Here is a 71,820-nt window from a genome sequence, read left to right as displayed (position 1 = left end):
CTTTCAGTGACTCTTCTTCTACTTCCTCTTGCTCATATCAGTTACTTTCACCCTGAAAATCAATCTACATCTCACCTATAGCCTGCTGCCTTCTTCCAGGAACTCCTGCCCCTATATGAACTACCTCTTTGTAACGCTGATCCCTGAGTTCCCATAGTTCTACGGGAGGAGACAGTGGCTTAGTCATCTGCCAGCTGCCCCATTGATTACTCTTGGAAGCAGATGATGCTTGGTATTAGAGTGATCATACCACCTTGTATCTGATGGGAAAGGAAATATTTTGATCAAAACTCATCCTAGGTTTCCAAAATAATTCATAAATATGCAGATTCAAATTTCAGTTTAGTGTGGGATTCATAAGGAAAATTTTGCATAACTCTGCTCTTCATTCACTTCATGAACAAATTACTTGAATTGATCAGAGATGTTTCCTTTGGATAAGACTCTTAAACCTCAGCTTCAAAATTCCATAACAATTTGAAGAGCTTCAGCAATTGTGGTTCCTTGAACACCTGACATAAAAATATATCTATATAACCAGAACACATTTCTACTTTATGTCCTTTCTAGTCTTCTCCCATCTATTTTGATCTGGGGTAGTTATCAGGTCTTGCTGTAAATGCTGACTAACAGGTGAAGAAAACAAAAACAAAACAAACAAACAAAAACAACAAGCTGAAAACTGAAATACGTATTTGAAAACTGAAGGAGCCAAATATTTTGTGTTGAATCCCAAAGAGGTAGAAATAATACAATCTATTGTCTCTTTATGTGATTTGTGTTTGCAGTTATGACCTGATACTAAAAGTTATTTCCAAAAACAAACAGCTGTCACACAAACATTAGGTGCTTTCAGTCCAAAACTGAAACTAAAAAATATGCTAGTTCAAAGACCACCTAACAGTACAAATACCTCAATCTCACTCTCCTGTTTCAACTGCATGATTGTAGAAACAAGAACATACAATTCAAGGAGAAGAGACAATGAAAGTAAATATAAGATATATAGAGCAACTCTGGTACCCAGACTCTTTTCATACACTATTTTTGTTTTATTTAATCTTAGTAGCTGTTGGAGAAGATGTAGTTCAAGCAGGAACAAGTATCAGAAGAAAACAATGCCTGTTTTTTTCCTTGTTTTTCTGAAGATTCTCAGCCTCTGAATGCATATCCATACTTCCTCCTGTTTTCTCTGCTGAAGAGCATCCCCCTTTTTAACATACCTTAATAATTTAAATCTGTATATCATCATTATTCAATGGTATTTAACAAAACAAAACAAATGAAAAAAAAAAAAACAAAAATGGATAAAGGCCTAGATAGGTTTTGCACAAAGAATTTTTCATAATTTTATGTACAAAACTTTTCCAGAAAAGGTGAGGTAAAATAATAAAATAAAAATAATATATATATATAAATGACCAGTTCTGCATATTTTCAGCATAAATTAGACCTTGCAACAGTTCTCAGGAGACAGAAGCTGTTATATACTTTCCCATGTGAAGTCTCAGGAAGGCAAAGTAATTTTTTGAAAATCACAAGTGACTCATGATGAGTAAGACAGCAGCTTCATCCCTAGGGGTCTGAATTAGTCCCCTGAAATAGCAAGCAGATAGCATTCCTCCTTATACTGGCATCCTTACTGAAGTATGTGGAAGTGTTATCTGTTCCAAGTAGGTAAATTTGACAGCAACTGGTATTGCTTAAACATATATTAGCTGTGTTAAAGTGAACTGAATTTGATGGTGGGAAACTTTAATGTAGGCCATTAGGAGACATTTGGAGATAAACTACACACAAGGAGAAAATTCTGTCTCTGGCCATCTGCTTGTCCTGGTAACACACAGAAAATTTGCAATATGCAACAATTCCCTCTTCTTGCTGAACAGCAGGTGCCCATCTTTCCCTTCAGCTGTCCAAAAACTGTTCCCTTATAACTCTTTCCCTTCTCCCTAAAGGATCCTTTCATATCTTTGTAATGCAAATTTACAGTGGGGAAGATTCTGTTTGAACTAGAATTATCTCAATTTACCTGGTAAGCAATGGATCTAAAATCTTATTCTGTCCTGTGAGCATTCTACTTAAATGAACAATCACTCTTATTTTTTCCTAGTGTCATCTCAGTTACAAATGAAAATGACAGCAGTATTTTACAAACAATAAAAAGCACAGAGTGTGAGGATTATGAAAAAGGAATCCTTTTTCCACTGTGCTGGTTTTCTCAATAAATACTAAGCCATAAGTAAATCAATACACTATACCAGAACAAGATATTGTCTTATGTCCTTGGAAATCAATTTTGTCTTCAACTGAAAGGGATCACTGTTAGGTAAGGACCAGGGAATATTATGGTAATAAGGTACAGAAGGTGTAAGAAAGAGTATTCAATTTAAAATATAACACACACCAGTTAAAGGATCAAAAGTCAGGTTATGACAATATTAAGTTTGACAGGCAACTTCTACTAAGTCTTGTGTGCATAAATTTTGAACATCTATGTTTTTAATGCCACATGCATTCTGGAAAGGTTTTGTTCCCTGCTCTTAAACTTTAACGCAATAAAATAAGATTTGCCACATACGTTGAGATTGATAAAATAAAGAATTAAGTCTCCATATCAACAATCTTATCAAAAATAAAATGTAAATAGCAAATGTAGATGTTGGGCATATAGTCCAAAACTGAGCTCTTCAGCCACTGAGTGGCTGCCTGTCTTTATCTGATTCCTTATTCATCCTAGAGGATTTATTGGAATATGCATACTTCTGCACATTCTGCACCTCATTTCTACATTAAGTGTTGTTATTCAGAAAGTAGGTGGCACCATGCCTCCAGTCCTAAGGAGTCTGATAGTTCTAGCTATGGCCCATCATAACTGTCACAAATTGCAGTTGTGGCTGCAGTGATTTGTGGTGCTTCCACAATGCACTTTTTGCAGCATTTTCTAGGTTAGAGAAATCCTTAGAAAAATGAAAGACGCAAATTGTAAGTGGTCTTTAAACCTATGTCTGTGCAAGTATTTTGGCTGCTAGCTCTCTAGGAAAAATGGCTTTTTAGCCCTTCCACTAGAGTAACTGTACAGTGAAAACTCATGAAAGAATTATGGGTGAAGAACAGTCTTGGGCACTTATAAGGAAAACAAGACAATGTGTTTCTAAATTCCAAGAGACAGGGAAAGGAATTAATTAATTTCTACATCCTAGGTAAAAGGTTCATCTTCTACTAAATAAGAAAGGAAAAATGGCACCAGCACCTTTTTCACTTTTCAAAAAAGCCTTTGCATTTTCTGAGTTCTCAGAGAGCTCTGATAGTCCTGTTGGATAAAACCCTGCAATGGGTTAAAGGAGGGTTTTTGACATCCTAATTGCGTTTTTCCAGGAGGCCCAAATCAGAACCAATCTGTGCTTGAGTAGGTCAGAATCCAGCGTACTAAACAGGCTACAGGAGACAAAATATGGAACTTATGAAATTGAGGCACCTCCAGGGCTAAGCACCACACAGGGGTCTCTCTCAATGTCATAGTATGACACGGATAATTTCTCTCAGTAGTATGTAGCTATTATGAGGAGGAATTTGATATACAGAGTTAATGTGATGATGATAGTAGCATCTTAGATGATAGATCAAAATAATATGACATAATACCACTTAAAATGTTGCAAAGTATTACGGATTCATGTTTTGGTTCTTAACATTTTTTTTCATTCTTTGCAGGTTACACTAATCTTCTGTTTCAATGACTGTTTATCTCTGACATGGACTGCAATTTTAACACCAGCATCTCTTCTTTGAAGCTGTTTAGTTTCTTAGCATCCAAAATTAGAGGCTACTTGTAGAGTTAGGGTTTACATCAGCCTAATGATTGTGTCTGCTTTATTTCCAATTACAGTAAATTTTATTTATTTATTTATTTATTTTAGATTCTACTCCTTTTTAGGGATATAAATGGGCAACAGAGAAGAAAACTCTTTGCTTTGTTTTGTCCAAACAGCTCAAGTCTGTGTCAGGGCAATCCTCTGGAAGAAGGGGAGATGCTGCTTTCCATGACAGCATCTGACCTTGCTCATCAGGGAGATATTTGTGTGTGAGAAGCAGAGTGCGAAGAACACAGAGCAGAGGATTCATGGCAGGAACAGAAACTGGACAACCCCAGAAAGCATGCAAGGAGCAGGCAAGCAGCCAAGACTCCCAGAGGACAGAAGAAAATCAAACAAACAAACATTTTTTTCTTGGGACAGAGACTTAAATTTTTAGTCTGAAAGTCCTTGGTGTGCTCACTCTACACAAAATGTTCCTGCCATTTGATCAAAATTCCCTGTTTCACTGGTTGTCTTATCATAGTCAGACATGTTTCTTATACAACCTCTTTTCATTTTTAAACAACTGCTACCTATTCAGTAAATCATTATGATTTCTAAAGATTTGTAACCATTCAGTTAAGGAAAGGACTTGCTGTGTCTTGATCTAGCTAAGACTAGATGAGAAAGTCTCATCAAACTTGAGACTTACGTAGATCACTTGAGTTTTCATACTGGGGAAAACAGTGACACACACATACACCCCAAAGCAAAGCGAAACCAAAACAAAAAATGAAAAGCTGGATTTTCTTATCAGTGTCATTTCACATAATCAATTAGCTGTGTAGGGTACACTAGAAGGAAAATTCATTCCCATTAGAAGTTTGAATAAAAATTTATCCTGTTGCTTGAGCAAGAGACAGCCTGAAGACAATATTCCATAGAAAGTTGTATCCACAAAGCATCGTCCAGAAAGGATAAGGCCAAAGATGTCATGGTCAGTTCAGTTCTTCAAAACTGCATCAACTTTGTGACTAAATCATTTTTGACTTTATAAGGAAGGAAATCTAGTGGCTGCTGCTAATAAATGGCAGGACCAACATTAAAGGGCAATCACATAGGAAAGTACGGCAGCCTCATATAAATGGACCATGGACAGGACATACTTTCTGGCTAAGGAATTATGATAGTGTTTCAGCAGAATACAAAAAGGTACTGTGTTCCCTTGAACAACATTCTGAGTCATTCTCTTAGGACATGTATGCATGTATGCATGAAACCCAAAATCTGACTTGGCCATCTCTCTGGCAGGAGTATTGACCCACTTTGGGCACAGATGAAGCAAATCCAATGAATAAATATATACGAACCAATATATGAAGTGTTTATAGGGTTCTCTCCCCACTTTGATCTCCTTTGCTCTACTAGCATTTTTTTTTTTTTAAAGGAAAAATAAAATGTGGCAGCACTTCCATACTATTGCTACGCAAGCGAGCACTCAGTTTATCCCTGTCTTTAAGATAAGAATAGGAAGATATTAAAAACGAAACATCTTACCAAGGCCATATCTTTTTAAGTTGTGTTACCTATGCAAGATGCTTTTTCCAGCAGAAGTCCTAATACTGTTAGAAGAGTACAGGAGGTCCCATAAGAAAAAAAAATAATTGCAGTTTCATGCAACTTGTGAAATTATAATGCATCTTAGGAGTAAATCAAATCACTTTTTCTTTATAATTTCTGAATTCTATAGGGACTAAGAAACACATATTTAAAAGGTGTGCAGAAGGACCTTATTCATTAAACTGCAGAGAAAAGTAGTTGAAGCTTTATTAAAAAATGACTAATAGGCATTCCAGGTAATTGAACTGACAGCCTGTTTTGACAGCTGCAAGCAAAAATGTGCTTGCTCCAAATGGTGTAAATCTTTTAGATTTTTAGAAAGAGAAATGATGTACTGGTTTAACTTTAATCAGTTTATAAAGTTAAAAAAGAAATTCCAACTGTTCACCCTACTAGTTGAAGTTATGCTAATTGGAGGTACCACCAATCATTTCAATGGTAGGTTTTGAATTTAAAGAATTGCTAAGTTCTCATACAATGAAAAGGGTGGAAGGTGAGTACTTAAAATAATAATAATAATAATAATAATAATAACAACAACAACAACAACAACAATAATAAAAGTTTTGGCTAGCAGAAAACATAAATTAAGATGAAAACATCAGTCTGAACATGATTTCCAGATAGGCACTGAAGACTAAATTTGAGTAAAGTTAATGGATGATACAGGTGTCTATTGGTTTTGAAAATCAGGCCTCAACTAACTAACAAGTGTGACAAACGATCTGCTTACATGAAGTGATAGCTAATCACCTTGTCAGAACAGGAAAAAAAAAAAAAAGGAAAAAAAATAAAGAGGTGTTACTTATCAGATTTTACAAACAAGAGAATTGAACATAGCAGAAAGAAAGAGAGAATGAAATCGTAAAAGGCAAGATGAAATTAACATTGGACTTTGTAAAGGTGGGTTCATTAACAAGGAAAAATTAAGCAGGCAGCAAGTGTTAAAAAAGAAAGAAAATCTTAAAAAGGACTGTCAAAATATTTAAAAGGTAATGTGATTGACTTAAAAGAGCTAACAGAAGGTTAAATATTTTAAGAATATCATCCAGGTACTGACATACTACATAATTAGAATTGACATGAGTGCAGAACTTGCCAATAAAACTTTGAGAACACAAACACGTTGCTCGGTATTTGACCTTTAGATGTTCTTTTAATCTATGTTTTCAAGTATACATTTAATGTAGAGTTAGAAAAGATCCATCCTCTTCATAAGACTTAAAAAAAAAAAAAAAGAGAGAGAACAAATAGGATGAATTCACCATAGGTATGTCACTTCAACCATAGACACATAAGAATAGCATAGCACCTGCCAAGAGGAGAAAAAACAAACAAACAAAAAGAATAGATGACACACTGAAAATAGTCAGTGTCATATGTAATTAAAGCATCTCTAATACAGAGGGGTGAGCTATTCAATTTTTCTATTTTTTTTTAATTTTATTTTTAAGTAAGAAAACCAAAAGTTTTATTTTCCAAATAGTACCATGCTTAACTTAACTGATATTTGACTGATGTATTGAACTTATATATAACTGAACAAGAAGACTACATGTTGTTTTGAAGTTTATTTTATTTGGCTGTAGAATTGTTTTAGCCATTCCATATGAGGAGTGTTGCTGAAAATATGTATTTCACACTTATCAGCTTTAAACCAAGCTTTATTCCAAGAGGGAAGAACAATTAATCCACTGACTATTATTAGAATTAGTTTGCAAATGGAATTTGATTGGATATTTTTAGATTTCTCAGGACTGTATGTGGCATAGTTTTGTATAAAATACATTTGTTTAAAATGCAACAGAGCTCAGAATTGCCAGGAACAATTTAAACCCCATAAATGTTTCCTCTAAATTGAATCAGAGAAGGCTGAGAAGCCTCTAAACACTGTACAGGGATTCAATGTTTAGATTTCAAGTGAAACAATTTTAAAAATTGGAGCCTTGCCATCATTTATAACATTGTCAGTCAGTGCTCCAGTAGACTAGGCTGATTTTCCTCTTCTCTTTGTAGCTCATCTTTAGTGGGGGCTTTCACCATTAGACATAGTAAATGAGGAGGAAATGTGGGAGTGGGGGGAAGGGAGAACAAAGACTTAAATGAAACCTTATTATAGAAAAATATATTCAGTAATTTCATTTTATATTATAATAGGGATATTTTTGCTTGCACTCAAGCTTAAAGACCATTTTTATGAAACACAAGGAAACATCTCAGATATTTTCTTGTTTCATTGTATCCAAATATATTAATTTCTTGGTTTCAATGAAGATTTATGCTACCTATATTGCACAAGGTGAGTGTAAATAACAGCTATAAATTGCTAAGCAGTTTATGTTGCTTGTGAATGGACCCATTGTTCTCAAAACAGCCTGATTTTTAGAGAATTCAGCTAACTTAACACCTATGAGGTGCCATACAGGAAAAATGCTATAAAAATCTAATAACAATAAATATGCATTGGTATTAAGTTATATTAGTTTGGGTGAAAGTGCATACATTTAGAACTTATTAATATATATACAGTTAAAACCAATTTAAATTAAAAATGGTGTGGGCACATGTGTGTCCAGCTCACCACATATAAACTTATCAGCCCTCGATTTGATTTGACACTTAGTTATTTATTCTTGGAAATACAGGCTATCTGGAAGTGTCTGAACTGAGAAGAGTGAGATTAAGTGAGCACTTCCAGTGCTTTTTGCATTGAAATTCTCATGAGTGGAGGAGACTTTTGTCTAACAACAGGGCAGTCTTTCTTTAATTTTCAAAAAATCAATGCTTTAAGGAACAACCTAGATCTAACAGCCTTGAGAACATACCAGACCTTAGAGGAAATATCATTCTGTGTGGCCAATATTAGTATCCAAAGTAAAAGCTTAGATTTCAAAACCTTTTCTTCATGTCAAAATTCCAATGAGAGTCTGAGTATAGTGGCAGGGCTCAAAGCAATTCCTCAGTCCTCCACAGCTGTACTATACTGGAAGCTAGAGATAATTGCTACATGATATTAAAAATAGAAAAGATTAACTGGTACAAACAAGTCGTACTATAGCAAGTATCTGCAAATCTAGCAAAGAAAACATGATGAAGGAACGTCAACCCTCACTGCATCGACCTATGAGTGTCAAAGCGATGTAGAGTAGATAACAGTCAGCCACAAACTATCTATCTGATACAATATGAACACACCATAGCCAGTGCCAGATCTAGTTCATTCACAGTTTTTATACTGCTGCCATTCTCTGTAGCATATAATATAGCCATACTCTACCACTACTTTACTGCTTACTTGCAGTCTTTGGACATATAAAAAATTATTTCTGAGCATTTTTCATGTATGATAAATAAATGTCTTCATTTATTTGAATATAAAATGTGCTAATTAAAAACAAACAAACAAACAAAAAAAAAACCACTAGTTTTATGTTAGGGCCACCCTGAGGCTACTATAGCTTATCCTCTAAGGCCAAAAGTATGAAATGATTTTATGGTATCAGATCATGCCTTTAATTATAACCATTGCCTATAATATAACAAAATTATCACTCATCTTCAGGTTAAACCGTTCCTTAAGCTTGAACGAGAGTGGAAGGCACGTAGGGGAGAAGACACAAAAGACAGCATCATTAAGAGATGTGAATAGGATATTTTCTACAGTAACAGAAGGGAGTTTGAAGGAAACTTCCTCAGTTCATTAGGGTTCATTTACCATGGCTTTTTTGTTGTTGTTGTTTTCTGTATTCATACAGGCCAAAATATAGCCTGTTGATTCAGATATTCAGGATTTCTTCAAAGACCTGTGCTCATAATGCTTTCTTGCATGCCTAGTTTGAGAATTCTCTTTCAAGTACCTTTTCAAGAGAGAATTGCTTCATTTTCTCATTTTCATTTCATGCATGCAGTAGATAGTCCATCTTTTGTTAAGTACTTTACTGTCTTTATACCTCTCCGAATAGCAACTGTGTGTTTCTAACTCAAATTTTTGAGAGAATTAAACTGGGCAGGTGATATATACAGATGAAAATAAACCAATATAGTACACAATATGTAAGCACTAAATAATCAGCATCATTAATCTTTTCCTGAGCCACAAGTCCTCATAAACTGTAGGTATACTGCAGAGTGCCAATGACATAACACTGAATGCCCTCAGCCATCCTTTCCAGAATCACCAGTGTTAGACTGTAAACATCATTGATCATCTCATGTTTTTTATGTTCTTATTAAATGTGGAATTGGTAAGGGTCCATCTTTACTTTGTACAAAGAGAAGAAGGAACTTCTTATCAAGCTAATTTTGGCTATTTTCAGCTAGTCACAGAAATAATTGTAGGCACTGGAAAGCATGAGGTATGTGAAACACAACAGATAAAACAACAGCACATCATAAGTATTTTTTGTTTACAAGATTTTTTTTTCTTTATTTGGTTTTAATGATTATTATGCATGCCTGTACTTTGGGCTATAAGAATAAAACTGAAACATTTCAGTGTTTTCTTTCTCTTCCATAGAGGCTTTGCATTTTGTCTAAATAGTGTCTTCCTAGACAGTTTCAGGAGAAAGAAAAGAGAAAGAAAGGAAAAAACAAAACAAATCAAATCAAAACAAAACAAAACAAAAAACATGATGAGACTATTTGCTCATATTTGCCCTACAAGTCTGGAATTGTGCTCCTTGGAGTTTCCTCTGGGATGGAAAGGAACTATTCAATATTCTTCCTGTCTATTCTTTGTTTTGAATGTGTGTATCATGTTCTATCAGTCATGACCCAGAGCTAAAACTGGTTCTGAAATCCTGCAATTAAATAGTGCATGTTGATAAATAAGACAGATGTCCTAATCTTTAGTACCTTTTATATGTTTCCCCTTTGCTGAAAATACCATAAAACTGTGATGTATTTTAACTGTAATACATCATCTGTTTTTAAACAGGAGTACATGATTGTATACATTTGTTCCTTTCTATAAAAAACACATGCACATATATATAACTAGTTCTCCACATACTTTCTTTTCAGAAATAACCGGAGTTGGTGTCTGGATACTAAAGGTATAGACTAAAATAATTCAGTAGAAGCATGTGAGATTTGATTCACTGAGAGTTCTGCTGGCTGCTTTCAGAGACAGAGTTAGTGGTAAATCTATGGATAATACAAGTACCACTGCAGTGAAATCTGAAGACTAGATAGGCAAAGCAGAAAATGGCAAGGGAGAAAGCAATACTGAACCTTGGCCACAGCAACTGTCTGACATTATCCCTTTCAACAAGGCTCTTTGCATCTCTGTTACTCTGTAAATAGAACACTATTCCTGGAAAACATGACACGAAAGTGACATGAATTTTCTATGACCTCAAATAATCCAGGAGTTTTACTCAAAGTCATCACTATTTGACTAATGAAAGTGTTTGATCCATGGATGCGTATAGGACTTCATAACACACAAGCTACTTCATGAACATTCAGGTCAATGTATAGACTACAGGAAAGGTCAGCTTGAGTTCTGGTCCTTGTTCTTCTGTAAAGAGATTAACCATTTGTTTCCCATTCCTCAGTTTTCTCACCTGCAGAGAGGGAAACTCTACTACCTATGCTAGATGAAACATTCTAGATTAAGTACTATAAAATAACCAGGACTGTCTACTCTTACACAAACCATCATCAGAAATTTTAAACACGTTGATTGTATTTTCAAAATGTGTACTGTGAAAATATACTTTCAAAAAACGCAAAGTAAATTTATGACTAGACTTATAACCAGTGCAAACTCAAATTTTGACACACTAATTGGGATTTTTATTAATTTATTTTATTTATTTTTATGGTAGCAGAAGAGAGGTATTTGAAGGGTATTTACTATTTTTGTATCCACCGAAGTTCAGGTGGACTTTGAAGAATTTTTAGGTGAACAGAGTCATGCTGTTATGTTTTTAGTGTTTCAGCGGATTTTTTTTCCTCTTCCACACTCTCATATTTAACAACAGGGGCACTGAGGAGCATGTTTCAGTGAAGTATTATCTCCTTAGATCTCAAGGAGGTGCAATGAAGGATTTGCTGAGCTGAGAAATATTCAACAAGTTGCATTTCATACATACCTGCCAGTCTTGAAATCGTTATTAAGGACAGGTAAAAGGGAGAAATTGTATCTTGTATATAGACATAGCTTCCAGGACAGAAACACCCCTTGGAAACAAAAATCTTCCAAAAAGCACCTTTTTGTGTGCATTTATGTTTTAGCTGTTTTGGGAACCATGACAGTGGTGGAAGTGGACAGATACACATCATCTAACAGAAAGGATATATGTGGATCTTTCCCATGCAATAGTGAGAAATCTAATAGGCGAGATTTTGATTTGCTCCAAACTCTTCTATATACAGAATCTTAAATTTAATGAAATAGTCCCTTCCTTTGCACTTCACATACTGTGTCACAGACTGTTGTGTTGATGTTGTGTCAGACTACAGGTGCTGATATACTCCTTAATCTCATGGAATCATAGGAAAGAATTGCTTCTGACTTATTTATGAGAAGAAGTTCATATCATAAAGCTTAAATAAATAAGATCGTGATTGGAAACTAATGCAGTCATTTAAGACTTAAGCAGTTTTGAACTTTTTTTTAATTGAGTCACAGTTGCTCTAATGTCTCAGATGATGCTCTCTGAGGAAAATGTTCTCACTGCCATCTAAATTTGGATTATTTAATAAATTTGGAGGAAACCTTTTTTTTTTTTTGTATGGGGGGGGGGGGGGAGTTGTTTGTTTGTTCTTTAAGTGTTCTGTTTCCCTGGGCATAATAATGGTTTCTTCTCTTTTTCTCTGTAGATTGATTGATTTTTGATTGCTGATTGATTATAGATTGTCTGATGATTGAGTAGATTAGAAAGTTGTGGGCTTCTTTGTTGATTAAGATAACATTTGTTCACAGAATATAAGAAACCACATTACAAACCCTCTGGTACATTACTGCCTCTTTCTCTGTGCTTTTAATCAGTGAACAAAGGGACTTTACAAACTCTGTCACTCCACAGAGAAATATGCATTACTTTTCAAACAAGATGCTGAGTGGCCAGGTGGCATATCACTTTGGGGTAATGTTTGTAAATATTGTAAACCTACAAGAATTTTTGTGTTTGCTCAGAGATTACTTACAAGCGTAGAGCAAGGTGGAGTTTAGAGTTCTGAAAGGTTTGAAACCAACATCTTGAGAGAATGCAATGAGAAAAAAGTCAAGGAAACATATTTTCAAAAGGGTTGTTTCTGCTTGTGTCTAGTTGCCCTTCTGTCTCCTTGTCTTCCTTTTTAAGGTGGACCTTTTCATTTTGCACCTCCTGTTTTTTGTTTTGTTTTGTGTATTCTTTTTTTTGGAGGGGGGGTGTTTTTGTTTTGTTTTGTTTCTTCACAATTCCTAGGTGAAATTAAGACATTTTCTCTCTCCTAGACTGTGGTTCCAGGCAGTGGTATACCAGTCCTTCAAATTTTAAGGCTTGACAGAGTTTGTTGAAGCTTATGTCTATCCAAGTTCAGTGACCTCCATAATCATCTAATAAATCATTATTTCATTCTTTTAGTGAGAAAATCTGTTGTATTATGGAGATTTATATGGATTTATTTTTCATTCTTTTTATCCTTTGTCAAGAATCATATTATTCATTCACTTATGAGAAAAACAAAACCATAACCCTCTTCTTTATAGGGCAGGGCTAGTCTATGGAATTAATGTATACATTCATTCAAATGGCAGAAAGAAAAATAGATGAATATAAGATGTGTAGTTAGATCTAGCTTTTCACATTTGGTATAATTTAGCATTTTTCCATAGGCTTTACTGGAATTATAATCTGTGCCAATGGGTATAACATCAGGCTTACAGTAAACTTCAGTACATTCATTCACTTGGCTGGGCATGAATTTCTGTGGATGAAGCTTAAAAACACATCTTTTCATATTTTTTCTTGAATATTTCTTTCAATGTGATAATTAGGATAATGGATCATGCCCTGGCTACAATCTATGAATCAGTGAGACAATAGTGCTTGTCTATGTTAATGCATATCACAACCCTGAGGCAAAGCACACAAGAGGGGGGAAGGCATTCTCAGGGAGAGCTGTCTAAAAAACACATTTCTACCTAAGGCATCTAATATCCTTTGAAAACTATAAGTCTGTTTTAGCAACTCTAACTTGATGGGAATTCCAATTAGGGTGTCCTTACTAAAGATGTCTCTGTTATAGATAACTTTGGGGACCACCTACATCTCCAATTAGTAGCTACGGAGGTGCACGAAATTCTTTCTTTAAATTAATATGTACATATTCTTGGGGGTTCTTTTGATCCGTCTGTGCTTGTACTGCTTTCCTTTGTTTCTTCCAATAACATTTCTTGTTGTGTCAGTCTGTGATAATGATGACCATTGAGCTAATTTTCAGAGGATCATATTAATTCTAACCTTTGGCTCACCCATCTGTTCCTCAGTTTATTGCTTTAAATGTCTCCTCTCTGGCTCATTGTTAAACTGGAAAAGAAGCAAAATTCCTCCAAGCCCTGCACAGCTTTACTGGGGCATTTATGACTGCAGAAGGCTGCTAGCATGGCATTCTGAATCATTTGCTCCTATCATTGAGGTTTTCTGAACACATCCAGCCTCTTGCTGGATGTTGATTGCAAAGAAAACATCTGTGGATGATAGTAAACTTTCCTCTCAAAATAACAAATGAACACATCTCAGCTCCCATCTTCTGACCAGGGAATTGGTCTCTACTCTCCAGGGTATGAGTAGCTCCAAGATTTACAAACAAATACAAGAAACTAAGAATATGACATAAGATAGTTCTGAAACCCTCTTCTTTTGTGTAATGACACAATAAATACTTCAGCACAGCTACAGGTAAATTTCTGTTACAAGTACACACAGACATGTCAAGTATCAGAGTATTTTCAATGCAGCCATTCATAATTCCGTGTATACTTATTGGTAAAGCCTTTAATAGTGCCTGAGTTGTACAAACGGAGAAAGTTACTAAATCTAGTGTATACTAGGAATTTAATATTCACTGTATTAGCACTTCCCCCTCTCCCAGTAAGAGTAATTAATTTTTAGTTCTGATTTATTTCTTATTTTGTCTGACATTATTTTAATAGACAGTATTCCTTTCTTATCTTTCTCCCTCCAAAAATAACTGTACAAATTCAATTTAAAATAAAAAACAAACTTCAGAATATGGGAACATAATAACACCATGCCAGATTTGTTGCTGCTGGGAAATTTTGTCCTCCAGATTGCCTTGCTTTCAATGCACCATCATAAAATATATTTTTATGTAATTTAAAACATATGTTTTAAAGTGTGTTCTGCAGCAGCTGAAGATAAATGTGAACAACCAACCCATTAAAATTGCTGTACATTTTGCATACCTTAAATGCAGATACTAGGAATTATTTTACAGTGCAATAATCTTATTCTTCTAAATTAAGTTCAGGTGTCAGGCTAAAACACTGGGTCTGGATGACAGCTAAATGAAGGATCTTTACTCTCCAGTACAACAAGCTACAGTGAGAAAGAAGAAAGAGGGAAGGGAGTTAACAAAATTGTCAAGTAGATGAATACAGCTTCTTAATATCAGCAGTAATGGAGAAACTGTTTGCTATCATGTAAATCTGTGCTTAGTGAGCAAAAACATTCTCCAAGGTTTTCCATCAATGTCAGTTGCATACCTACATGGATTTTTTTATTTTATTTTATTTTTTTTTAAAGTAGCCTACTGCAATGCAAAAGTATCAAACATTCATTTCCTAATTTTTATTTATTTAGCAGAGTATTTTAGTGATTAAATTAGATATATATCTATGTGTATCTATCGTCTTACTAGCATATATTCTGTTTAATGTAAAAGGCAAATTATTTGGTGCATATTTTGGTATGCCACAATCAATGCCATGGAGAAATAGAAGGTAAACCCATACTTCACTATAAAGAACAGATGTACTTTAGCTGACTATTTGCAAGTATAAGAGGCTATGAGGTTGGGACTTGAAAAATGGTTATCTTACTTACAGGAAACACATTAAAACTGGGTGACAGCTGGAAACCATGGTAGATGAGACACTGGAAAATTTCAGGATTCTCCTGCTGAAATCAGATATATCAGTGTTAGATCCAAATGGATTTACTTGCCTTTCATCCACACAGCTACCTGCATATGCATATGTTATACATCACTTTGAATTAAGTCTTTATTACCAGTACATTTGAAAGACATTTGGGTTTTGTTTGGGTTTTGTTTGCTTGTTTGTTTTTCTGGTCTAAGGGCATTAACTACTTCAAAATTTCATCCCCCTCTAAGATTACATGTATATTCTGATAAACTTGAGCAGCTGACAAAGTGTCTATGTATAAGTGAAATAAATGCAAAAATCCTTCAGGCTACTGTGGTTCTATTTGTACATGGTGGCATTGATGGGTTTCCAGAAAGACTTCCATGACTGATGTCATTTCAATGTGGATGGTTCAGATCATATAATTTTTATATATAACCTCTTTTGAAAGTTTTTTTAATTATTCCTGTTCCTGGAAAAAAAAAAAAAAAAGAAAATTTAACTGTTTTTTTTTTCCCACTTATTACCCCCAAATCGCTGAGTAATATGAAGCAGAATCAAAGCATTTACCTAAAATACTGATAATAATTTTTGCAATTTAAATACAAGGGACATAACTGAACTCTTAGAAATTAAAGTCAGAGAAATAAAATATATCATCATTGTAGTTAACCAATTAAAATGAACAGGCAGAGTCTTGTTCTTACTGAATACATCCCACAGAGTATTTCCAAATTGCCAATGTATTTTTGAAGTATATCTGTTCAAAATCTCTTCGTAGAATTTCCTCCTTCAAAACAGAGAACAAAAATAGGTCTTTTAAACTGTGTCTTGTCTGATTTTGTCCTTATTCATTGGATCTGCTTTGTGCATTGCCTGTTGTTTTTTTACTAATAATATATGTTGACGTCTTGATAATATATCTTGAATCTTGATCATATATAATCTCTGGAATTGCAGATTGATGCTAAAAGTGAAATGAATCAGGATTTTATTAAATCTATTTTTTTTTTTTTTAATGAGAGAGTCATGAATTACATGAGTGTATGTTACCTACCTTTTTTTAGCATGGATTTATTTTTCAGTGAGAATGTATCCAGGGCACACCCTTGGCTTGTTTGCTCCCTGGGAAATAGAGATTTTAGCTTTTTACACAAAGGCTGAAGGAATTGCATTGCTGTGAATGTCAAATCGTAGTTCATATTAGAGCGTCCACTGAGATTACAAATTGATCCCCCAAAAGAATGTGCAAGGAAGAAAAAGAAAGTACAAGGAAAGTTCCAAAGAAGGTTTGATGATATTAGAAGATATTGTCATCCCAGTGTTCTGGCCAAAAGAACAAAAAGAGGAGTAATTTTTGAGACCAAAGGTAATGGATAACTTACTTCCTTCTACTTCACCCTAACTTCCTCGGCTTTTATCTTTTCTCTGCTTCCCACATCTCAAAACTGAGGCCTCTGAAGTCACTTCAGCTCTACTTCCTCATGCTGAAGATTGTGTGTGTGTTACCTTTTTCTCCCATCATTACTATTTATTTCTTTTTCTCGCAAACAGTACGATTGTCTAGAGGGCACATTTTAATCTTTGTAACAAGACATGGCCATGCTGTATAGCCTCAGTGAATATGATCATTTGATGCATTTTACTCCATTGAACTACAGAGACAGTTTAAATGAAGAAAACAAGCCTTTGTCAAGAATTTTGTTTGCCCTACATTTCAGTCTTCTTCCATGTTTCTAATTTCCATGGAAGCTACAGTGTTTTTCCTTATGAGTGTTTTTGTTTTATTTTGTTTTGTTTTGTTTTGTTTTTTTTGGGGGGGGGGGGGTTGGGATAAGGTTTCCACATTTATACATGAAAAGATAAACAGAGACAGGCTATCAGTGCAAATGAATAACTCTGTTTTACTTGACTAGTTGCTTAGGAATAATTAACAGTTTCATTGTTTGTTTTCTTACTATGTGCAGTTTTGTGGCAAAGAACTCAAACCTGACAAAGTGCTCTATTAACACTAATGAAGTCTTGGAAGATGCCGTGAGCCAGGTAATTATTATTAGACTAATTCTACAAATAGGTAAACTGCATCACAGGAATTAAATTACTTCTCTATCAAAGAATTCAAAGACAGAGCTTAAAAGAAGTCTATTCCAGGTCCACTTCTTTTACTAGACAATGCTGCATCCCTTAGGATCAGCAGTTTTGCTTTTAAAAATCCCTCACCCAGTGTATACACTGTTCTTTTCAAAGAACTGGAATGATTAATATTAATATCAATATTTATAAAAAGGAAGACAAGTCCTTGACCTAAAAGGAAGGAGTTACACACTGATGTGGTTGCAGGCAGTAGAAGTGACACAGGACTGAAACAAGCAGGTGTTAATAGGAATGGATGAGGAGTGGAAATAAAAATTAACCCTCTGATTCCCTCTGGTAAGTCTCATTTCCCACCCTTTGTACAGGGATGGAATGATGCAGAGGTCTGGTCACTCCTTGGAAGAATAACATTTATTTCAGCAGAGCTCTACAAGTATTTTCTCATTACATACCTCCTCCAAAATGGCTGAGAAATTGCTGTCAAGTAACCTCCGGAGAAAATATGAGATTTGACTGCTAATATTTGTTATTTGTCTTGATAATAGTACTGAAAGAATAGTATAGGAAGTAGTAGTAATTAATTTAAGTATGGAAATGTTACAGGAATAGTAAGAAAAGTAGAGGAATAGCATTGGAAGAATCTGCACTGTTGCAGTGGACATCCTTCCCTAGCACTGCAGAGGTTGAATCTTAACAACTGTCCTTAAGGCATATGCATAAACTCAGTCTCGCTGAGCTACCAGTCCTCTGAAATGTCATTTTTGGACAATGTACTGGGGACTGGCTGGAAACAATGATATGCACTGAATTTCACAAGGGAATATGGGAAGTGAAAATACAAGAAGTGTATATGATACTATTTATTCTCTCTGATTATGGTCCGTATTGAACAATGATTTACTTACTTCCTAAAATCAGAAGAAGCTGAAGCCAAGCATCTGAGGTGTATAGTAATTCAAATTCAAATCCATTCCTTTTACATAAAGGCCACAATATCCCTGACAGGTTGGGAAACTAACCAGGGAATCTCAAAAGCTAAATGCCTAAGTCTCAGGAATTTGATCTCAAGCTTTTCAGTTGGGACCATGACAAGCCGTTGGCCTCTAAGTGCTCTAGACCTCTCACAGGAGAACCTGTGAGGCATACTAATGAGGGAGTTAGACCTGCATCATGTAGCTCTTTACAATTTATTTTTTTTTTACCTAGATACAGCTATGTATTTGTGATCCATCAAGACAGCTTTGACCTCTGAAACACAGCAACTAACAAAAAACAAGGCTAAGAAGGGACGCACATATAAAGAATTAAGGATTATAGGGGTTTGTCTATGATGGACAAACACAGAGACTATCTAAAAGGTATCACTGGGTATAATACTTTTTTATTATTATTTAGTTTTTATTACTTTTCCAATACTTTAGAATTTTTTTACACAGAGAAGCACACAGATACTCCAAATAATGATTATAAGGAGCAAAGGAACAAACAAACAAAGACTTGGCAATTTGAAAGGGAAAGCTCATTGATGTAATACCCATGGAAGAGAGAGAACCCAGTCAAGCTTTGCTGTATCAGACTTAGTTGTAAATGACCTTGTGAAGGTTTACATATGCTACATATGGTTCTATGCTTCTTTTTCTTTACTGCACACCATTGCCTTTCTTTTCCTCTCTGCTCTCTCAGGCATATTTTAGCTTTATTTCTAAGACTATGCTTGAAGTGGCTCAACTGTTATATGCTCTTTCCAGCATCTCTGCTCCCTACTGTTACTTCACCCCTAAACAGCTTCATTACAGACGAAGTTTGGCAGCTTATGTCTCTGTCTTGCCTGCTCATGCTCATATCCTTCCCTTGATCTTGTCATATTCTCCAGTCCCTAGAAATGATTAGTAGTGCTTCTGTGGCTCATCTCTGGTTTTCTCCTTACACATTTCTCTTTTGCCCCTCCCCTGGCTCCCTTGGAAAACTCCTAAGTTCCTTTTTTTTGTTTCACACAGGTTATAGAGTATTTTATTACTGCTGTTATTAGAGGATATTCACTCATCACTATTCTGATATAAATCCTCCTTCCTCCCTTTCAGGAATAGTTTCTGTTTTTACTGACTGCCTTTCAGAAGGACCTCTTCATTGTTGTCAACAGACAGTTTACGAAACTATTATCCAAAAATGGAAAAAAGAACTAGCCCACTTAATTAATATGTTTACTGTGACGCCAAAGAAGTATTAGTGGGTAAAACATCAAAGATATAAAGGTTTCTTGCACAATTCCCACAGAATTATGGATTCCTTTATACTTCTCTGTGGTAATGAATGAAGCATTTCATTCATTACAAATACTTTCAAGATATGTATTTTATTTTGGTTTTACCTGGCATACCAAATTCTACATATACTCAGATCTATAAAAAGTTCCAACACTTATCAGCTTATTGGGTCATTCCATGCAACATTTTCATCCTGATGTTAGTTACTTACTGAAGTCTTGTAAGAACATAGCAAAAGATTTGTAGTGTGTTTCAGCATTTCTCTGGGACTCATCTCTTTTATGTGCAGAAAAAGGACTGAAATTTTTGTTAGCCTGGGTATTTTGCAGACAAACTTTGGATAATTATATATATATATATTTTTTTTTTTTTCCATGGAAAAATTCTAAATAAAGTGCGATTTTTGTGAATTGATGTCTTGAGGAAAAAATATAGTATAGAGTATATACTTAAATATATTTCTAAGTTGAAGAAAACTTGAAACTTTTACTTATTATATGTTTATTGATTGAAAGCAATATTGTGATAAAAACAGGATGAAATCCCATTTTTTTCATAGTCCAGGGATGATGAAAGTACAATATGTTTTATAACCTGGACGACTATGTCAGGAATAGTTGGTTTCCAAAATTTATTTAGGGAAATTAGATGCCTAACTCTTTTGAAGTTTACAGATACTTCAAAAGCATTTTGAGATCTAGTTTTCTTAAATAAATAAAACTCACCTTAAAATTACGATCCCAGTCTCCTCAAGTTTCAGCAAAAATATCCCCATTGACTTCTGCTTAAGTTTTCATTCTCTGAAAGGATGATCATATGAAGGGTTAAGTAAAGAATTTAAATTTCTTTCTCTTTTGGCACTTGTTGGGTTATTCTTTAGAAGGATACTGAACTAATGTCCTTGCTGTTGTAAAATATTAAACAAAAATATATAATATTATTTGACATGTGAGAGTGCACACTTAAATGAAAGCAGAGATCACATATTGCTTTTACATAGTATCTGCCAGTCAAGCTGAGACTTTATGAAGAACAGCAAAGTGATTTTCAATCATGTATGGTATATTCTGTAGGTCAAATTCTTTTATGCAAATCTCTTTCACTTGGGTGTTTAAATTTCAATAAAAATGTAATGATAAAAAGTGTGGCTTTTATATCTCCTTCTTTCTCTAATTCATTCTGAGTTCTGGAGACCAAGTGTTTTATTGAGCATGACACCTAAAAGGGGCATTGTTTTAAAAAGGTGTTAAAACAAGAGTCACATATGTTTTGGATAATGGAAGTATTACAGAAGGCTTCCCCACACAACCTTTCTTTCCTGTAAGCTGAGGCTCATGGATCTGTTTTTGTAGGCTAGCTTGAGTCCATCTGAATTCTTCAGATCAGCAGATGAGAGTGTCACATCTGATTGCTAACAACACCGTGGTCCATTTCAACATTTCCCATTGTTCATTTGCTTTTCATTGCTGTTTTTTGTACAGGAGATTCCTTGTTCTAGGCATGTGCTGAAGTTTCTTAGTACTAAAATTGTGCCTAAAGTTAAACAGTAACCTGTCTCTCTCAGAGCCATTCAAAAATAAAAAATAAATAATAGTAATAAAAAATGCCCAGTTTCAGTGCTTGACTAATAAAAGGTGCTTTTCTGAGTCAGGACTCAATTTGCATGTCAAGATTTCACTTTGTAGTGAACATCTGAAGAAAATTAATACTAAACTGACCCCTCTTCAATATGCAAATGAATGTATGGCCTCTGAAACAGCCTTTTTGCCTACCTCATTATTTGCTTTTGAAGTGAAGAAGAAAGATGACGTACACCCCTGAGAACTAAGGTATTTCTTAGCAGGGAGGTTTGCTTTCATGTGTGGTGTGGGTTAGACCCCAACATTGGATAACATGGCATATACTATGCTATTGCACAAGTTGTGAATAATAAATATTAGAGAAAACCACACAGGGAATACCATATACTTTGGGCCAAATTCTGGATTCAGGAACATAACTACAGCTCAGAGGAGAATTTAAACACCAAACTTATGAAATGCATTTGGCTATATCCTCAGCTGAATCACTACCATTCCTCACAAGTATGAGAGGATAAGTTGGTTTGCACCAGTTGAGAGTAAATATTGTGGTTTTTGTTGTTGTTCCAGGATTCTTTCTTTATTTATTTATTTATTTTTCCCCAGGAATTTTTTCAACCAGTTTGCACCTATATTGATAACTCAGAACTAAAGAAGTATAGCATGGAGGGAGTACAGCTTAGTAGGAATCAATGGTTCTGATCCTCAAATTACTTGGAGATTTAATTCTTTTCCTGTTCTTAACAAAAAGAAAGAGTAGAAAAAAAGGAGCAAAAATATAAAAACAAACAGAATCTAAAGAAAAATCTTTAGTGAGATTTACTCAACAGTTTAAAAAAAAAGTCTTTGGATTTCATCATTAAAAAAAACACTGTGATAATGAGATGAAAACAACAACAACAACAGAGTTCTAAGCAGCAATATTTCATTCAGTCTTTTTCCAAACAATTTCAGGCAGCACAATGAAATCCACTTTTTCCTCCCTGAATTGTTTTAACTTTGACAAATCAAACTTGTTAATTATTACTATTATTTTTTTTTTCTGATTCCCAATCACTGGCAGTAGGATTGACCAGTCATTAAGTACAAGGAAGGGAAAGAAATGATTTTTAGTTCATTTAATGTTCCAAAAACTGTATTGAAACCTGGTCAGATTAAAAAGAATAAGCTGAGAAAGAATAAGCTATAACTTTTTTTCTTCCTAACCCTCCTCCCTCTTAGAGACAAGTTAATACAGCTTGTTCTTTAAGCTGCTCTCCCATATGTGATACTGTTTATATTTATGGCACAAGATATTGTCATACACTGGTGTTGTCAGTGGTATCACTATATTGGATAACATTGGTGACATTAATCTTTTTGAAACTCTTTCAAGAGGTTTATGAGAGTTCACTGCCTTAGTCAATAAAAAGGATTCAATGATGTTTTGAATTTTGAATTATAAAGAAATCTATTTCCTTTTGTTATTTAGTAACTTGTCAGGGATTACACAAGTGCACTTCCACATGCATTATGTAGTTTTACATATTTTTTAATTTGCTAACATATAATCTGATAAATTCTCTTGATAATATCTCAGCATGCTGTCTGATGGAGATCAATTCCCTTCACTTTCTCCTGCAGGCTGGAAGCCTCAGCTGGAACAAATTGAATAGTTATATTCCTCACTAAATAGTCCTACCAACAATTCTGTCTCATCCACAGTTATTTCCTTGACTCAAAAAAAAAAAAAAACAAAACAAAACACAAAAGCAACATTTCTTCCTCACTAAAGCAGTAAGTAGATATAAGTAACTCCAAGTCTAGACTTGAGATGAAATCTCCCAGGTGGATAGAGATCTGAAAGCTGGCAGGAACAAAGACTGTAGTCTCCCTGCTAATGAGAAGATGAAGACTTGCACAAATGGGTCCTTTTCATCTTAACATACAAACAGCTTTGAGTCATTTCTACCATATTTCTATGTTTTTATAAAATAACCAATACATTATAAAACCTAATTCGGTTAATGCTGCATTATGCACACAGTTTCTGTCACTTACTCTATAGTATGGAACAGGCATGATATTACCTTGCCAAGTCGTCTAAAAATGGTATAACCTCTAAGATCCCAGTTTTACAAATATTCACCCATCTGTTTATCTTTATGGTCTGAGAACAATTTCAGTGGTTTCTCTGGAGTTGCCTGCTGAGTCCTAGGGTTAACATGTGTGCAAGTTTATGTGGGACGACAGTCTAACAAAACAAAAATCTTCCTGTCAGTGCAGGAATATATTATCTACCGTGAATGAGCTCAGGGCTTGGCATGGGATTTGTGGTGGGAATATTATAAAGCACAATCACATACACAGTATGAAACATAGAGAAAGCATGTCTAAATCGTTGTTTTAGACTACAAAATTTAGCCTGATCACACAGAATCCTAAGAATACTGACAAACCACTCCATGTTTAAAACACATCATTTCTTCTGGTATTAAAATGGAAAGGTGACAAGTTATGTGTATGCTTCTACACACTTCTTGGATTGCATTTGTGAAATCAGCAATTTTTAGTAACATAACATCGTGGAAACCTGCTGTGATAGAGGACCATATGTCCTCGGATTCTGTAAAATCCTCATTTTTTATTAAATTTAACACATGTAAAAAAAGCCTTGGTAACCTTTGTGTATGTGTGTTTTGAAGGCAAACTACTGAATACCCCTGCTGAAAAAGATCACCCATGTCCTAGGTGCACAGTATCAATATTAACCAAAATATATAAGAAATTTAATTTCTTCCTTCCTGTCTTTTTTTTTCTCCCACTCCTCCCACTCCCCCTTCCCCCCCAATTTAATTTTAAAACACCCACCAATACAGTAAAAAAATGTTAAATAACAGAATAGGTCTCTGTAAAGTTGGATGGACTGCATTTAAATGCTTTGGGGTTTATTCTTCCCTTGTAACTGCAATTAGTGTTAATGAGAGTAATGCACAAGTATTAAGAGTGAAATCCTGCTCTGGTGATGAAGAGCTCTTTCACGACTGCTATGCACATATCAATGACTTCAACTATATTCAGAAAAGGCACTTACAGAACACCAAAAACAGCTGCCTACGGAGAGGAGAAACACATTGTTAAGACTGATAAACAACAGAAATGATGGAAAGAATAGTTTCTTTTTGTGCATATTACAGATACTTAAAAAAAAAAAAAAAAGCTTTTAAATTTGTATTGATGTCAGTTGCTTATAATGAAGCAAAATGTAAAACTGGAACTTGGTGATTGCTCTTCATTGCTTCAAATTAGTATTGATTTCCATTAAATCTTAGTGATAATTATTGACTGATAGTAAATAGCCCCATGGTTTACAATCTCAGCACAGTTTGCATGGCAAACATCCTCAAGAGTATTTCCCCACAGCAAATATTAGCTACTTTTATATCAACATCCTTGTGAATATGAATAAAAATAAAAGATGTTCTGTAGTCTCACTGATGCTGATTTGATAGGAGAGTGTTACCACCTGAGGGATACACAGAACTTAGAATTTAAATAGAAACAAATAAAATGAAGCAGTAGTAGTAATTAGTTTCCTACGGACCTGCCTCTAAATGACTATCCATTCTTCTTTTAATTATTCCACCCTAATATGTTCACTTTTCTGGTCTCTGTGCCAAGCCAGTAAAGTACAGTTAGCTCTTTTCCTTTTTTTTTTTTTTTTTTTTTTTTTTTTTAAATCTCCCCTCTTTTAGTTTAAAGCCATTCCCCCTTGTCTTGTCGTTGCCTGAGCAAAAAGTTGCTCTCCATCTTTCTTATAAGCTCCCTTTAGGTAAAGTCCCCCTGAGCCTTCTCTTCTTCAGGCTGAACATCCCCAGCTCTCTCAGCCTGTCTTCATAGGAGAGGTGCTCCAGCCTTCTGATCAACTTCATAGCCCTCCTCTGGACCTCTTCTAAAAGATCAACATCCTTCTTGTGCTGGGGTCTCCAAACCTAGATGCAGAACTCATCCAGGCCAAGGGCAGAGTAGAGGGAGACAGTCACCTCCCTCCCTCGACCTGACGGCCACTCCTCTTTTCATGCACCCCAGGGCTGCAAGCATGCACTGCTGGCTCATGTCAAGTTTTTTGCCCACTAGAACCCCCAAGTCCTTCTCTGCAGGGCTGCTCTCAATGAGTTTCCCTAGTCTGTACTCATGTCTGGGATTGCCCTGACCCAGGTGCAGCACCTTGCACTTGGACTTGTTGAACCTCATTAGGTTCATGTGGGCCCACTTATCTAGCTTGTCCAGGTCCCTTTGGATGGTCCACCCATCAATTCTATAGCTCTTCAATTTGGAGATCAGGATGTCATGAGGGACCATGTCAAAGGCCTTACGGAAGTCCAGGTAGCTGACATTGGTTGGTCTTCCCTGCTCACCTGATGCAGTCACTCCATCATAGAAGGCCACCACATTGGTCAGGCATGATTTGCCCTTGATGAAGCCATGCTGGGTGTCTCGGATCACCTCCTTGTCTTGCATCACCTCCTTGCCTTCACATTGCTTCCAGGAGGATCTGTTTTATGATCTTGCCAGGCACAGAGGTGAGGCTCACCAGTCTGCTGTTCCCCAGGCTCTCCTTTCTACCCTTTTGAAAAATTGTGGTGGTTTCATCCAGCTGAGCAGCTGGGATTCACCACAGTTGCTCTCGCACTCCTCCTCTTCAAGGGGAAAGGCAGAGAAAATTCAATGAAAAGGGTTCAAGCAGCCCTTATCTAACATGGGGCAGCTGCTGGATTCTTCTCACACAGGCTTGTGTGGCTTTTCTAGCAGATATCCAGGTGGCTGATGTTCCCCGTCAGGATGAGACCATGCTAGCGTGACGTTCCTTGTAGTTGGAGCAATAAGGCCTAATCAGCAGACTCCCCTTGATCAGGCAGCCTGTAGTAGACCCCGACCACAAGGTATTATTTATTGGTGTGGTCCTTTTCTTTTACCCGCAAGCTCTCAACCATTCCATGGCTGTTTCTCAGAGGTATCTCTTCACAATCACTTCCTTCCCTAACACAGAGGGCAACATCCCCTCCCCTCCTTTCCTGCTTATCTCTTCTGAAGATCTTGTAGCCCTCTATTCCAGTGTTCCAGTAGTGTGATCCATCCCACCATGTTTCTGTGATAACAATCAGGTGGTATTTGTCTAATTGCACCATGGTTTACAACTCCTTCTGTTTGTTTCCCATATTGCATGTGCTGGTGTAGAGGCACTTCAGCTGGGCTATCAGTTGCATCAGTTTTCCAGAAGAACCCTTCCTGATTGCTTTGGAACAGTTCATAAGTGTTTCCCCGTTGTTTCTTAAAGTGACAATGTACTCAGGTTCGCTTTCTTCACTCAGAGGTACATCTCCTTCCCACTGACATCTAATTTAAAGCCCTCCTGATAACCCCAGCCATTGTTACCCCACCTGGTCAGATGCGCCCTCCTGATAACCCCAGCCATTGTTACCCCACCTGGTCAGGTGTGCCCCATCTCACGTCAGCATGCTTCGTACATCAGAAGTGTGTCCAAGATCATAGAACCCCAAACCTTGCGTATGGCATCAGCCTTGCAGCCAATCATTCACTTAGTCTGTCTCATTTTTTTTGGAGTCCAAGTCAACAATTGGGAGGACAGAGAAGAATACTACTTGCACTGCTGATCCCTTTAACATCTTTCTGAGGGACATAAAGTCCTTTTTGATATTTCCGAGTCTCCTTGTTGCAGCCTTGTTTGATCCTACGTGAAGAAGCAGGAAAGGGTTGTAGTTTTTGAGACCCACCGGGCTTGGTAGTCTCTTCATAATATTGTCAATGTGGGCCCCAGGCAGGCAGCAAACCTCTCTGGAGAGAATATCTGGACAGGAAGTGGGTGCCTCAGTGCCTCTCAAAGACGAGTCTCCAATTACTGACACCCTTATTGCCTTTTTTGTGGCACTGGTTCTGATGAAGGTGGTAGACTGAGCCAACTTTGTATGGTTGGCCTTTCTGAGGTTTTTACTAGTTCTCTTGGAGTCTCTTCTCTCCTGCCCTAGACTATCACGTGTTGCACACGGGCACTTCAGGGGCAAGGGTGTGACTAATCCTCTGCCTCTGAGCAGAGACAAGGGTCCACTCTCCCTTGTTCTGTGAGTCTTTTACATGTTTCAGGGCTGCAAGCTTGTTCACCTTCCCCTTGCTAGGACTTAAAGCAGGGATGTTACTCGTAGCATGTCAGTGCATAATACTATTTGTCAATCTCCCACTCAGATTCCTGGATGCTACATTGCCTGGTGAGTTCCTCTTGTAACAGAGCCACCTGTTTGAAAAGTTCATCCATCTGGGCACACTTACACCCATGACACCCACCTCTGCCTTCAGGACTTATGGGATTTCCAGAAGATGGAGTTCCCCAGAACTGAGGGTCTGGGCAGCTCTTCCAATCCTTGGGAGGTCTGTTTAGGTATAGGTATCTGCCTCGGGGAGGTTGTGGCCCCTCCATCTGGGTTTCAGCCTCAGACCAACAGGCTCGGCAGGTGGACACCATTTCTGTTAGAGTAGCAGGCCCTTCCTCTGCTGCTTCCAGAATGCAAAATGACCTACCTTCCACCCTCCCTGCTCACCCGTCCTGCGCAAGCTGCATCACAAACTGCCACACCGCGCCCTGACTGCCCGTTCTGTTCGTTGCACTCCCTAGCGACTGCCTTTGAATGAGGGAGGCGCCTGCTCCTGGCTCTGCCCAAGTCTCATCAGCTGCTCTCGCAAGGGCTGCTGGCCCCTGGTGACTCCTTTGGCTGCCGTGAATGGCCTTGGTGCAAGAAAATCCCTGCATGCTGCAATCCCCAGATCTGCTCTAGAATGCATCTGTCCCAGAACCGATCACGTTGGCGAGTAGCTTGCATGCTTTTTCTGATGGACTACCCAGCAGGACAAACAGATCAAAGACTACCCTAAGCCATGGTCTTCTCAATGAAAGTACTTGTTTTGTTTTGTTTGTTTGTTTGTTTCCCTGTACAGGTACTGGTATAAGAAGTACATACAGCCCATACATGAAATAGAAGAGTCAGACCTCCCTCTCCTAAATTTGGCTGAAATAAATCAAATATCCGAGGGAAACAAAAACAAACAGATGAATAGACAAAAAGGAATTACAATCCAGTTGGGATCGATTTTCTGAAATTATGCCAGGGGGTGGGGAGGTGAGGAGGAGGCAAGGGGTGGAGAGAAAGGGGATATGGTGTGGTGGGTGGGAGGAAGGAATTTAAAGAACTGATGTTCCTAACCTGGGATTCTGAGTGGAAAGTCAGGGGAGTTGCTGACATGAACTGTATTACCTTTAACCAGCTAAGTCTGCTGTTTAATTTGCTTTGGGAAATTCAGGGATGTATGAGCCCAAGGCCCCTTTCTTAAACAAAGTATTAAGCGCCATTTCCCCCAGATCTATTATACTTTATTTACAGGTGTATTTATTATTTTAAAATAAATAAATAGAAACTGAAGTCTGTAAGCTCTGTTGAAACACAATGCATTATAAATATAGATATAAAAGGAAATGTACAAAAATTAGTAATTCATTAAACAGTATTTAGCAAACGTATTTCATATAATGCACTCAGGAAAATGAACTGTATTCAGCTAAAGATGTTAAAAGGGGAAAATATATTAAAAATAATCAATAGAGATGTGCCACAAATTCTGGAACAAATATCTAATCTTTTTTCTGAAATGTTTATGTCTTTCCTTTTTACTTAATACAGTACAGTATCCACACCTAGGGAATGCACTTTACGATTATATGTAGCCTTGTGTAAAGGATTATTTCCCTGATTAACCCTTGGAAATATTTGTGACAAGTAACAAATATACACCTTTTGTTTCCCCTCTGACTCTGGAGAAGAATTGATTTACAACAGTTTTAGATCATCATCCAGGTATTCTCAATTGTATGGCCTTCATGGCCCATCTGTGCCTTTGAACTCTCTAAACGTCAGTTTTGAGCAGCTCCCTGAAAAATGTGAATTGCAGTAATTAACTACTAAGGGATCTACAACAATGGTTTATTCTTATGTGGTTGTAGCTGCATTATTATTATTATTATTTTAAATGCTACACATTTTACATAAAAGACTATTTTTCTTGATTCTATTTGACACAGTAAAACAGTGTTTTCTCTCATAACATTTTTTCCCCAGAAATTCCCTGTTTAATTGGTCTTTAATTATTGCACAATTATTCTGTAATTAATTTGATTTGCATTCACATATTTAATAGCTGGAAATATTCCATATATTTTAGGTGAAATTTTTGAAAATTAATTTTGATGAGTAGTGTTAAAGCAGTTCACCTAGAGTTACAGTGCACTCCACATCATTTGGAATTATTATTATTATTTTTGTTTAAGTTGTAAGATTACTTTTAAAGAGGTTCTTTACTCTGAATCCTCTGAAACTGTTGAACAGTCTCTGCAAGCAGTAATTTAAACACAGTTGTTTACTTTTTGCTTGCCTGAAATTTTGGGGCCCTTGTGTTCATCTCCTCTCTTTATGCCAGCACTAATACAAACAGATTCATAGGATGGGCAGATCTGCACGGAGATAACAACATCAATCACATCTCATGCTTCAGCATTTCAGCCACCCAAACTTTCAAAAACTTTCTCCAGAACAAAACTACATGGATATATTCTGGCTCTGTTTTGATTATCTACTCATTCCTGGACCCCTGCAATCCCTTCCTTCTGAAATAATAGAAATGAAGTAATGGCTGGGGCAGATAAGGGACATGATGAAAAACACTTTTCTAAATGCTTTGGTGGCATCTGGTACTGACAGCTCAGAGACTGGCAGACCACAAGATTTGAGGTCAGGAGGGTAAATGTCCTCCCTGTCAGATTGCAGTGAGTCAGAATGGTGTTCCTTTCAGTTCAGGATATTTTTTTTTCTTGGTGAGAATATCTAGTTGTATCCTCCCCAGGCAATTTCCAACTGAAGGAAGACACTTCTAAAACTGGCAACCAGCTTTATGCCTTCTGTGATCTGCCTGAAAATATATGTTAGTTGCCTGGCAGTGCTTTAGATTAAATACATTAGATTAGACTTTGAAGTGAACATAGGATGCTTCATTAAAATTTAGTGTTTGCAGTACACAGGAGACATTAGTTTACACTACTCAGGACATTTCAGGTACAGGAGAAGTGTTTCCTTCATTTCTTTTCTCCTTTCTTTTCTTCAGTATTCAACATGAACAGGAAAAATAATGTAGGAAATTCCTATTTAGATTCTCCTGAGACATTGTCATCTAACTCAATGGAAAGGAACAGAGTCAGAAATTTTATCTAGTTGGGCTTCCCTAGTAATTTTTCCTTTCAAAAATTTCTGCAAAATGTACCAGAATAAAAAACTTCTAGTCAAATCAATTTAGGCTGTAACTTTACATCCTGGGAGGAAAAAAAGTTATAATCCCTCCACACAGTGACTTAATAGGAAGTAAAACATCAACTACAACTTCTGGTCTATTAACGAAAGTACAAAAGTAATGGCTTGACAAATGAGAAGAGGTGTAATTTCTAAATAAGATGTGGTGTCAGAAATACTGCAATTGTAGCTGCCAGGAAGGAAAAGGAGAAATGGGGACACACTACAGTATTGATTCTAGTAACAAATTATATACAGCTTCTGATGAGACATAGAAAAAGTTGTAACCACAAATACACACTCAAAGAAATATGTGAGCCACATCCAGGGAAATAAATAAAGCCATTCCAGTGGGCACTCACTATCAGTTTTATCTCATTTTATTTGATCATTATTCTTCTTCAATGTGTATAAGAAAAAAGGAAGAGTTTGCTTCATACAAAGGTTACAAAGATGTAGTGAGGGTTCCTGAAATTGAATGTTTGTGGTTGTAGACATGCAGCCTGCTTCTCCCCCACCCCACTCCCCCATCATTTGGTATATAGGGAGGTGTAGATACAAATTAATTTAGGTTTGCCATAAGAAGAACACAAGGTAGTCATTAAGATCTTTGAGTGGGAAAGAGGACAGGTAGTTCTCACAAAAGCAGAGACAATGAAACAACAGAATACTTGAGATCTGAATTGGTCTTCTCAGCTGCACTGGCGGTTTGTTGTAAAACAGAACAAAACCCTGAACATGCAACAGCTCTTTACCAGCAAACAACTGAGTTTGGAATCATGAAGAGTTTACATCTTCAACACACAAGCAGGTGTGACGTCTTACTCCATAAGTGGCTTTGTTGGTCTGAAATAGGAGAGAAAATAATGTGTAAAAATAGCATAACTGTCCCTTAGGAATATATCTCAATCCAAATGTAAATTCTATGGAAATTGTAAATTGAAGTCAGTGGGGTGACAGATGAGGGAAGAAATTACAGCAGTATTTCTGTTTTTTTTTTTTTTTTTTTTTTTTTTTTTTTCCAGGACAACGATGAAATAGTTCTACTGCAGTAGAGGTAGATTTGACCATTATTTAATAACTTTTCCTAAAAATTGTGCATATATTTTCATTGGCTAAGCTTAACATACATAGTCTTTCTCTATTTGTTCTAAATGTTGATTTAATATAGTGCATTTGCTTTGACACTACATTTTCACTAAACTTCAATGCTAAAAATACTGAATGGATTGAAGGAATTAGCATATCTATTTGAAGTAGTATTTGTGGAGAAGAAAAAAACAGAATATTTGATTTTCAATAAAACTTCTTGTAAAATTAGAATTTGTATAAACTGGTTACTAGCTTTTTGAAAATAAGAAAAAACAATTTAAAAATATGAAATTGAAGTATAAACTGGAGCAGGGGAGAGTAAACTAGCAAGAAAATAGTGGTCATTATACTATATATTATCAACAGACTCCCATAAATACAATCCTAGTATCTAAAATTAAACACATCATATACAGGGGGATGAAAAAGAATTATTGGTTTATTCTGGGTTGGTTGGTATACCCAAGTCAGAGGCATGTATTTTCAATCTCCTATTCTCATTGCTGACTGCATATTTTATTTTCTTGTCTTAATGCAATTGTTATTTGTGGCCCAGTATTTTCAAATGAGATTTACTATTCCCTCGTCATTACTCTGACATTGGGGAACACAAACATTTTGTGATGTGAATTGCTAGTGTGAAAATAAAAAATACAAAATGAACTATTACCATTTTGAAAATCATTTTGTAGGAAACTTGTAAGAGTTCTATGGGTGTAGAAGACAGATCCTGCTGAAGGAGTTGGCAATTCTTGATTGTTACAACTGTTGAGTCAGCTGTGTTTTTAAACAATCATATGAAATAAACACAAATACAGTATTCTATCACTTCTATACAGGACAAAATACAGCATACCACATGCATTTTAGATTTTACTTTGAATTCAGGTATAAGGAAAAATGTAATATTTAAAAGTCTATGCATATTTACAACAGAATATGTATACAGCATAGTCAAAACTAAACTGAAGTAACCAAAAATCTCTCATTTCATGTTTTACTTGTTGTTTCAGTGTTATAAATTTACAAATAAACAAACCAGGTACTATGTGAAGAGATCTTTGTTCAGTTTAGCACTAGAGTTTCATTACGACAGAAGCCAATGCGATTGGCTCTGGGGCAAACGCGTTGTGCAGCAGAGTGGGCGATCGAGGCGACCAGGGCTTTTTTTCGGCATCGAGGCCACTCGAAGCAGCCGAGGGAGCCGCCAGGACCCGGCAGCCCTCGCGAGGGTGGCTGACGAGGCGTAGGCAGAGCCAGCAGCGCCCCCTCCCCTGACGTTCAAAAGCAGCCTCAAAGGAGCCCGGCGACCAGGACGGGCAAACAGGGTGGGGTTTGTCAGTTCGCTCAGGCCGGGCAGAGCATTCTGCCTCGCTCACAAGAACAGCTCATCTACTGGCTCTCCACCTATAGGTAAACCGCCATGGTCTACACTAGGCAGAAAGCTCTTGCTAGAAAGTCTGTGGCCACCCAGACTGAGTGTCCACTCAAAAATGCGGCAGTTCGGGTCTCTGGATGCACGGAGTGCCTAAGCCTGTTGCTGCCATCTGAGGGAGACAGAAACACCATGTGCGTGAGGTGTGAGCAGGTGGATGACCTGCTCAGCCTGGTGGCAGAGCTCAAGGAGGAGGTGGAGAGGTTGAGGGCCATCAGGGAGTGTGAGTGGGATATAGACTGGTGGAGCAACTCCCTGCAAGGCCTGAAGGAAAGGCACCGGGGTGAGACACCCCAAACAGTGGTGGACCCCCTGCCCTGTCGCTGTTGAGCAGAGAGAGGGGACTTAGGAGATGAGGAGGAATGGAAACAGGTCCCTGCTCAGTGTCACAGGCAACCCCCCTCCCTCCTGGCCCCGCCTTCCCAGGTGCCCTTACACAACAGGTTTGAGGCCTTGGAGCTTGAGAGACTGGTGGGTGAGGATGAGGTGAGAAATCTACCCAGGAGGATGCCTAGGACATCTCCTGGGTAGATCCTAAGTTGACTAAGATCCTTAGATCCTAAGTCGACTCCACGCATCAAGACTGCCTCCACTAAGAAAGAAAGAAGGGTGATTGTTGTAGGCGACTCCCTTCTCAGGGGAACAGAGGGCCCTATTCGTTGGCCTGACCCTACCCTAGGGAAGTCTGCTGCCTCCCTGGGGCCAGGGTCAGGGACGTTGCCAGAAACCTTCCCAACCTGGTTCGCCCCTCTGATTATTATCCCTTTTTGATAGTCCAGGCTGGCAGTGATGATTTTGCAGAAAGAAGCCTGAAGGCTATCAAACAGGGCTTTAGGGGACTGGGACGATTAGTAGATGGAGCGGGAGTTCAGGTAGTGTTTTCCTCCATCCCTACAGTGGCAGGGAGGGGTACAGAGAGGACAAGGACTTTTTTATATATATATATAGTAAACTAGATTATTTAATTTAAGATTTTAAAGCTGGTTGTCCAAACTTAGGCTGCTTAGACAATTTTCTCTTTATTGACAAGTGATTCCTCTCATTGAAAAATAGGGGAGATTAATCCTCTATATGTACCTTCTTTTCTTCACAAATGAAGCCTGTAGTAATTACCTCAAAATTAGTGGTCAAAATGTTAGATTCCTGTAATTAAGTACCTTAAATCTCTCTTTATTTGAGATAGCTTAACTCAAAATTTTGATTCTCTGAAGTTAACAATGTTAGTGGTTAGATTAGCAAAGATCAGGAGATGATTATATCCTGTATGAGTTTAATTTTTACTTGAATCAGTATTTGTCAGTACTTACTTGTCATAGAAATGTTCATTTTTTTCTGTGCAGTAGCTCAGATACATCAAAATTAAAATGTAGACTAGAAATTACAAGAGATATATGGGCAAACAACATCCTGATACTTCTAAGAACTCTGCTCTGATCTGTCTCCAGAGAGAGTATAATGATGTAAAATACTCTTTATCATGGTGGGCCTGGCTGCATGGTAGTACTAGAATGTCTGGATCATGAAAAACAAAGGGGTGGATTCTGAAAGATATTATATTTGACTTTACCTAGTGTCTTTGTGTTGGTCAGCAGAAATGAGCAATCATAAAGGACTGCAAAAGGATTAAAAAACAAAACAAAACAAAAACCAACCAAGCCTACTGATCCTGCTGGGGAGACACCTACAATAAAAGGTTTTATTTGTTTGAGACTGATTTAGGTTTAAGATTTTATTTATTTATTTATTTGTTTATTAATTACAAGTGCTTAAGTGCTGCTTTGGATCAGGTACTGCACATTTAGCACCTAGGTTGAGCCCATCAGGGTTGATAACTAGCTTCCATTCCAGAAGTAAGACCAGATTAAATGCAGAATGATCTTCAAAAATTGTCCAGTAAATATAACGCTTCCTGCATATGGAAATCTGTTTTTTTATATGTGGTGACATAAGCTGGGGAATTAATTGTAACCACCCCAGAACTGTAATTTTGGTTTGGTTATTGTTACTGTGTTGTGCCTTGGATACTTCCCAGTTCTTTGCCTCAGTTTTCCTGCCTGTAAGATTTGGAGATAAGTGAGACCTAATTAGCTGTTTGTATAGCACTGTGGAAATGTGACCTGCTGCACTGCTATTAGTATGACTGCCTAAGAACTACTGTAAAAACCAGCTTAGTGAAATCAAAAGTGTTTTTGTATCTTGCATTTATGTGTACTAGTCCCTCTACAAGACCTGAAAGGGATTATCAGCTATTCCTAGGTTAATTGGCTTCCATGGCATCCTTCTTTCTGAGTCTTGAAGGGATATACTGTCTGCAAATCCAAATCCCCAGATGCATTTTAGCAACTAATATGGTAAGTGAATCAGCTGGTTTTTATTAGTTATTCAAGCAGTCTGATTGGTTTTACTCAGCTAGAATGGTCTAAACCAAATGGCAGCTGTTTTTGCATGTTTTCTCTGCAGATGTCATTTTAATATCTAACATTAGAGCTATGTATACCTCCCACAGGCTAATACTGGAATTCTTCAGCTGCAGATTTGCAAGCATTTCAGACACCTTCTGTGCTTAAGTATCTTTGTAGAAGAATAAAAATAATTAAAAAGGTCCTACAAATTAGAATGTCATTCTTCAGAGTTGTAGGAGGGTGGCAATGCTTCCCTAGTTTTGTGTGTTGGACAGAGAAGAGCAGTTGTCATCACATACTTTTACTTCAGTTCACTTTCCAGCACCATTCAAAATGATCTGATATGCATTGTGTTATTTGACCAATTGTAACATCCTTACAAATGTTTTCAATAGCTACAAGAACTTTTCAATAGTGGAAAAAAATGTTTGAAGGGAAGTTAGACTCCTAACTGCCTTTAAATACCTAAGCCTTGGTCTCATTTTCTAGCTATTCAGCCAAAATTATCTTTCCAGAATGCCAAATTATTGAGTTGCCAAACATCAGATGGACTTTGTTTATTCATTGGGGCATGAAATCACATTGTTTCTAAACCTATGAAGCTGTTATTCAAAAATAAGTCTGTAAAACTTGTTATGAAGAAAATGTGAGGCATAGATTGACTATGAAAAAATTATAGGATTTCAAAAGCTGAAATCTTGGAGAAAGCAGCACTGTACACACAGATTTCTATAACGAGATTTAGTATTTGATCACAGGATACTACAGTATGAGTTACATGCTTTATTTTTTAAACTACAAAATTAATTTTTTTAAATAAACCATTTATGAAAAGAAACAGCCATAAACTTGATAAGACTATGTGCTCTGGACTGCCAGAAGATAGTGTATAACTATTCACAATTAAACACACAGACAATGTTTATGTTGTCTGCTGAATTTATCAAGTGATCTTTATAGAAATGGAGATGAGTGGTTCTAGTAGTTCATTTAGGGTTAGTGCTGCGCCAGAACAGTAGAGATTCTTTCAAGTGTTGTAACCTCTACAGCTATTTTATCTTTTGCTTCATAGTTAGCTCTTGGTTTATATTAACCTTACCACTGGAAACATTGCTATATATCATTCAACACGAAGAGAACAGGGACTTTGGAAAATGTACACAGACCTGTGTATTCTTATCAAAGATCAAATAGAGAAAAAGATACCCACAAGTGAGAAATTCTGGGTATTCTTTAGCTTGTGATTATAACAAACTAACATATAACCTACCTGTGTAGGCAGCAAGCACTCAGTGGCATTCTGGTGCTGGTGGTAAAGATAAAATTGATCCTATCAGCGACCCATTGTTTGGGGAAAGTGGGGAGAGGGGTATTAAGGATTTTAATTTGTCATTTACTTTTCCTGTAGTTAAACTTATTATTTTTTTTTCCCTAAGATTAGTTATAGCAAATTACAGGACAGACCAGTATAGTAAACAGAGTATATGGATTAGATATAAAGATCCAGTGGCAGTGGGAAGTAGAGCTATCTAATGGCAAGAATCAGAGAAAACCTTTGCAATGGAAAATGAATGCTTCATACCATGAATATATGAATATAAGTGTTAAAAATACAAAGGTGCCAACACCACACATGCATAAAAGCATCTGTTCGTTATCATATACAGGGTATAATAACAAGGAAAATTTTCTGTCATATGCAGGGTTGACCACAGGAAAACGTTGGGCTTGTTTTTTACAATGTTTTTAGAGAACAGAACAGAAAGAAAAGTGATAGAAACGATACCTCCTCTCCGCTCTGCTTCGCTCCCCTCCCCTCCCCTCTTCCCCTCCCCTCTTCCCCTTCCCCTTCCCCTTCCCCTTCCCCTTCCCCTTCCCTTTTTTTTTCTTTTCTTTTTTCTTTTTCTTTCCTTAATTAATTAATATTCTGTAATTCTTCAGGTGCATTTTGCTTTTTTTACACTTACAATTTTATTGTACAAACACAGACCTTGAGAATAAATGTTTCTTTACCTTTCTGTCTATTTATCTGTTTATACACGCTCACATTTCATTAAGCACTAAGCTGCTATTTGATTAATGAGTTGTATAAGATGGTACTATTTCACTGATGATGTAAAAGACATCCTATATAAGACGATATTATTCTACCAGGTATGCATGTACATTTAGGGATTTTTAGTCTTTCATTTTCTGAAAGAGGGAGAGGGAAGGCTGACCAAATAACATCAGTAACACTACCACCTTGAAAGCCTGAGAGCAACGTGAAGAACTTATACAATGAACCATTAAATGCAGAGAATCCCCCAGCTGATACTTCCAGTCTTGTTGATCATAAATTATTTTATCATGTTGCTTGGCATGTGACTCATCATATCACAACATGATGCACTGAAAATAGCTCACTGCAGTATAATATATCAAACATGGAGCAGCACAGGAGGAAATTGATGCATCTCATCCTAATGAAATATAGTTTTTTTCTATCCATTTTGTTAATTAGTGAAGTACCCAAGATCTAATTACGAATGTATCTTTAATATGCTTGCTTCACCCTGCACATCATGGACGTACCATGATAATTAGCTACGTACAACTAAATAGAAGTTGTTATGTCCTCTGGTGTTGCACTGCAGAATCTTTAATTCTGTGGTTAGGATATTTTAATTGCCTGATGAATTTTATTTAAAATTACTTATATCAATTCTTCCCTCCAATTCTTAATTTAGCTTTGGAAAATCTATTATGAATGTCATGTTATGAATTTTATCTAACACATCTTTCAAATATGTTCTGAACATATATTGACCCACTAAATTGACAAGCCAGTCTCTCCTGTGTCATCTGAGCTGCCACATCCTACAAAGATGAAGAAACAGTCTTCATGAACAATCATCTCTGTTAAGGAAACATGAGGGGAAAACTGTTTTGCTCCTTTGATATATAGAAACTATGGACTAGAGATCAGTTCTGGGGTGCTTTGGAAGTCTACTATCACTGTCAGTAGGTAGTGCTCTGCATGTTACGTCAGATAGCTGAGTACCAAAGCAAAAGTTGTTTTGGTTGCAAAGCCAATATGATTTTCTGTACTCCTTGCATTAGCTCCCAAGTTTCTTCTAGTGTCCAGGATTGAACAGCACACAGCTAAGTGGGGCAGGGAAGAGATCATCTCTCTGGGAATTGGAAAGAGAGGATCTTTCTTTTTTTACTACCCAGTGTGAGAAACAGGAGAATATATTGCATTTTAAAACTCCGTAACAATGAGGCAGAGCTGGCATAACATCTGGCAGGAAAAATGTGTGTGTGTGTGTGTGGAAAATGTAGTAAGAAGATTTCTCTGAAAACTCAATGTAGGCAAATACCAATCTGATTCAAATTTTAAATGCCTCAGGAACCTTTTGAATTCAAAATGCTTTAAAAAGGTAGGCTAATATAATAGTTCTATTATGCCTGAGAACTTGAAAGCAGAGACAACAGCAGAATTCAGATCTCATGTTCACTGTAGTAGTAGGATGTAGCACTCACATAAAAGAAGCAAGATGTGTTTATAAAAATGTCTTTTGACTCATTAAGCTTTTGTGCCTTTTTATAGTTATAAATAAAGAAAAGTCAGTGTATCCTAATACAAGAGGATTTTTTTTAAAGGAGAACACAGATGATTAGAAAACTAAGATGATCATCTATTAAAGGTAGAACAAAGAAACAGTAATGCAGTACGTTAAATACAAGAGACAGCTATCATAAATACATTCTTATTCAATACTTGAAAATATATCTATTTCTCAAACTCATCCTTAAATAGCAATTTTGGCATAACTTTTCTACTATTACACATAGATTTTTAGTGTCTATAAAATTATAATCTCTGTGTTCATATATTTATAATAACAGCTATTAGGTAAAATTAATAAGTCAGCTGCTAGTACCCATAGGATTTGATTGTTATTTTCAAGGAAGAAGCTGAAAATTTAGTATCCTGAATTGGTCCTTGGTCAATTAATTCTGTTTAACTTCAAGTGAATGTATTTTCATAGTTAAGTGGCCATCTCTCAGTTTAAGACCTGTCTTTCAAAGCTAATGAACACAGGAACAGAAGAATTGGAGTTAGAAAAAGAGAGGATATCATGCACATTCCTCTAGATACTGTACTTTCACTGAAAATAATATTTGAATTGGAGTGTGCCCATGTTGTTATAATTTTTAATGAGGAAAAGGAATGGTCAACAGAAATATAGCTTTTGTATGAACTACTAGAGATTACTGCAGTTCATGCTCTCCCTTAACTAGGAAACAGGTACCTTATCCATTGATTTCTAAATTGCCTTTTGATAGAATGGTGAAATGAGTTCAAATTCTTTGTCCTTGTGTCTTTTTTTTTTTTTTTTTTTTTGAGAACTGAACTTTACAGTAGAGGGAAAAAAAGAAAATCTGGCTTGGAATGTAGGCAAAGTAAAGTGATGTCATTGAGAAACCAAGATGGGAGCTGTTATTGGAAGATAATGTGGGAAGTGAGTGAGAAGTGTAATCCTTGATCACCCTAAACAAACACATGGCATAGTGCTTGCTCATATAGTTATGAAATTCTGGTTTCTAAGTAAAGAATTTTAGTCTTGTCATTACATCTCCTCTTCATAACTTCTCTCCCACTGAATGACAGCTTTTTAATTTCACTGCCTAGTATTTAGTAAGTCTTTCCTAATACACGAACAGTTTATCCTGCAGCCAAAGAAAAGGTTTATTGCATTCATAGGAGCAAAAGTATACTAAGCAGGAGTTAATAAACATTAGCTTGTTTTAAATTTAGACGTAAGCACAGTAAATAATAATAATATTTGTAAACACATTTTTGCACCTTATGGCCCTCCAAAGAAATTGTAATGCCCTTGCTGTGAATAAGCTTCCCACCTTATGTGTCTTAGTAGACTGTGAAAGGCCCCAGTCATGGTCTGTTATGACTGTTGTCAACTTTCTATGAGAACCTGCAATGTAATCTGAATGTTGGCACCTGGTGTCTCTATTGTTAGAATGTAAAATTTGAAATTCATTGGATATTAAGGTGTTTAAAATATGGATATATGTTGAAACCAGAACTATAAACAGTGCACTGAAGATCAGTTGCTGTTTGCTGAAAATATACAGCCTTTAAGAAAAGAAGTCACGAAGGTACTGCTTACTCACTGAAGGTGTATCATGTGGCTTCTAAGGACTAACTGCTTTGAATGTACGGTGATTATAACAAAAATGAGTAGGAAACTATTAATGAAGGGTGTTGTTAATAAAAGTCAGTCTAGTTAAATCAGTTCTGGATTTTAAACTGGTCCAGTTTATCAATCTTATAATCACAGAGATTTGTAGGATCTTGATACATATTTAGCATATATTCAGTTGCTGCAATACCTATTTATTTATTAAAAATATTTTCAGTAGTTTTAGCCCCACATGCTGTACTTACAAAATAGATCTCTGCAAGATTTTAGTCTGTCTCTGACCTCAGTCTTCATATTGCAAAGATAAACAAGCCAAGTCTCATTTCCTTTTCTGTTAGGGCCGCAGGCAGATATTGAAGCATCTGAATAAGCCCTGGCCTGGGGTTAAGCTGACTGTACAGGACATGAGAAACTATGACATGAGAAATTGCCGAGCATGACAGATAAACACGGTAAGAAGCCAGCAAGTTACAGATAGTGCTGTGAGGGCTGCAAGGGATGCTTGGGTCTCACAGATTATTAAGGGGGAGTTAAGTGAAAAAGGGCTGAACATCACAAGCAACTGAAGGTGAGCACTGGGGACCTTCTCGGAGAGAAAAGTCTTGCAAGATAAACAGCACCTAAGTAGCCACATCAGTAGGAACATAAGAGAATATAAGACTGAGATTACCTAGGCAGAACAGTATGAGAAATACCATATTTGTATATGGATGTAGCAAAACTGATCTTAAAGGGAAGAAAAAAAGAAAAAAAAATAATCAGGGAGTTGCTTTATTTGGGTCAGGGCTGCAGTGAAGAAAGATTGGCAAAAAGAAGGGTAAGTGAATAGGAAAAAGGATAATTAAATATGCAAATAATGTATTCAGGAATGTCCAGGGATATCTCCTGTGTTCCACTGCAGCTGAAGGAGGACAATAAAGCAAATTTGTTCCAACCATAACACATGCTAAACGTACTTCCATAATCAGGAGGACTTTGGGAAATGGGGTGTGGTGTCTCCTAGCAGGGAAAAACCTGGGATATAATAACAATATAATTGAGCATAATGATATCAGAGTGTCCATACCTGTTCTAGGCTTGAAAACATCAGCATTCTCCTAAGCATTCTTTGACACTTTTGGTCTTCTCTATTATGGTAGATGCCTAATATCACAGTTCTGCTAGCTATTGCTTATGGAACTTCATGTTTCCTGGTATTAATCAGACTCACACATGACATTCTAGACATGTTTTACAATGATAATTTATACTTTTCCTGTTGTATCTATTTGAATTTGTTTTAAACACAGACTTGACTTTTCAACCAATATCTCAACAAATTCTAGAAACTCAAGGGTAAATTAAAATATAACATATGGTGATCTTCTGACACCTATAATAGAGTTAACATCTAGGATCCTGTTTCTGTCATAACACAAAAGCTCTTTCAGGCATGGAATTATTCAAGAGCTTACCAATTCTAAAATTTCATATGTCAAAAATCAAGAAACATCTAGGCTTCTTTCTCTTTCATGCAATGGGTGTTAAAATAAGAGTGAAACAGAGAGAAAATAGCTAATTTCTCTTGTATCTATGATTCAATTAAAGATAATAAAGAAGTTTTAAGAGAATAAAACTCCTCTAAAGGACAATAAGTGTGAGTGCATATTTCCCTTGGGAAGTGCTTTGTTTATGATGTGCTCAGGTATATTGATCTTTCAACAACAACAACAACAACAAAACAGTTGATTTGATTTGTCCCAGGGCAGTAATTATACTCAAAGAGGAAAAAGTGAACATGTATTTACAGCTAATGAACTGTATGATAGGCTTATTATTCCAATTTCCACAATGTTTTCTAGAAAACTTTATAGTGAACTCAGTATTTGTTTCTTCATACTGTATCACAAGCAAAAAGAATACATTCTACCTTCTCCAAACCATCACTATGTCACTCTTCATTGTGAAAATAGCAGTTGAATTTGAGACTCAGATTCAGAATAGAAAATGTGTTTGCTGTAATTCCAACTTGAAATTTTAACTTTATTCCTTATTTTTATTAACACAGTATAAACACCCACGGACCCCATATTTGCTGAGTAGGTCAGATTCTTTCTGGATAATTTGCCATAGTCCAATAAAATGTACTGATTTTTTTTTCAGTGTTGGCATGCAAAGCTAAGTTGCTTTTGTAACTATAGATCAGCTTGGTCCAGGTTCAGTGTTAAAACAAAATAGATTTCTTTGGTAAATGTTATTGGTAAGGAAATATGTTTTCAGTCAAATGCTTTTTTTTTTTTGTCTTCTCAGGTTAAGAGAAATTGATAGATGAGGCGCATAATGTTTGCAAAAGTCAGTGAAGAAAAAGGCATGGAAAAAGTAAAAGATTTTTATGACTTCATAGAATCATAGAGTGGCTTGGATTGGAAGGAACATAAAAGATCATGTAAGCCCAAAACCCTGCCGTAGGCCAGGATGCCACCCACAATAACAGGTTGCCCAGGTTGACCCATCCAACCTGGTCTTCACCATCTCCAGGATCGGGACATCCACAGCCTCTCTGGGCAACCAGTTCGAGTGCCTCACCACCCTCTGAGTGAAGAATTTCCTCCTAAATCTAATCTAAATCTCCGCTCTTTTAGTTTAAAGACATTCCCCGTTGTCCTGTCATTGTCTGCCTATGGAAAAAAAAAAGTCACGCTTCATCTTTGTGGTGGTTTTACTCGGGTAGGCAGCCAAGCTCCACCACAAATGCTCTCTCACTCCCCCTCCTCAAAGAAGGGGGAGAAAAATACGATGCAAAGGGCTAAATGATTGAGATAAGGACGGGGAGATCACTCAACAATTATTGTGACGGGCAAAACAGACTCAGAGTAGGTGGATAGTAAGATTAATTGCCTATTACTAACAAGCTAGAGAAGTGAGAAACAAAGGAAAGAAACCAAAAGCACTTTCCCCCCATCTGCCCTCTTCCACCTCCTCCCCCCAAGCGGTGCAGGGGAACGGGAGTTATGGTCAGTCTATAGCGCTTCTTCTCCACTGCGCCTTCGCGGTCACTCTCGTCCCCTGTGCTGTGGGATCCCTCCCACGGTATGCTGTCCTTCCCGAACTGATCCTGCAGGTACTGCCCACAAGCAGCAGCTCTTCAAGAACTGCTCCAACATGGCTCCATACCACGGGGTCCATCCCCCAGGAGCAAACTGCTCCAGCACGGGTCCCCCACAGGCAGCAGCTCCTCCCAGACCCCCTGCTCCTGCGTGGGCTCCTCTCCACGGGCTGCAGCTCCGGCCCGGGGCCTGCTCCTGCGGGGGCTCTCCATGGGCCGCAGCCTCCTCCAGGCCACATCCCCGTGCTCCACCAGGGGCTCCTCCACGGGCTGCAGTGTGGAGATCTGCTGCATGTGGGACCCATGGGCTGCAGGGGGACAGCCTGCTCCACCAGGGGCCTCTCCACAGGCCGCAGAGGAACTGCTGCTGCGTGCCTGAAGCACCTCCTGCCCTCCTTCTGCACTGACCTTGGGGTCTGCAGGGCTGATTCTCACTCCTTGCTCTCCCAACTGCTGTTGTTGTTGTTGTTTTCCCTTTCTTGAATCTGCTCTCTCAGAGGTGTAAACAACATCGCTCACTGGCTCATCTCTGGCCAGCAGCACCTCCCTTTGGAGCTGGCTGAAACAGGCCCTTATCTAACATGGGGTAGCTGCTAGATTCTTCTCACAGAGGCCACCTCTGCAGGTCCCCACTACCAAAACTTTGCCACGTAAGCCCAATGTGAAAATGAGAGTGATGTTTCCCTTTTTCGAGTCACCCGGGACATCACCTGACTGCCAGGACTTTTCAAATATGACGGAGAGAGGCTTGGCAACTACCTCAGCCAGTTCCCTTAGGACCCTGGGATGCACGTCATCAGGTCCCTTAGACTCGTACCTGTTCAGTTTTATCAGGTGGTCTTGAACCTGCTCTTTGTTTACAGATGGAGGGACTTTGCTCCCCCAGCCCCTGCCTCAAGGTTCAGGGACTTGAGAGACATGGTAAGCCTGGCTGGCAGTCAAGACTGAGGCAAAGAACTTGTTGAATGCCTAAGCCTTCTCCATTTCTGTCATTACAGTTCTCCCTTCTCATCCATCAGACGGGGTACACTCTCCTTGGCCTTTCTCTTCTGAGCAATTCACCTATAGAATCCCTTCTCGTTATTCTTTGCATCCCTTGCCAAACTCAGTTCCATCTGTGCTTTGGCTTTCTTGATCCCACCACTGCACATCTGGACAGCATCCATGTACTCTTCCCAGGCCACATGTCCCCATTTCCACTGCCTGTGCATTTCCTTCTTGCACTTGTTTGACCAACTGGTCCTTGCACAACCATCCTGGTTTTCTCTCCTCCCTGCTCACCTTCTTACATAGGGGGATGAAGAGCTCTTGTGCTATAGAAGTGTGTCCTAAAAGATTTGCCAACTCTGATCTCTCCCTTTGTCCATAAGACTTGATTGATAGCAAATATTATTTTTTCTCAGATATCTAAGAAAGATTTTATTCCTATGTTGTGCTTTGGCCCTTCCAAAACATCAGGATGAGACAGTGTACTGCAGATTTTGTGTAAGGACTTAGATATAAATACTTTCTCTTCTTAATCACATTTTGTCATAATTTTGAAATTATCTTTACCAAAATAATAAAAAACAATTGCATTTTTAGAGTCTTTGAAAAGAGTACATCAGTTGTTCCATGCTGCAGCAGTACACATGCATGTCTGCCCAGCAGCTCACTCCACACATGTAGATTGAACTTCTGCAGTCTTTCGTTGTGGTCTAACCTGGCAGACTAAGCACCACACAGGTATTCCGTCACTCCCCTGCAGTAGGATGGGGGAGAGAATCAGAACAAGGTAACACTCATACTTTGAGATAAGAATAGTTTAATAGGAGAGAAAAGGAAGGGGAAATATTAATTATAATAATAAATAATAATAATATATAAAACAAGTGATGCACAATGCAATTGCTCACCACCTGCCCCAAGCAGCAGCAGCCACCCCCAGCCAATTTCCCCCAGTTTTAATGTTCAGCATAACACCATATGGTATATCCTTTGGGTTGGTTTGGGTCAGCTTTCCTGGTTCTGTGCACACAGCTTCTTGTGCACACCCAGCCTCCCCACTGGCAGGGCAGTATGAGAAGGTGACAAGTTCTTGACTTATTGTAAGTGCTGCTCTGCAACAACATTGTGTATATTTTCAACACTATTCTCATCCTAAATCCAAAACACAGCACCATACCAGCTACTAGGAAGAAAACGAACTCTATCCCAGATGAAACCAGGACTTATTTTACATCTAACAAAACAGATTTCCCACTTCCTGGTGTCCTTTTTCCAGCTCAGAAACCAAGTAAGGCCTCAAGGTAAGTAGGATAAATCAAAGAGAAAGTAACTAGTAAATCCTGTTTTCCATGACATATCTTATAAGCAGTTGGAAAAAAACAGCAATAAATATATTTTCTTAAATGTCTGACATCTCTGATTGCTCTTCCATTGAGAAAAAAAATGATTAAGATATCCAATGAGCCTATCTCTGCTTGCTGGAAAGCTTGGTCTTTTTTTCCCATATAGTCCTTCTGTCCCAGTGTGCAGCTGGATGCTGAGTTCCTATTGCAGACACAGGAACAGAGCTCAGGATGGAAAACATCGTCCTGGTTCCTAGAAAGCTTTAACTATTCCTTTATGGGATAGAATAAAAGAGTCTGAAAATTTCTAATTTTATGGTAGCTATAATGTCTTCTTAAACTAATACACATTTTGAGGTGGTGATTGTTTGTTAGTTTAAATGGCTTTGGCCTCATTAGACTATAATGCCTTTTCAAGGTTAGTACTGTATCATGTAGGTAGTAATAATAAATAATTTCCTTGTCAGCAGGGAGTCAATGAATATTTTGGGACTCCATCTGCAGACTATTTGGCTAGCAGGAATATACTCTACATATAGTCTGGTATTGATGTGCCTGTAAAACTCCTGTTAATTATAATGGGGATTTATAAATGAACATCAAAGGCCAGTTTGTGAGCTCTCTGAAGCCCTGATCCTGCAAAAGCTTATGAATGTGCTTAATTTTGCACACTGTTAGTAGTACTGTTGAAATCAATGTGACTTACCATTAGCTACATGCTGAGCGTTTGTAGGGTTGGGGACTAGTGGTGATTTTATATAGATTTTACTTCACTGACTCCAGTAAGTTTACTTGTTGTGATTTGCATTAAAATGACAGTCAGAAAACTATGACCTGAAGGGGAAATGCAATCCTAATTCTAAATAGATTAAAGATCATTACAGAACTTTACACTGAAACAAGACCACCCCTGCACAATCAAACTGAGTTAAAGGAACAGTTAGGCCTTATATGCCATAAATGTAAGTTATGCAAAATTAAAATTATATACAAAATGAATCTGGTCACAAAAACATTAATTGAAAACACATTTAGGTTTGTTCTTCACAAATTTTTGTGCTTTTTTCTTTGCACAAATGCTATTTAAATGCTATTTAAAATTATCTTTTTTATTGAAAGTCTTCTTTCTAAAATTTAGAAATTCTAAAATTTAGGAAGTCTTATCCTGTGAAATGCATGGCAATACATATTTTTACACAGGACAATTTCAGCATAACTTTTTTTAATCAGGAGAGTCAGCAAAAAGATCAGAAGTGTTCACATAAAGAATATGGCCACAGTTTGTCACAGCAGTGTTATAACAGTTTAACCAGAAAGTATTAAATTAGCACCTTTAGCAGAGAGCACTGAGGGTATCAGTAGGGAAACTAAATTATTTCAGAACCCTGAACAATATGTCTATACAAAAAAGATAAAATTTCAGGTTCCTTCAAAATAGAAAATGAAAAAAAAAAATAATGAAAGGAAAGGTATAGGTTTGAGCAGAAATATTTCTCTGTTTCTCACATCATAAATCAGGGACTTCAAAAAATTAAACCTCTCTTCACATCATATAATGCATGCAGGGGGAATCTAAGTGGGCTTCAATTTCTCACACAGTGGAGGCAAAATGTCCCTTTGTCCTTGCTCGGTTAGTGCAGTCCTGTGCTATTTGTCTTTGTCAAACCTGTGCTTTTGAGTACCAGCTCTCCAGAGTCCCAGTTTGGGCAGTGCTCCTTTGCTAAATGGATGCGCTGTAGGATATTGACTACTGTGAGTTTGACAAGGCTGCCCTTTTGACAAGGTGAAAGAGGTCATTATATTCACCTCTGGGATGCAGCCAATATAAATCTCATTCTTAAGGAGACACAATGTGTTTAGAGGCCAAGCCACAAGTCTAACAGTCTCCTGGATACTGCCTCAACAGCAGAGTTGCCCAAACAACACAGATTTTAAAAATTTTTCCATAGTAGTAAGGGTCACCCAAATATGATAGGAAGCAATTAATACCATTTATTGCTCTCTGTGGTCTAATATCTTTATGTGACACAATTACAGGAGACCTATCTTGGGGCTTTCTGTGACAAACAAGAGTTTCTGTTTGAGGGAAAATTAATGAATGCCAACCTGTCCACAGGGGAGATGAAAACATATGCAAATGAGAAAACATCCACAAACTACTGCATTTCTTAATCTTCTTCTTCTATCCCACCCCTTTTTATGGTTAAGTGAGTTATTACAGCCTTAAAGTTGTAGAAACCCTAGCACAGTTGCCACCAGAGAGAAGGGCTGAATCCCATTGAGTGGAAAGCACTGATTAGGTGACAGAACAGTCTTTTCCATTCCAGTAACTCCAGTGGTCAGACTTTGTGATAGCAAGGACTTTGAATGTCACTGAGCTAAAGGAGCTTTCACACTCATTATCATTCTTTGCATATTCTACTACAAGGCAGGCCCTAGGCTTCATGGCCTCCTTAATGATCAGGCTGAACAAAATTAGGGATTCTCACCAAAGAATCCCATATGGCACCATGGAAGCTGGTCCACTTTTACAGACCAACAACTTAAATTCTGCTGCAATGAAGTCTTTTTGATGCCCAAAGGAAAAGCCTGACTCAAATGTAACAGAACATATACTGCCACTGAAGCTTTAAACTGCAAAAAGCTAAGTAAACGCAGAAGAATATTTCTTATACAATCATGAGTCCTCTGAAAAAAAAATACAAATCAAATGATAAACTGTAAGGGGCTTCTTTGCATAGTTGTTATATACTCTTTAGTATTCTTCTGCATAAGGAGAAAATAATTTATAACACCTGAAAATCTGCATAAATTGGTATCTGGATTATGCCTCTCTTATAAATCCTTGCGAAAACTGATCATTTATAAGACAGATTTCAGTTTGATAGCAGAGATGCCTAGAATCTTTAATAAATATTTATTATCAGAGATATCTATATCTTTGCCTTTTTTGTTATTTCTGTCAAATTAAGCCATAGAATGTGTCTGTGATATCTCTACATTGAAGTCTAAATAATAGATACATAAAAGCCTTTTGAATTATACTCTGAAATAAATGTAGGTGTGCTGGTGGAATGATACATAAAAGACTTAATATGGTCTACATCACAAAATAGGATGCAGGATCTAATGAAGCAAAAGTTCTTGAGTGTGGCCCTGCTAAAACCAAGTGTTGAACCAGATGACCTCCTGAGATCCCTTCTAACCTTAATTATTCATTGATACTACATTTTGAAGAAATTCACAAAAAGTTTTTCTACTACCAGCTTCTCACATATTTCTCCCATGTTTTGAGGCCACAGCCGAAGTGGAAGGCTTCTGCTGGCATGCTGAATATCAATGAAATGAAGGTTATGTTTGCAGGAATGCCTAACAGCTGTACATTTGTCAGAGACTGCAGTACATGTTTTCCTTTCAATCAGTCCCTAATCATTTCATTTTCCAGATCCTTTCTTTTATATTTGCCTCATATTTCATGTGAACTTCTCTCTTAACCTAAATCTCTACATTTTGCTATGCATGGCCATAGGCAGCTAATTGTAAGAATCACATATATTTAAAATGTTTTTTTTTTTTTTTATCTTTCTGCCTATTTCACAATTGCCTTTCCTGATAGCTCCATGCAGTCTCCTGTCAGAGCATCTTTCTTCCCCTTGTTTAGTATTCAATTCACTGCTCATTGGCTTAATCCTCTTCACTTTCTTCTATTAAAGGGGGATTAAGCATTTCTAAAAATAAAAATAAATGTTTAAAAGTTTGAAAAGGTGATGCAAGCAACTGTGAGTGACTAGCAGTTTAAAGAGTTCAAACATTCTTTAATTAAACACCAGTGTCAAAGAATGCTAAATTATCCTAGGAGATGAGATCTTCAGGGGCTGGAAGATAGTCATTGATACAGCTAGAAAAGCTGCACACTGATGCTGAAAGAACAATTATAGCCCTACGTTCTGCCAGAAAGTTTGAAAGTCAGAAACAGACTATTTTTCAAAAAGTGACTTAATGGAAGATGGACAGTGAATCAAGTTGAAAGCTTAAGCCAGTTTTCTTTATATACTCTGGAATATGTTGCTCCAAGCTCATTCACTACTGTTCCCCCCCCCCCAAAAAAAAAAAGAAAAAAAAAAAAGCTGCTCAGCAGAAAATTCTGCAGTACTTTAAACTTTATCTGCCCATTACAAATTAACTACTTTATAACTATAATCCTTATTTCTGCCTCTGACTTTGAAATGTTTACTACCAATCCCTGGAGAAAATGGAAGCTTAGGTCACCTAGGCTTTAAAGGAGAATTCTGGAGATGTTGGTAGACACTTCTTATTGGCATATATTGTAGACTAATGAAGTTATACAATCAAAATTGTGCTTACCCTGCACTCAATAATTCTCTTGTAACACATAAACTCTTGTTACAGAGAGGGAAAACTGAAGAGGTTTTGGTTGGTTAGGGAGGGTGATCACTGAAGATATGAGTCTTTTTCCAGTTCAGTCTGTCTATATGCCAGTTATGCATATCCTTTTCCATTTACTGATCCCTCACTGGCATTGGGATGACACAAGGCTTTCATAACCTTGGGGAAATGCTGTGTGATTTTGCTTAAAGTACCTGAAAAATTGGGTAACAAATACAGGGTAATTAAACTGAAAATTATAATGGGGAAAAATAATAATAATAATAATAAAACAGCTTTCAGCATTAAAAAGAGTGCATTTATTTCTATTCAAAATTTAAGATGTGCATTTTTAAATTTGGGGAATACTCTGCAGTGCATAGATATAATACAGAATAAGGATTACTAGAGATCATGAGAAGGTATGGTGGCAATGAGAAGATGGTGTTTTAGATTTTCATGCTTGTGAAATGTAAATGTCAGTGGAAGATCTAAACTGAATTCAAGACCTTCAACTGAGGCTTAAAGAATGTGATAAGACATCCACAAAACTAAATTTGTGACAAGAAATTAATAAAAGCTGAGTGACTTCAGAAAAGCACCATTTAGAGAGAAAGCTATAAAGGTCTAATCAGTAGCAATGGTGTTCCTAAGAAAAGAATATGGAAAAGAAAGAGCATGTACATAAAGCTGATAAAAATGTTACATGAATGTACATTCCAATGACTATAAGGTCATTGCAAAAGCCACCATCTGTTCCATGGAGTTTCTAGAGAAGGTTTAGAGAAGTAATCAGGACATAGAAGGTGTTTTTTTTATGTTTTGTTTTGTTTTGTTAGCTTTGTCCTGGACAAAATACTTATGATAAGATTTTTCTGGGCTGTGACTGACTGTTTAGAACATTTTTAGTCACCTCTTTTTTGTCATTACAATCAACAAAGTAAAGCAGTAAGTACAAAGTATTGCAAAAATCAGAAAAGATTCAGAGGCAGAAGATAAGAATCATGAGGGAGATGCAATATTTCTTTGAAGAGGAAAGACTGAAAAGATTTTGATTGCTGCACTCACAGATTTGATGAAAAGGTTCGTCCAAAATTTTAATGCTGTGATTAACTCCTTATGCCTCTTTTTTTTGTGACTTCAACATATGTAATTTCTAACTTCCTTAAAAAGTGTTCAAATGGCATTGGAGAAAACATAATGATCCATTTCCAAATAATTATGTGCATTTGTACCTCCATGTGCAGGTACATGCAGATCTTTTTTAACATATATATTTAGATCTAAATTAGTGTTTGATGTGAATGGATAAGTATTGTGCCATATTTCTGAAAGTTAAGTCTGTTTATACATAAGCTGAAGTGAAACAGTGCATCTTATTAAAGTCTATTGTTCTAATATGCTGTTAAAGTAGGTTGAATGTATGGAAAAATTTACACTGAGAAGTGTAACACGGGAATTGAAATGTTACAGTGAATGTTAAGGAGAAAGGAGGGGGAGGGAAGGGAGGAGATAACAACAAGCTTTTATTTCAAAATATACTGACTTACAAATATCAAGGAAAATCATATTGCCAGATGCATTTCTAAAAATACAAAGTGTTTTATGCAAACATTGTATTAAAAATGAAAAATAGTTGTAAAATAGTCAAGCAAAAAAATCGTAGAAATATAAAATAGTATAAAAATAATAAAAAATAAAAAAGATATAAAATAGTGTTCATAAATAAAATTTCTATGGTTAAGGAAAAAACATGTAAAAAAGAGAAAATAATAAAGGTTGAGTACAGCAAGGAGTGAAGATGTACAATAAAGATCAGAAAGCAGGAAAAATGCATCGAATCATAGAATCATTTACATTGGAAAAGACCTTCAGGATCATCAAGTCCAGCCATCAACCTGACCTACTGAATCCCATCACTAAACCATGTCCCTTAGTGCCAAGTCTACATGACTCTTTACCTCCAGAGACAGGGTCTCCACCACTTCCCTGGACAGCTTGCTCCAATGCTTGAACACCTTCTTCATGAAAAAAATTCTTCCTAATATTCAATCTGAACCTCCCTTGGCAAAACTTGAGACCATTTCCTTGCATCTTGTCACTTGTAACCTGAGAAAAGAGACTGATAGTTTCCCTGCTGCAGCCTCATTTCAGGTAGTTGTAGAGAACAATGAGTCCTCTCTCCCTTCAGCCTCCGTTTCTCCAGACTAAACAACCCCAGTTCCCCCAGTCAGTCTGCATATGTCTTGCTTTCTAGTCCCTTCACTATAAACATGACCTGTGCTGTCCCAAATGGAAACAATAGCTGTTATAAACTTTGAGGTTTTCTTATGATGGGGTTACAGCGGATGTCGTTTATTGAGGACAATGAAAGAATGAAATGAAACAAACTCAACTACATTCGCTATTTTCCTTGAATTAATGAACTGGTACGACTGGCTAGGTTTACAGAGAAATCAGGTAAAAAAAAAAAAAAAAAAGGTATTTTAATTGGAAAATGGCAATCTATTTATATCAAAACCCTTCTTTTATGGATGTGAAGTATTTTGAAAGTTCCATCATACAAATTTAATGATTCTTATGTATTTTTTTGTCAAACCAAGTCTGTGCCCTATCTGAGAGCCTTGTGGCTAGGCTAAATATCCCACTAACTTATGTATTCCACATTTCATGAGATTAATCAACAGTCTGATTTTTTAGACAGTATGATAAATTTATGATGAAAATTTAGATCCTGCATTTGAGCAATTGCTGTCAAAGTCAGTACCTTAAGGTTTCTACAAGTCAGAATACTAGATGATGAAAATTGTTTTGTCAGAAAATGCCCTAGTTACTTGATTAACTCCAATACCGTTCTTAACACTAGTATAAGTTTAAATTTCCTAGTTTTTGGGAGAAAACCTATGCTCTTTACCCAAGCTTGTCCCATTACCCTAGTGGAAACAAATTCATCTGTTAAATTGGATCTTTTCCTCTGAAGCTTTCAAAAAGAAGATAACTTATCCAATGTCCCCTTTGATGCCCATATTTAAGCTAAATCATGAGAACATAAATCAGAAACTGAAGTAACAGCCCTTCAGCTGACAGATCAGGTAGGAGGGAATACTTAGTCACAGTGATTAATAGGTCTTTTCAGGAAGCACTTAGATACCATGGTGATGGGTGTTATAGAAAATCCTCAAATAGTCCTTGATGACTTCATATGGTCTAATTCCTTTTTGACAGTAAAGGGAGGGTAAAAATTAGACTTCAAAATTGCCTGTTTGGTATTCACATGGAAATAGACTGAACAAACTACCATGACTGCAGAGGTCTAGGTTGAGATTGTCATTTTCAAGGACACTTGAAAGGACAGCTCCTAACTTCCTTAGATGATTTTGAAAAACTAACTCAAGGTATCATCTTCTGAGCTGTTATGCAAAACTACACATAGGTCAATCCCTCTGAAGTTTTGGGTAGATTGTTGTGTAAGCACTAAGCTTTTATGGATCGGTGCTTAAAACACTAATTATAATTCCATGAATAGAAATCTTGGGCATAGACTCTAATAATTTTACTATTATTTTTTTTTCTCCAATAAATGCTTATGCCTACAGGGAGTTCCGTGTTCTGGCTGCGATCTGATAGAATTGCCACAGTTACCTATTTCACCCATGCCTCAACTTCAGCAAATCAATCTCATTATTCATATTGATAGAATAATCAAAGACTGTGGGAAAGTAGTCATTACCCTGATGGAACAGTTACTGCTGTTATTTGTCCTGTCCCCCAGGAATAGGGAATAATGCTTATTATCAGTGTTGTTTAATATGCTCAAGAGCTTTCATCCCACCTCTTCCTCCTTTCCCATGGAATGAACAACCATTTCTCACCCTCGTTTAAGTCAGAATATTTGAGTATCATGTACAGCATTCCTAAAACTTAAGCTTTTCTGAATCACTTCTTTGGCTTAAATGATAGCTACTATTTCCACTTTGAAATAGTCCTGTTGTAGCAGTTTTAGTATGAATTTGCCTAGAAAGAAAGACTATTAAGAAGAGAACTAATTTTTGATAGGATGACTTAAAAAGTCTATTATATTTAATATGACTATAAATTAGAAATACAAAAACTGTGGGTTTTTTATTATTTTTAAATAAGATTCCTAAGCATATTAGAAAACTCAAAAAAATTGTTGGTGGTTTACCTTTCAATAATAAAAATAGATACATTCCTTGGACATATGACATTTTTGATCTGATACTGAGCTGGAATAAGTTGGCAGATATCCACTGAAGTGAATGTAATTGTGTTGATTAGCAGCAGTGGATCTAGCTTTTATAACTCAGTTGCAACCTAATAATTACTACTACAGCAACTCTTGTACAGAGAACCAACACAACCTACTAATTTTATCAGAAAAAAAAAAAAAAAAGGAGTTTATAGACTTTTCTTGTGTTTGCAGAAGCGTTGTGTGAACTGGAGTGAAAATTGTAAGCAACTTATAGTGCACTCTATAATCTTCCTGCCTCCTGACAGCCCCATTTCTGAAGTTATTTTAGTGTTGGCATACAGATGATTTTGAAGTTCATTCTGAAGCATCAAAAAATAAGTGAGCAAGTAAGAACTTCTAGAGTTCCTGAACAAGAGAGGTGCTACTGATGGGTCACATCCCCCATAGTGTTGACTTGCCTTCATTTCTAGTTGGAAATAAGATTCTGTTTATTCTGCAAACAGGAACACATAGGCTGAGTGGGATCATCTCTTTTTTAATACGTTCATTCATTTATTCAGGTTAAATACATTTTCTTCAACATCCCATATTTCAATCCCTTTGATTTTTCTTTATGCTTGGCAGGAACAGCTTTTCAAAAGAGTATATTACTTGAGACTAGTGTACCAAGAACACTGTCTTATCCTTAGGGCTCCTCACCTCAAGAAGAGTGGAGCTGCTGATCGCTATTGGCAAGCACAGCCGAATGAGAAAAAAAGATTTTTAATAAGGGTTGAACTTTTTCATTTCTATGAAATGATGTATTCGTTTAGCAAGAGAAACTTAACATTACAGTCTTCCTATGATTCTGTGCCTCTGGTTAGAAGAGATCTCTGGAGGTCATCTGTTCCATCTCTTCATCCCCAGGCTGAAACAATTAAACCTTTAGCAACCCTGACAGTGGTCTGTCAAGCTTGTTCTCAAAGTCCATAGCTGATGCAGACTCTTACTACTTTCATTATCAGTCTATTTCAGTGATTCGCTGTTCTTAAAGTTAGAAAGTTTTTGTAATGTCTCATAAGGCTCTTATGCTGCAATTTCAGCTCATGGCTTCTTGACCTGTCCTCCACACAGATAGAAAGCAGATTGTTACCTTTCACTTTGCAGGAGCCTTTTACATATTTCAGAAGTGGTATCATGTTTCTTCTCTGTCTCCCTGTCTAGACTAAACAACCACATTTTTTTCAAGCCTTCTCCACAGGTCATATAAGTAGAATCCTACATTATTCTTGATAATTTATTTCACTACCTACATCTTACTTGTATCTTGATGCTCTTAAAAGACCAAGTTGAAGATGTGCTAACATTGCTAGAAAGGAAATATTGTTAATTGTCTTTCAAATTTGGTTTATGTATTTTATTGTGATGATCCACACACTTACCCTCCCTCCCCCCCCCAAAAAAAAAAAAAATCATTAATACATGCCTAGCTAATTTCCCCTGATCCATTTTTACCATTATGTACTCAATTGGACAAATAACCATTCTACTCACACTTCTGTTTATTGATTTTTCTTTCCCTTCCCAAATATGAATTCAATTTAACCATATTGTTTTGATTTTGGAATCCATCCTAAAATTTATGTTTACAACTTTCAAAATGATATGCTATGTCAATTTAATAAATGTGATTTCTACTTCTATTTTCTAAATTGTTATATATTGAATAGTATGAGATCTCTGCAGAACAACAGCCTTCCATTCTAACTTTTAATTGTCACTGCTTTCTAGACAAGCTTTCCCATCACCTTCTACAGTAGACCTATTGAATTACCAACATTTAGGCCAAATTCAGCTATGAAAATTCAGCTATTTTCCAAGAAATCGCTTGGGCCCTAGGTACATGTAATCATGAGATTGTAACATTTTTCAGGTTTGAAGGGACCTTGGGAGGACATCTAGTACAATCTCTCACTCAAATAAGAATGAATTCAGACTGGCTTGCTTGTTTTCCACTATCAGTTTGAATCTAGAAAATTTCCAAGGACTATGATCCCGTAGCCTCTCTGAGTATCCTGTCCCAGTGCTTCATGATACCGCAAGAGCAGATTCTTTTCCAATAAGAATCCTTACTTCTTTATCATCTCCTTATCTCCTTATTTCTTATTTCCTTCTTTTCCTTGAATGTGTCCTGTTTCACTTTATTACGAGTGTGTCTTGTTCTCTCCCTGTCCACTCTTTTAAAGAAACTGGATCTGCCTTCTTGGTAGCCTCTTCTTTGATATTAGAAAACTGTTACATTCTTTTCTCCAGTCTGAACAAGCCCCATTCTTTCAAGCTCTCCTCACAGAACAAGTGCTCCAACCCCCAACAGTCTTGGTAGCCTTCTGCTGGACTTTGGACTCTTCTGCGCTCATTCAACTTTACACTTCTTGTACAGAAGTCCTGAAAAATGATTGCAGTATTTATAATGTAGTCTATTAGCTGCTGAGTAAAAGGCAAGAATCACCTCCTTTGATCTACAGGTGAAGACGTTTAGATTTAGAGCTTAGTGATATGGTTTAGTGGAGGACTTGTTAGTGTTAGGTCAGAGGTTGGACTAGGTGATCTTGGAGGTCTCTTCCAACCTAGATGATTCTATGATTTTGTGATTTTATTTTATTTCATTTATTTATTTCATTTTCCTTTCCTTTCCTTTCCTTTCCTTTCCTTTCCTTTCCTTTCCTTTCCTTTCCTTTCCTTTCCTTTCCTTTCCTTTCCTTTCCTTTCCTTTCCTTTCCTTTCCTTTCCTTTCCTTTCCTTTCCTTTCCTTTCCTTTCCTTTCCTTTCCTTTCCTTTCCTTTCCTTTCCTTTCCTTTCCTTTCCTTTCCTTTCCTTTCCTTTCCTTTCCTTTCCTTTCCTTTCCTTTCCTTTCCTTTCCTTCCCTTCCCTTCCTTTCCTTCCCTTCCTTCCTTCCCTTCCTTCCTTCCCTTCCTTCCTTCCCTTCCCTTCCTTCCTTCCCTTCCTTCCCTTCCTTCCCTTCCCTTCCCTTCCTTCCCTTCCTTCCTTCCTTCCCTTCCCTTCCTTCCTTCCTTCCTTCCTTCCTTCCTTCCCTTCCTTCCCTTCCTTCCTTCCCTTCCTTCCCTTCCCTTCCCCTTCCCCTTCCTTCCTTCCCCTTCCCCTTCCCCTTCCCCTTCCCCTTCCTTCCCTTCCCTTCCTTCCTTCCTTCCCTTCCTTCCTTCCCTTCCTTCCCTTCCCCTTCCTTCCCTTCCCTTCCCTTCCTTCCCCTTCCTTCCTTCCTTCCTTCCTTCCTTCCCCTTCCTTCCCTTCCTTCCCTTCCCTTCCTTCCCTTCCTTCCTTCCTTCCCTTCCCTTCCCTTCCCTTCCCTTCCCTTCCCCTTCCCCTTCCCCTTCCCCTTCCCCTTCCCCTTCCCCTTCCCCTTCCCCTTCCCCTTCCCCTTCCCCTTCCCCTTCCCCTTCCCCTTCCCCCTTCCCCTTCCCCTTCCCCTTCCCCTTCCCCTTCCCCTTCCCCTTCCCCTTCCCCTTCCCCCTTCCCCTTCCCCCTTCCCCTTCCCCTTCCCCTTCCCCTTCCCCTTCCCCTTCCCCTTCCCCTTCCCCTTCCCCTTCCCCTTCCCCTTCCCCTTCCCCTTCCCCTTCCCCTTCCCCTTCCCCTTCCCCTTCCCCTTTTCACTTTTCTTTTTTCTTTTCTTTTCTTTTCTTTTCTTTTCTTTTCTTTTCTTTTCTTTTCTTTTCTTTTCTTTTCTTTTCTTTTCTTTTCTTTTCTTTTCTTTTCTTTTCTTTTCTTTTCTTTTCTTTTCTTTTCTTTTCTTTTCTTTTCTTTTCTTTTCTTTTCTTTTCTTTTCTTTTCTTTCTTTCCTTTTCCTTTCCTTTCCTTTCCTTTCCTTTCCTTTCCTTTCCTTTCCTTTCCTTTCCTTTCCTTTCCTTTCCTTTCCTTTCCTTTCCTTTCCTTTCCTTTCCTTTCCTTTCCTTTCCTTTCCTTTCCTTTCCTTTCCTTTCCTTTCCTTTCCTTTCCTTTCCTTTCCTTTCCTTTCCTTTCCTTTCCTTTCCTTTCCTTTCCTTTCCTTTCCTTTCCTTTCCTTTCCTTTCCTTTCCTTTCCTTTCCTTTCCTTTCCTTTCCTTTCCTTTCCTTTCCTTTCCTTTCCTTTCCTTTCCTTTCCTTTCCTTTCCTTTCCTTTCCTTTCCTTTCCTTTCCTTTCCTTTCCTTTCCTTTCCTTTCCTTTCCTTTCCTTTCCTTTCCTTTCCTTTCCTTTCCTTTCCTTTCCTTTCCTTTCCTTTCCTTTCCTTTCCTTTCCTTTCCTTTCCTTTCCTTTCCTTTTTTCTTTTCTTTTCTTTTCTTTTCTTTTCTTTTCTTTTCTTTTCTTTTCTTTTCTTTTCTTTTCTTTTCTTTTCTTTTCTTTTCTTTTCTTTTCTTTTCTTTTCTTTTCTTTTCTTTTCTTTTCTTTTCTTTTCTTTTCTTTTCTTTTCTTTTCTTTTCTTTTCTTTTCTTTTCTTTTCTTTTCTTTTCTTTTCTTTTCTTTTCTTTTCTTCTTTTTGTTTTCATTTTTTTATTTTTTACAACTCCATATATGATGAGTTTTTCTACCAGGGCAAAGAGTTGACTCATATTTGGTCTGCCAGTATGTCCTTTTCAGCAGTACTGCTTTCTGACAGTCATTCCCCAGCCTGTACTGCTTCATGGGGTTAATCTGCCTCAAGCACAGGACTTTGCCGTTGTTATTACTGGATTTCATGAGTGTCTTTCTAGCTCGTTCCTCCAGCTTCTTTATAAACCTCTCAATAGCAGCCCTACCTCGAATATACTGAATCCCCCAGCTGAGTTACTCATAAATTTAATGAAGGTACGCTCCTTCTAGTCCTACAGTACATTGACAAAGATATTAAACAAGATAAGTACACAGATTAGTCCCTGCGGAACTCCCCTTGAAAACAGTCTCCAGTTAGATTATGGATCATTAACCACTACCTTTTAATTAGATGATGCATCCAATATTTTGCTTGCCTGGTAGTCAATCCATTTAGACCAAAATGTTCCAACAAAAACACAGAGGAAGATGGCATTCGAAGCTTTGGTAAAGTCAATGTAAACACTGTCCACCACATTCAAAGATCTAGTAATGTCATAGTAGAAGTTGAGCAAGTAGAAGCATAATTTACCAGTGGTAAATACATGTTGGTTATTCCCAGTCACCAAAAATAGCTTCTAAGGGAATTTGATCCCCGGGGAGTTCTGGTGCACCAAGGTGAGACTGACTGATTGTAGATCCCATCTTGATTTCTGAAAAAGGGTGTGATGATTCTTATCTTTCTCCAGTTCTAATATATTATTACTGAAAACAGAACACCAAAGCAATCATCAAAAAATCAACGCATTATTTTGGATCTGGGTCCTGTGGGCAAGCTGAATTTATACAGTGGCATAACAATATTCTATTTTGCTCTCTATTCCCTTTCTAACATTCTATTTAGTATTTATTTATATATTTATTTTGACTAAGTTATTTTTTTCTGTCTTGATTTAAAGTGTCCTTGTACATATATGTAATCCCAAGGCCTCATTCATCTGTCAGGACATGGTCCTGGGCAACCGCCTCTGTGTGGCCCTGATTAAGAAGGTGTTGGACAAAATGACCTCCAGAGGTCCCTTCCAGACTCAATCTTTATGTGATTTTACGGCATTAACAGGCTGTTCAGAGTCCACCTATGAAAATTTGATTGCTTTTTCTACTGTGCTTCACTTTACATTTATCTTCACTGACTTTTAGTTTGTTATTGATGTCTCTGGTATTAGATTGTGTGAGAGTCTTCAGTCCTCAAAACTGCTTTTCTTCTTTCTTTTTTCTTCTTTAACTTTGTTTCATTGCAAACTTCATCAACTCACTGTTAATCTTTCTTTCTGGATCTTTTGTTAAATTTTCAATGGTTCAAACAAAGATTTCACTGAGATTCCATTCAAAAATGCCCTACACTGCAAAATCTGATCTTTAATGCCTTTTGTCCTTCTTTTCTGCTTTTTAATTGGCTATTAATTTGTGTGAGGATCTTCCCTGGCCTTCTTCTTACATATCAGAAATGATTAAAATATACAGAAAGAGTAATTTTGAACAGAAAATAGAAAATATTTTGAATATGAGAAACATACAGATAATTTAGTTAAATGATGTATTTACCCTACTTGGAATTGACTAGGATATAGGTTTTATACAAGCCTGTCTATGAAAAATGACAAAACAATTGCAACAATTATATTACCCAAAATACTAAAACCAGAGTTCCAAATATGACTTTGAAAGAGTTCTGATTTAGAGGTAAAAGTATTACCTACTGAATCAATAGTAACATCTTTTTCATATAAGTACATGGTGAAGTCAATAGAAGTTTTGTTATTGATTTCAATTGGATTTCACATTTTAATGGCTCTTAGAAGATTTTTAGCCATGCAGAAGAAGCTATTGCTGACCTTATTCAGAATGTTAGATATAAGATTTCCATGGAAGTTGATACAGCTGCAATAAATTCAGTTACTGGATATAGAAAGAAAATGTGTTGCATTGTCAGATTATGAGTAGGTAAATATAGGTAAACAAAATTATAATAAACAGCATAAGGATGTTTTTAAAGTCTCTCCTTGCCATCCATTGTTGAAAGCATACCATCCTTAATTTTGAAATATTTGTAACTGTCATTTAGTAATAAATCATAAAGAATCTATGGTGATAATAAATTTTCTGACAGTTTCTTAATGTTGGTATCTCTTAACTATGCTTATTGTTAAAATTCCATTTCTCGTGCTGGATCTGAAGATTTTAATAGAAGCATCTTCTGCAACTTACAGATACAGAAGGATACACGTTGACTTGTTTTTGTAATAAAGATTTTGAGTCAGTGAGTGAGGATGAATCACTTAAACTGATCATAATTCATTTGTCATCTGTCTGAATCTCAGAGAATGGAGTTGTGGTTGATGGCAATCATTCTTGGACTGCTGCTCTGAGTGCCTCTAGGTTGCTTGTGAACATGACAGCTGTTGAGCGTTTTTATGAGAGATACATTGCACACATCAAGATCTGAAGGCTCTTTCCCTATATCTGATAGCTTTGGTAAGCACTTTTAACTGAAATTCTGTCATCTGATTCTAAGGCAGAAAATTGGTGTTGAAGACATTATTATACAGCTTGTTTTCTGTAAGTTTTACCTACTTCGGAAATCTATTCTGTATCACTTAGTAAAAGGGTTTCCGGGTTTTATTTGATTGTTTGTTTTTATTTGTTTGTTTAAAATTGATGTTAGCAATTTATCAATTAAATTGAGGCTTTCTATTACAATTTTCTATTATTTAATTCAGTACCTTGCAAAACTGTTATCAATGCTGAACATAATTTAGAAGATACACCAACTTGTGTTTTATCTTCATTCTAATGAGTTTCTATGTTGATTCTACAATGTTCTTATAATTCATGGAATATTACCTTACTCTTTTTTTTTTTCCTTTTTTTTTTTTTTTTATGCAGCTTGCATGGTGAAGAGGGTCTTATCTCTTCTAATTTCTGTGCTTAATGCTTTGTTTATAAATACTACTATTAAAACTTGAACTGTGAATTTCTTTATCATTTTTTTTTCTTCTGAAGAGTGACCTTAGAATCTGATCCATAGCAAGCAGAGAAGAGTAGACTGATGTATTACCACATGTATTGTCATATGTATAACCACAGCATCACAGAGTTCATATAACGGTCTTCTGAAAGTCGAATCTTTTTCACTATTTAAAAACTGATAAAACATCGTTTCCCCTTAAACCAATATGCATTTTATTTAACTTCTTCTCATGTTGAAAAGAGTTGGTTAAAACAACACAGGGATTTCACAGTGTCCTATAATAAAGAAAGTAACAGTGGATGACAGTGGATAACTGGAAGTTTTTGTGGATAACATCTAAATAATCTATTGTTTTTATTCTATTTTTATGAATATTTTAACTTGATTAATAAGCTGTTAATTCGTCCGTGAAGTACTCCTGATTTATTGACAGGACAAGGTCCTCTTATACAGGATGATATGTTTGTTTTGTTTTGTAATAAAGCAAAGCCCCCTTTTCACCCATTTTACTCTACTATAGAGTTAACTGATAATTCTTGACTGCTGGATAAACCTCTTTTTCTTTATTAGATCAGCCTTTAAAGCTCTGGAAATATTTCCTGGTTTCTCTATAGTGCATCACTCTGGATGTGAGAAGCTGATTGTGTATAAGTGCCTTTAGCTGCCATATACCAGAACCACCACAAACAGTGGTTAGTACTCATATCTGTCCTCTCTCCACCACTGTGAGATAAGCCATACTAGAGACCTGGTGGAGCTGAATAATAACCATTTCCTTCTTCTGTGTGTGTTTTCATCAGGATCACTCTCTTAACATTTTTCACCACTACAAAAATTATTCTGGAAAGATCTGACATGGAGACAGGACTGAGTAACTGAGTTACTGAGGACACTATTAGCAGCAGTAGCTGCTTAAAAAAAAAAAAAAAAAAAGTCAAACTGCAGTTGAAGCATCTCCTTTTTACTTAGTAGCTTTCATTCCTCTTTCCGTGCATTTCCTGCTTTGTTTTTCAGGATTACCTATTTATCATACTGCAGTAAAGTCTTCATAGTTGTCCACTGCAAATTACTCTCAGGGTTGTGTATTTGCTTTAAATTAATATTTGGATAAAACGTTAGGGAGTAGAGTGTTTTGCTGGTATCTGAGTAAAATCAAGGACATGTTTCCAGCTCTGACATAGATGGAGGTGAAGGCAGGGGAAAATATTGGTGGTGGGAGGAGAGGTTGTGCAGCTGTGTAACCACAGCTGCATCACAGGTTGCAGGAGACAGAACTGCTGTTGAGTGCAAATGGTGAACCTGAGTGCCCTTAGCACACCTGCATATAAGTATAATTAGTAGTGCGCTATAACTTAGAAAATTACATATTTTTAACTGTCTAAAAGGTAAGAAACACAGGTGGTATAAATCAGACTGTGGAGATGACACTGCTTCCCAGAATTTAGACTGGCAACTAACTTCTGATATTTATGTTGCTCAGAGACTTACAGACTGAGTGTTTGCTAAAAACTAATTCACCAGGATCTTGGCATAGGGTAACATTTTTGTAGGGAATAAAATCTCTCAAATGGGAGAGCCAGTGGCAGTCCTAAAAGCAAAAGGCATCTCCATTGCAAGAGTCTTTGCAGAAGTAGCTTCATCTGTACTGCCTGAGACTCCCTGACCTGCTGTTCTGCTCAGTTCTTGTACTGACCCAGTCCTGTGTGACTCCTGCATCATAAGCAAGTTCTACTGTAAGGGATTATTTCAATGTGCAGACAAAACATTTCCCAATTCTTAACCATCTACAAAAGACTGACACATTTGACTTATCGATGTACAATTTGATCAATTTTGCTGTAGAAACCTCCTAAGAGTTTCTGAGATAGCAAGTTTCTCTATCCATGATGTTAATCAACATATTAAACATAGAAATTGGTCTAATCATTGACAGGTTGACTGGGAGATATCTTCAGGAAAGTCTGAAATTTCCACCTGGAGAGCTCTTGCATCAGTTACTTAAATCGTTAATTGAGAGGGTGGCCAGGAGTTTGAACAATCACCATCTTGTCAACAACAGTTGGTCTACTGTTTAAATGGCTCCATTATCTCCTCTACACAGATGTCTACATGAAGAGTTTTGGGATTATTCAAGGAATTAATGACTTGAGTGCACTAGGTGTGCACATAGACACAGGCCTGTTATCCAACTACACCACAGTTATGTCTATAGGGCAATTTCAAATTTTTACCTTATTTTTATACTTAAGTTCTATACCTCTTTTTGCAAATAAAAGGTGGGCAAAGGTAAACATCAACACCTCAGTAACTGCAGCACTGACTATGAAGAAAGACTGAAATTTCTGCCTTTTTTTTTCACTGAAATGATTTTAAACAAGACTTTTTGAATCCTGTTTTTTAAGCCTTTAATATATTTAAGTTGTCTTCATAGAAAATGCAAAGTGATTAAAAACATGAAAGATAATCACTAATAAATTTAAAGCATGACTAATTTTCCTAGTGTAGATAGGGCCTGACTGACTGAAGTAAAAGACTTGCATCTGTTTCCCACTGCTTAAGAACACTGAATACATTATCTACCACCTACCACCTGAAACATGACTAAATCTCACCTGGATGACCTTTACATAGCTTACATCCTTACATGCTGACCATTTGACCACACTGTTACCTTACGGTAATGTCTAAACAAACTAAGTGTTCACTCAAGGAAGTCAAACTCACAAAATTTTAAAACACAAGTCTAATGAAAAACTGTAGTTCTTTGTTTATTTCCATTTAGCTTTTTATAGTTCATGGTAAATCAAAGTCAAAGAATTTCTTTAACTTGTGGCAAACTCAATTTAAATTTATTTAGAACAACAAAAAAATAGATATTTGTAAAAAAAATGTTAGAATGACTTATTTATTTTTATGATTTAATAATCTTATTTAAAATCTGGAAGCCTGAAAATAGCAAGGCTAGGAACTGGATATATTCTTAATCTATGCATTCAGACAAAGCAATTAGTCTTTATTTCTTGTCTCTTGCACAGACAGTCTGTGCTCTGGCACAGACTGGGACAGTGTGACTATACACAGCTTGTGCTGAATGCAACTTCAGCAACATTTATACTTCCATTCACCTGTCAGAACAGCTGAGCTCATCCACGGTCACAGCTCTAGTGTGCAACTGAAATAGATCACGAGCTAACCACAGCTAGATGTATCCAAGAGTGGAAAGGGGGGGAATATAACAACACAAATATATGTTCTGAATATAATGTCCCTTCGATATTGTATTCAGAATATATAGTTGTGTTATTATAAAAATTTCTCAGTGCCGTTGAAGTTCTTTGCTTACATCTTAGCATTCGCTACCAATGTGTGATCTGCCACTTGAGTGCCACTTTAGCAGCTGCTTTTAACAAGCATTTTTAGAACAAAGAAACAGATAAAACGGAAAAAAAAATCTTAATTGAGGTGTTGTTAATGCAGTGTTCTTAATCTCAAGGCTTTTTTCCTCCCTGCAGAATATTAGTAGTCTCCACAGACTTTAATAGAGGCCGTTTGTGTCCTGCAGGGAAAAAAAAAGACCCTGGGAGCTTTAACTGAAGCAGCTTTAATACAGAAAACTGTAACTGAGGTCATCTTAATTCAGATATTTTATACTGTACTGGCCTTAAATGAAATAATTTGAGACCTATGACCTTAACAGAGGGATACCACAATTGACATACTGCTAACTAATGCAACATTTACCTGAGACAGCCTTAGGAGCTCTATATGACTTTTGGCTTTAGTAGAATCATATTTTCATATAAGAATTCTCTGAGCAATCAGTTTTGAGCTGAGCTTCAACTTGTTTTTTGAGTAGAAGGAAGAACATAATAAAGAATTCTGATATCAATGGATTAAATTATGAAATTACAAACTCTTCCTCTGATATAAATAACTATGTAAAAAAAGAAACAGCTAGTTTATGTCCAAAAAAAAAATAGAGTAGCTCGGTCTCTAAGAGATTAGGCTTGGAAGTATCTTGAAAAAGCAAATTAAAGCCAGAGGTTTATTTATCACAGAATCACAGAATCACAGAATCGTCTAGGTTGGAAGAGACCTCCAAGATCATCTAGTCCAACCTCTGCCCTAACACTAAGAAGTCCTACACTAAACCATATCACTAAGGGCTACATCTAAACGTCTTTTAAAGACCTCCAGGGATGGTGACTCAACCACCTCCCTGGGCAGTCCATTCCAATGCCTAACAACCCTTTCAGTAAAGAAGTTCTTCCTAACATCCAACCTAAACCTCCCCTGGCGCAACTTTAGCCCATTCCCCCTCGTCCTGTCACCAGGCACGTGGGAGAATAGACCAACCCCCACCTCTCTACAGCCTCCTTCGAGGTACCTATAGAGAGCGATGAGGTCTCCCCTGAGCCTCCTCCTCTCGAGGCTGAACAACCCCAGCTCCCTCAGCCGCTCCTCGTAAGACTTGTTCTCCAGACCCCTCACCAGCTTCGTTGCCCTTCTCTGGACTCTCTCGAGCACCTCCATGTCCTTCTTGTAGCGAGGGGCCCAAAAATGAACACAGTACTCGAGGTGTGGCCTCACCAGAGCCGAGTACAGGGGGACAATCACTTCCCTAGACCTGCTGGCCACACTGCTTCTTATACAAGCCAGGATGCTGTTGGCCTTCTTGGCCACCTGAGCACACTGCTGGCTCATATTCAGCTGACTATCAACCAATACTCCCAGGTCCTTGTCTGCCAGGCAGCTTTCCAACCACTCATCTCCCAGCCTGTAGCGCTGCTTGGGGTTGTTACGCCCCAGATGCAGGACCCGGCACTTGGCCTTGTTGAACTTCATACAGTTGACCTCAGCCCATCGGTCCAGCCTATCCAGATCCTCCTGCAGAGCCTTCCTTCCCTCGAGCAGATCGACACACGCACCTAACTTGGTGTCATCTGCAAACTTACTGAGGGTGCACTCGATCCCCTCATCCAGGTCATCGATAAAGATATTAAAGAGGACCGGCCCCAGTACTGAGCCCTGGGGGACTCCACTAGTAACCGGCCTCCAACTGGATTTGGCTCCATTCACCACAACTCTTTGGGCCCGGCCATCCAGCCAGTTTTTAACCCAACAAAGCGTACGCCAGTCCAAGCCACGAGCAGCCAGTTTCTTGAGGAGAATGTTGTGGGAAACAGTGTCAAAAGCCTTACTGAAGTCAAGGTAGATCACATCCACAGCCTTCCCCTCATCCACCAAGCGCATCATTTGGTCATAGAAGGAGATCGGGTTCGTCAAGCAGGACCTACCTTTCATAAACCCATGCTGACTGGGCCTGATCGCCTGGTTGCCCTGCAACTTTAAGAGTAGTTAAGAATTAAGCAATATGGATATTCAGAACTCATGATCAGGAATCAAGCTTATCTTTATTGCTATTTTCCCTTATTAACTATAAGAGATACCCAGAGTAGTAGTGTTTTTGTATGCTGAAGGAGAAGCCCATTTCTAAGTATTAAATGATCAGGTTAAAAAGAAAAAAAAAATATATATATATATACATATATATATTAAAGGGTAAACTATAATCCTGTTTTAACTAACCAAAGGAGTAATGCCTTTATTCAGCATGTCACTCTTCACCCATCTGTTTCACCTATCAGAACCATAAGTGTATATCTGGTCTGGTTCCTTGTGGAACTAGTTAGTATCTTCTATGACAAAGAGAACAGTGGGTTGAGGGGCTCATGTCCTTGTAGTGACAAAAGTTCTATCCAAAAGGCTGAACCCACACTTTCTAACTAGCATCCAAACCATTAAGGAAGGCTTTCAGTCAGACTTCAGACAGCTTGACTTCAATCCTTTGTAGCGGGCCCAAACATTACATCTCCTTCTGGCAGGTGTGGGCAAGATAGTTTTAGATGTCTACTACAGTTTCTCAAACTGATTCTGCTGTCTCAGTGCCTCATGGCTATGTGATATGGTCAACATATGACAGAACAGTTGGTTTGGGGTTGTGCTACCTGAAAGAGGGAGACTGAGCTAGGGGAGTCCCAGGGCTGGATAAGTAAATGCAGAGACTGAGCATCACAGGCAATAGAAAGGAATTCTGTCAGAATTTCTGACTGTCTTGAATGCCTGCCTCCTAAGCATTTTCCCTAGTCTCATTGACAGCTGAGCTTAAGAACTTACACTAGATATTCATGATCATGTTTTTAAAACATCTACAAGAGAGAAAGACAAGGACAAATGATAATAAACCAAGGGAATAAATTGTATATAACAAATGGTTTAAAGTACCCATGCAAAATATGTTTTCCCAATATACGTGCATGAAATGACAAGCAGAACTACACAGCTCAGAAATCTGTGCACATGTGATTCTGCACATCAGGCATTTGGCATTTAAACACACAGACAATTAAAAACATTTGGACTTTATTGCATTATTACAGATGCTAAAACAATTTGAGATTTGGCAATATCAACAGAGAACATCAGTCTATATTACTTCTGCAGCTTTTCTAATCTAAAGTCATGCACATAGGTTTGGGACAGAAACAAAGCAGAGCATTATTCTCTACTCTCAAAATTGTGTATTAGGTTTTGCACCAGAGTTTACACTTTCATTCTTGTGATCTTTTTCTTTTTTTTTTTTTTTTGTGGTTTTAATACAGATAATCAATTTTGGACTGCTGAGTATGACTGCCTATAGGAGACAGGGGGGACTTGGATGAGTCCCCTCAAAGTGCCCTTCACTTACAAAACTCACTTTTGTGAAATGACAGAAATGACACATCTAGTGTAACAAATCTGATGGCTGTGCTGTGGCTCACACTTTATGCTCTCTCAGAAGGATAAACTTTTTTTTTTTCTTTTTTCCTGCCTGGTTTTCTTCTCCTGTGTTGTATTCATTTCTGGTTTTGGTTAAAAATGATGCTTGTGATGCTTGTATATGAAGGAAAATTTCCTTCATATACAGTTTCATATATCTCAACCACACATGAAGACTTGCATTTGTAATAATAAATGTTCTTCAGAAAAAAAATGTTGAAACGTATGTGGGTAGTACAGGGAACTTCTGAGTTAAAGAAATGAGTAGTTAACCTGTGTTTCTCATTTTTTCTCTCAGATCACATTATTTTCCACCTTATGGTCTTAACACTTTCAGGGTAATGACCAATATTGTACAGAGCTGCTCATGTATCTGATAATTTATCTTCAGAATCCATTTGGAAATATAATGGAAAATGGTATTAGCTTCCTAGATAGTGTATTTATACTACAGAATTCTGACATAACAGCCCTGTCAGTTGTGGTAGATGAGGTGTGATTTGAGACTGATTTGGCTGTAGCAGAAGAAAATATCATGGAAACTCTGGCAGAACTGTGTTTTTGTCAGCTCTCCGTGAGAAAGGTATGTTTTGCCAGATATAATAAAGATATGTGACCACAGTAAAAAAATCTTTGCTGACACCATGCAATAATGCAACAGTGTAACTGTGCATAGAAAGTACAGTTAGGGTAAACATAACCAGAGTACTGATTACTTAGGTTGGTTCTGTTTGGTTTGTTGTGTCCCGTGTCCACCCCCCCCCCCCCTTTTTATGTGTGTGTGTGTTTATTGTTTGTTTGTTTGTGTGTGTGTTTATTGTTTTTTGTTTGTTTGTTTGAATGGCCACTTCAGGGGAACTTCTCAATGACAGAAAAATCCATGGCAAACTTTTAAATGTTTCTGCATTCCAGCATTCCCGTATGATATTAGGTGAATAAAAGACTTCATAAAACCTCATAAGATTTATTTCATTTTGCCTTCTAGATTACTTGTCTATTGGATCCAGCTAGTTCACTAGTTTATTTGTCAAGAGATTAGCTCTTGCAAGATAAAGAACCCAACAAAAGTTGACTCATAACTTAAGTGCTTTAGCATAGAAAAAAATAGGAAAGTAAATAACTATTTGGCCCAACTACTCTGCTTTATATGTTCTTTCTGAAGTTTATTCTAAAGAGTATGACAAACAGCCCTACAGCATGATGCAATGTGCAACAGCAGTGCAATGTGATTCCAACAGTGATTTTTTCACCAGCATTTAGGATCTCATAGTCATTTCAATCAAGCACAATTTTCTTGAATATGAATCTGTGTTTGAAAAGCCAAGACCAAGCAGTTCGGTGTTCACTTTATCTCAGAAATGTAGTCAATGTGTTTCAGGTGTAAAGACTCCCATTTTAAAAGACTTTTATCAAATTCTAGTTCTGTCACTGTGAAAAATGAAAATGACAGTAGAAGGAAGTCTCATGGAAGATAATTCAAAGAATTAGCACTCCCTCTCTAAAGCTGTGATGGACAAGGTCTCAGTCTCATGCAAGTCAAACATGTCCCTCAAAACCAAACCAAACCAAACCAAACCAAAACAAAACAAAACACATATAAAGGCATTCTTGTCCAATAAAGATAAGATTTTGGTGACAGAAAAAATGTACTCCTTAAGGAGAAAGATACTGAGTTTGGGACAAGTTGTACACAATTAAAACTTGTTTCTCCACTAGACTTTTTAGAAATATTAAAAAAAAAAAAAAAGGAAGGAAGGAAGGAAGGAAAGAAAGAAAGAAAGAAAGAAAGAAAGAAAGAAAGAAAGAAAGAAAGAAAGAAAGAAAGAAAGAAAGAAAGAAAGAAAGAAAGAAAGAAAGGAAGGAAGGAAGGAAGGAAGGAAGGAAGGAAGGAAGGAAGGAAGGAAGGAAGGAAGGAAGGAAGGAAGGAAGGAAGGAAGGAAGGAAGGAAGGAAGGAAGGAAGGAAGGAAGGAAGGAAGGAAGGAAGGAAGGAAGGAAGGAAGGAAGGAAGGAAGGAAGGAAGACTTCTAAAGCTGCCATGTTGACTTGCAAAACTACACTAAATAAAGAAAAACAAGTCAGCTCTTAAGAGATGAAGGACAACAAGATTCCTCATAAACCAAGAGAAGGTTCTTTAAGGTTTCTTTCTCTATTCACAGGAAAATGTCTGTGTGCTGAAAGGTAATACATTTCTCAATGAATTAACTGGTTTACTTGGTCCTGTAGTACATTGTAAAATGGTAAGTGACATATAACGTCATTATCTGGGATGCCTTATGGAAAAAAATTCTGCTGAGGTATTTTCTTTTAGACACTCAGAACTTTCTAAACACTTTCCATTTTAGGAGAGTACTATTCACCTTTTAAGCTTTAAAATTTTTATCTTGTCAAAAGAAAAAGTGGTTTAAATCTTTGGTACAATTTTCAGATAAAAATAATTGTATC

At 37.1% G+C, this 71,820-nt stretch overlaps 2 long non-coding RNA genes across 3 annotated transcripts; one reads left to right on the top strand and one right to left on the bottom strand.

The window, feature by feature from the left end:
- Positions 1-13,165: 13,165 nt before the first annotated feature.
- LOC106035339 (uncharacterized) lies at positions 13,166-28,108 on the bottom strand. Of its 2 annotated transcripts, XR_010830457.1 has the most exons (5): positions 28,028-28,108; positions 20,600-20,674; positions 16,574-16,641; positions 15,476-15,550; positions 13,166-14,968 (listed from the first exon to the last, which is right to left on the bottom strand). It is a non-coding gene; the product is annotated as an uncharacterized lncRNA (long non-coding RNA). The 2 variants fall into 2 exon arrangements; XR_010830456.1 differs by lacking the exon at positions 16,574-16,641.
- A 202-nt stretch (positions 28,109-28,310) lies between these two features.
- LOC106035341 (uncharacterized) lies at positions 28,311-43,723 on the top strand. The gene is made up of 3 exons (XR_001206710.3): positions 28,311-28,399; positions 41,312-41,425; positions 43,263-43,723. It is a non-coding gene; the product is annotated as an uncharacterized lncRNA (long non-coding RNA).
- The last annotated feature ends 28,097 nt before the right edge of the window (positions 43,724-71,820 follow it).

Source organism: Anser cygnoides, chromosome 3 (assembly GCF_040182565.1).
Source record: "Anser cygnoides isolate HZ-2024a breed goose chromosome 3, Taihu_goose_T2T_genome, whole genome shotgun sequence".
Taxonomy (NCBI): Eukaryota; Metazoa; Chordata; class Aves; order Anseriformes; family Anatidae; genus Anser; species Anser cygnoides.
Note: the sequence above shows the minus strand (reverse complement) of the source record. Positions and strands in the feature narration are given on the sequence as shown.